At 42.3% G+C, this 72,089-nt stretch overlaps 1 protein-coding gene across 1 annotated transcript; it reads right to left on the bottom strand.

The window, feature by feature from the left end:
• Nucleotides 1–7,122: 7,122 nt before the first annotated feature.
• LOC124772905 (skin secretory protein xP2-like) lies at nucleotides 7,123–34,774 on the bottom strand. The gene is made up of 3 exons (XM_047249358.1): nucleotides 34,698–34,774; nucleotides 13,528–13,891; nucleotides 7,123–7,476 (listed from the first exon to the last, which is right to left on the bottom strand). Exons 1-3 carry the CDS (start codon nucleotides 34,772–34,774, stop codon nucleotides 7,123–7,125), a joined length of 795 nt encoding a protein of 264 aa, XP_047105314.1.
• Nucleotides 34,775–72,089: the final 37,315 nt, after the last annotated feature.

Consider the following 72,089-nt stretch of genomic DNA (forward strand, 5'->3'; position numbering starts at 1 on the left):
CACGGAAACATTTGAAAACGTTGAAAACATATGTTTTGACAGAGCACAGACAAAACTGTGCGACTTTGAAACTGTTGCATTCATTTGTTGCAGTTTATGTGACAAACTCTTATGTTTTCACACTTTTTTGGGAGTGATTATCACATCCACAAGAAAACCTAAATCGGGCAAAGTAGAAGAATCTTTTTAACCATTCGCCAAGTGTACAAGTTAGGTGGGTCGACAACATATTCCTGTCATGTGACGCACATGCCGTCACCAGTGTCGTATAGAATATATCAGACGTGTTTTCCTGTGGAGGAATCGGTTGACCTATGACCTTGCAATCAAATGTTTTCGGTTTCCATTGGACAGGCACGTCCTTTCGGCTACTAATCGCACGGTTTTGCATTGCGGTCGCAAAACACAGACACTAAACTTATTACACTGAACAGAGACGTCAATGAACGAACGGGCAGATCATAACTTCGCAAAAATAAAAAAAAGTAAAATTTTCACTCGAGCGAAGACTTGAACCAAGGACCTCTTGTTCCGCAGTTGCTCACGCTAACCACGGGACCACGGCGCTCCTGAACTGGGACTCTCCTAGATGTTGCCTATCTTGCACATGGACTACTCAGTTTGTATATTTTGCTTAGTTTTTTCATAGTTCCACACAACTTCTTCCTGTTTTCTCGATTGATCTGTGTTCAGTTTTTCAAGGCGTATCCACTGTGCCAACTTATAACTAAATCTGAGGGGGGTGCGATGGCGAGGTTCCCTTGTAAGTGTTACACACAGATATATGTATGAGTCTACTCGCAGATATTATATTCAGAGGATACTATGTTTTTTTTTGTTTTTTTGTTTTGTGATGTGCACAATTTTTATATTTCTGAAAATGTAAATCAAACTGAATATTTTTGCAGCACATTGAAATCTTATCAAGAGCTGACTGAATATTTGTGCAGCTTCGTTCAAACTGTACTTCATCTGCATCATCCGCGAAAACTGTGACGTTACCGTTAGTACTGCCCGCAAGGTCATAAACATACAACACAAACAACAAGGGACCCAACGCACTTACTGAGGTACACTCCAATTCACTTCTACACCTGTCGAGGACTCTCCGAGATAACATGCTGCGTCGTCCCTACCAAGAAATCCTCCATCCAGTCATAAATTTCTCCTCATAACCCACCAGTTCGTACTTTTGATCATAAGTGTAGGTATGGTACTGAGTGAAATGCTATTCTGAAATCGATAACACATAAAATCTTACTGTCTTCATCCATGGTGGCTCTCTGGATATCTTGTAGGAATAGAGCGAGGTGGGTTTCACATGATATATATTTTGGAAATCCATTTTGGTTGGCGTGGAGAAGGTAGTTCACTTCGAGATGCCTTATTATAATGCAATTCTAACTGAATCTTTTTTTAATGATACAATCATAGCCGGTTTCGGCCTTAAAAGCTCATCTTCAGACGCTACGGGCGACATTTGATGCATGTCTTGTGAATCACCGTGTCCGCAAACGGAATATCGTTTCTTCTTTTTTTTTTTTTCAAAATACCTCGTTATGTTTGAGCTCAAATTATGTTCTAAGATTCTACAGAAAATGGATGTTAAATATACCGGACGATGGTTCTTGGATTGATTTTCCGCTACCCTTCCTGTAGGCAGTAGTGGCTTGTGATTTCTTCCAATCACTGAGCACGGTTGTTTTTTTTTCAGGTTATTGTTGGGCCAGCTCAGCGTAAAATCTGGTGTAGAATCTGATAGAAATTTCTTAAGGCTCTAGTGAGTTGTTCACTTTTTCTGATTTCTGTTGTTTCTCGACGCCACTGATACAATATCTACTAGACTCATCTTTCCAGTGGTATGAGAATTAAATTGGGGAAAACTCCTTCGTTTTCATTTATAAACGAACATTTTAAAACGGAGGTAAACATTTCTGCCGGCTGATGTGACCGAACGGTTCTAGGCGCTACAGTCTGACACCGCGCAACCGCTACGGTCGCAGGTTCGAATCCTGCCTTGGGCATGTATGTGTGTGATGTCCTTAGGTTAGTTAGGTTTAAGTAGTTCTAAGTTCTAGGGGACTGATGACCTCAGAAGTTAAGTCCCATACTTCTCAGAGCCATTTGAACCATTTTGAACCTATCCTTTAGTCACACTGTCAAATTCACAGCAGAAGATCCAACGAAGGGCATCGCGTTTCGCCACAAGATCGTACAGAGATGCTCAAGGAACTCCAGTTGCAGATGTTACAAAGTTTTCACTGAACCCAAACCACCGCCGCTTGCGACTTCAGTGGTGTCAAGCGAAAGCTCGCTGGAGGGCAGTATGGAGGTTTGTTGTGTTCTGTGACGTGTCCTGTCTCTGTGCCAGTGATAGCTGTGTGTTGATTACAATGAAGCCAGTTGAGGGCCTGCAACCAACCTATCTTTCTGCTAGACACACCGGACCTACACCTGAAATTATGGTGTGGGGTGCGATTTCACATGACAGCAGGAACACTCTGGTGGTTATTCCACGCGCCCTGACGTTCATCTGGTAATTCGACTCGTTGTGCTGCCATTCATGGACAGCGTCCCAGGGTGTGTTTCCAACATGATAACACTCGCCTACAAACCTCGGTTGTAACCCAAGATGCTCTACAGCGTGTCGAAATGTTGCCCTGGCCTACTCGGTCACCAGATCTGCCTCCAATCCAGAGCACATGGGATATCATCGGAGAACAACTCCAGCGTCAGCACAAATAGCATAAACGGTCCCTGTTACTGACCGACCAAGTGCAACAGCATGGAACTCCATCGCACAAACTGGCATCTGGTACCTATAAAACACAATGCACGCACGTTTGCATGCTTGCATTCAACGTTGTCGGTTACACCGCTTATTAATGTAGCAGCACTTCACATTTGCAATGGCTTTACTTGCGCTTACATTAACCTGGATTTTCAGTATGCACCACTTAAATATGTTACTTATGGAAATGTATTCCCGAAATTTCATTACCCTATATTAACTACTTTTTTGGTGGTGTAATTTTCTTCCATCAGTGTATATGGATGTTATTATCTGGAATGTGTTACGAACAACAAAAGTATCAAGAATAAAGCCGAAATGTTGTTTTCTCTTACGTACAAAAGAGAAAATCGTGTTTGTGGCAATTCAGGCCAATCATGCCAACTGTTAATGGATACTCATGTCTATGTTCTTTGTGGAAGTGAACTTACCAGGATGTAAAGATACGATTTGCGACAATAAAGTAATGAGACTGATTTTTTTTACAAGATGTGACAACCCTGCAGGCTTACGTAGGCACAATATCTTTGACCTTGGTCTATTAAGCTGCTTCTAGTCCAAGTGGCACATCGATGCAACTGCTCAGTCGTGAGTTGTGCTGTAATAAGTTAACACGTGTTTGTGTCTCTCGTCACGGAAATGGAACCGCATAATATTGCGCAACGGTATGCCATTTCTTTGTGCGTTAAATTGGGTAAGACGCGACGACAACTTACGGTATGGCATAAAATGTTTAGTGAAGGCAGAACGAATATTGAAATGAAGACCGCAGTGGACGACCATCAACCTCACGGACGGATGTCAACTTGGCCAGGGTGCGTGAACTCGTACGATCTGATCGAAGATTATCCGGGAAAATGATTGCAGAAGAACTGAACATCAATCGAGAAACGGTTCGTTTAATAGTAACTGAAGATCTTGGTATGAGAAAGATTTGTGCAAAAATGGTCCCCAAAAATCTCACACCACAACAGCGAGAAACACGGAAAAATGTGGCAGCCGATCTGTTAGAGCAAACGGAAATCAATCCGGAATTGTTGAGCCGTGTTATCATTGGTGATGAAAGTTGGTTTTTTCAGTACGATCCACAGACAAAACGTCGAAGTCCGCAATGATGCTCAATGGGATTATGCAGACCAAAAAAAGCTCGCATGTCAAAGTCAAAATTGAAATGCATTCTTGTGTGCTTCTTTGATTACAAGAGAATTGTTCATAAAGAGTGGGTGCCTCCTGCACAAACAGTTAATCAATATTACTATAAAGCCCCGTACTGACGCCCTTGTACGTGAATACAAAAACATCATGGGAAATCGAAGCCTGCCATTCCACCAAGACATTGAGACTGCAAACACTGATAAACAGGCGTCGATCTAGGAACCCGCCAACAAGAAGAGCAAGGAACTGTGTAGAAGAAGGTTTCAGTACCACAAACGCATGGTCTGAAAAATGGAACGCATGGCAAAATCATAACATGCCTTGCATCACACAAAAACCACCTGGTTTTGACCTGCCACGCAGAACATGGTCCACTCTAAATAGGATTAGAACTCGTCATGGCAGATGTGCTTACTCCCTGTATAAATGGGGTAAAATACCATCCCCTCAGTGTGACTGCGGAGAAAGTCAGACCATCAGCCACATTGTTGAAGAGTGTTCCAGAATAGCCTATAATGGGAGCCCCGACGACTTCCTGCTCGCAACTCCAGAGTCGATAGATTATATTAATAGACTTGATGTTTGTTTGTAATCCTTACACTTTGCTATATTAATAATGTTTGTTTGCAATTATTAATGTTTGTTATATTAGTGATTCGTCTGTTTCATTCTTATGTGTCTGTATTGCCATACGATAAATAAATAAATAAACTACAAAGAAATTTTAGAAAAACTTCGTAAAAGAGTTCTTCGTGTCCGCGCCAACATTGCTGATAATTGGATTCTGCATCACGATAATGCGCCATCCCATACTGCTCTATTAGTACAGCAATTTTTAACCTCAAAACCATTTTCAATACTACCACAGCCACCTTATTCACAAGATATCGCTCCGTGCGACTTTTTTCTATTTCCAAGAGTCAAAAGGGCGGTCAAGGCACACCATTTTCAAACAACACACGATGTCCAAAAAGTTGTAACGAGGGTCTTGGAGTATATTACGTAAGATGAGTTCCAGAAACGTTACCTTCAATGGCAGAAGCGCTGGAAAAACTGTGGGCAATCAGAAGGGAACTACTGTGAAGGAGGCAACACTAAACTTGACTAAAACGGTAAGCAACATTTTTTTCACATCAGTCTCATTACTTTATTGTCGCACCTCGCATTTCCTGATCATCAAAAACATTATGATCCCTGCCCACCGTGAGACTGAAAGCCGCCTGGCGGGAACGAAATAAGCGATCTTAGCAAAGGGCAGAGTGTTAAGGCCCTGCTCCTGTGAACGACCACCTCGAACACTGCGAAGGTCGTAGGGTCTTCACGTGCTACTCTCATGAACATCTATGGAGAATGGTTAAAAGGCCATGAAACGACGAGTGAGTGACACTGTGTTGGAAGACCACACCTCGCTACAGAAAGTGGAGGTTGGAGGCTGGCCCCTCGCTGAAGCAGGACACTTGACGATCTGAGGCAACGCCTGTTCAGGGACTAGTGTTTCAGAGCACATCATTCAACCCAAATTGTTGAACACGGGAGTCCGCAGCACACGATGCTTAGGTTTTCTCATGATTACCCAACGACATCATCAGATACGGTCGCAGTTGGTATGCCATCATCGAGAGAGGACTGTGTATCAATGAAAATGTTCGTCCTGGTCGGATGAATCGTATTTCTTGAAACACCAAGTCGGTGATCGTGTCCGGATATGGCGTTATCTAGGTGAATGGCTGCTCGAAATATACACTGCGTCTCCGAGGCAGGCAGATAGGGATATTATGATGCAGTGGAGGGCATTCACCTGAACTTCCATGGGATCTGTGGTAGGAAAGAACCGTGACTGCTACGTACTACGTGAACATTGCTACGGACCACCTATATCCCATCATGCAAGATTTCTTTTCCGGCGGCGACGGCATATTCCAGCAGGATAACAGTTCGTGTCACAAGGTCAAAATCGTGCTACAGTAGGTTGAGGAGCATGATAGTGAATTTACGTTATGTCTTTAGCAGGAAATGTGCCTGATCTGAACCCGATGGAACACATCTGGGACGTTATCGAGCATCAGCTCCGCGCCTGCAAATCACAGGCCTGTTATTTACGAGAACGAGGCGAACTGTGCGTAGACAGTCCTACCAGCGACTTGTAGAACCTATGCGAGGCACACTCACTGAAGTACTGTGTTCCAAAGATGGACCAACACGCTACTGAAAATATGGTCACAATGTTTTGGCTACTGGTGTATGAGAGCAACGTCAGGAGCAAGAGGCTTGTGTAGACCCTACCTAATAGAACCACTAGAGCGTTTCAGTTCCCAATTGATGATTTGAGAGTATAAAAGGGAGGGTCGGGGGTTGAGGAATCTGGCCAACATGTGAAAAATAATTTCTGAGGATTTTCTATTGTCAAGTAAAATAAAACATCCACTCAACCGCTCTCGTCTCTTAATAATTAAATTCCAGCATTATTATCTGTTTTCTTGTATTAGCAATATGAAGGACTCTGACCTTAATGAAGTGTCGTTCATATGAACAGTGATTTACTTCGTTGCGAACAGAGCGTGTGAATAAATGAAGACATCCTGCAGCATTTTCGATGGGAAGTGTTCGGTCACCCAGAGTACAGCCCGTAATTCGCTCCCTCTGAGTGTCATCTCTGTTCACATGAACCGCTGGCTACAAAGAGAACATTTTGGCGCAGCCAACAAGCTGTAGGACAACGTAAAGTATTGGCGGAAAGCACAGGCGGCTGCCTTCTGAGACGACAATATTGGAATGCTGGCACAATGCTACGATAAATGTATAACTGGAAGCGGCGGCTATGTAGAGAATTTGTTGCAAGGTGTAGCTAACGGTTGCACGTAAAACGTTTTGATTTTCTCAGTGGTTTCTATTTCGCGACCGATCGGGACTTACTTTGCTAATAGCCCTCGTACGACAATAATGTTTCAGCACCATGCCTACGAATATAGACTGTTACTGTGTTATACATAGTTTAATACCAGCACAAAAACATTCCGCTGACATCAGTATACATCAATACAAAACAGTCTAATGGTTATGACAAAAAATTTTGTGGGGCTCACAGTGTGTAGGTAATATGACAATCAGAGAGTATGTGCGCTTTAAATGGCAGAAGGACATGAGCGCTCACGTCGTAATGCCACAGAAAGTTGCAGTTAAGACTCCTCCGCAGGTGCAGCTTCGCCTTCAGGCTCAGCTGGTGCAGGTTCTTCTGCAGGCGAAGATTCTTCTTCTGTGGCCGGAGGTTCTTCCCCTGCCGGAGGTTCTTCTGCGGCCTCAGGTTCCTCTGGACCTGCTGCTTCTCCCTCTGACGGCGCCACTTCTTCAGACGGTGCACTTTCTTCCGTAGGAGCCGCTTCAGCTGCGGACTCTTCTTCTTCCATTACCACTGACGGATACCCTCCGCGAATCAGCTCGTGTACCATCTCTTGTACCATTTGCGTACCAGAGGTGTCATCTCCCATCTCCTGCGCAGCCTCCGGCACCTCTTGCGCTGGGGCTGCCGCCACCTGCTGACAAACACGCACCACTTAAGCACAATAATAGAATGAGAAGTAGAACAATTTATTTCTATTTATGGTAGTCACGCTAGTAACTCTTCATCGATTAAATCATAGAAAGAAGTAATGAGTATATAATGGATCTTGCTCGATATCCTTAATGAGAAATATCATGTTTCAGAAATAAAAAAAAGAGGAGCGAAATCGTCATATGTGCAAGAAACTTGCAGTGTACCCCAAGGCGGTATTATAGCACGATTACTGTCAGAAACGTATGATACACAGTAAGTTTTAAAAAAAAGTTCTGTGTTCTTACAGGACACAGTACTGGGAAAACTAGAAAAAAGTGCTGCTAAAATATATGCGGTAACAAATACACAGACTGGAAACAGTTGCAACAGCAAGAAAGAGAAGTACAACATAAACGAACTTGCTAGGTGAATTTCTACATCTGAAAGATGAAGGAAATTTCACACCAGTCGCATAGTAGATGCAAATCAAGGGTACCTTAAATACACGCTGTAACAGTCGCGATCGTTAGTTACCTTTGAGGTTACACGTGGAGAGTTCATCCTAGTCAGTAATGCCTTTAAAGCGACAAAGATGTAACTATCAACACTTCACTGAATTTGAAAGAAGTCTTACAACAGGGCTACGAGAATCTGGGTCTTCCTTCAGCTACACTGCAGAAAGACTGGGCAGGAATGCAGTCACTGTGAATGACATCTACATCTACATCTACATTTATACTCCGCAAGCCACCCAACGGTGTGTGTCGGAGGGCACTTTATGTGCCACTGTCACTACCTCCCTTTCCTGTTCCAGTCGCGTATAGTTCGCGGGAAGAACGATTGCCGGAAAGCCACCGTGCGCGCTCGAATCTCTCTAATTTTACATTCGTGATCTCCTCGGGAGGTATAAGTAGGGGGAAGCAATATATTCGATACCTCATCCAGAAACGCACCCTCTCGAAACCTGGACAGCAAGCTATACCGCGATGTAGAGCGCCTCTCTTGAAGAGTCTGCCACTTGAGTTTGCTAAACATCTCCGTAACGCTATCACGGTTAGGCCGGTATTACACTATCAAATTTCTTTGTCAAAAATTTGATCAAAGATGTGATCCAATATTCCGTCCAATATATTTGACAAAGATCTTTGACGTAGCGCTAGAAGAGGTATTACACTGTCATCAAATTTTTCGTCAAAGTTCAAGATGGCTGACAACAACTTGTTATTAACCGCAGCAGTTGTACGTACCCCAATTGCATTGTGTGCACATGCGGAAAAGAAGTGGGGGAAAAAATGGAACCATACATACGAGGTCGACAGTCTTAAAAGTCCTGGGATTACAACTTGATAATAAATTCAGTTGGGAGGGGCACACCACAGAACTGCAGAAAGGCCTTAACAAATCTGTATTTGCAATTCGAGTGTTAGCAGACATAGGCAACATAAAAATGAAAAAGCTTGCATACTTTGCCTACTTTCATTCCATAATGTCATATGGGATAATATTTTGGGATAAATCTTGAAGTTAAACAAAAGTTTTCAGAGGCCAAAAGCGTGTAATACGTATTATTTGTGGAGTAAATTCACGGACGTCCTGCAGAAACCTCTTCAAAGAACAGGGTATACTAACTACTGCCTCTCAGTATATTTACTTCTTAATGAAATTTGTCGTAAATAATATATCTCTTTTTCCAACAAACAACTCAGTTCATACATACAATACCAGGAACAAAAATGATTTGCACAAGGACTTAAAAGCACTTACTTTAGTTCAAAAAGGGGTCCACCACTCAGGAACACTCATCTTCAATAATTTGCCAGGAAACATAAAAAATTTAGTTAGAAATAAAGATTAGTTTAAAAGGAGCCTGAAAGACTTACTACTGGCCAACTCCTTCTACTCCATTGGCGAAATTTTTAATAGAAACAAATGATGTATTGTATTTATTCATACTATTAGTATTGTTATTTCAGCTTAAAAAAAACGACATGTTCCACATCCACGAGGATCTCCTCAGCACGGATCTATGGAACGAAAAACTAATCTAATCTGCGTGAAGCCGTGGGTTTTACGACTACACGATAAAAGCATTCAACAAAACTTGTTACGTGAGCTTACAGTGGAAGACGTCAAGTCGTACATCAATTACTTAAGAATGGGTGAGCATACATTTCTGTATGTGCTCAATGAAGTGTATCCTCATATCGCAAAGCACAATATTGACTTAAGAACTGCTACATCTTCAGAAGACAGGCTCACTGTAACACTCCGATTCCTTGACACAGGAGAGGGTTATGTTATGTTATGTTAGGTTAGGTTAGGTTAGTTCAGGCCTCCAATCTTCTTAATCTATTTTTGTATTCAGGGTGCCTCACGTTGTAAAGCGCCTCATCAGCTTCAGACATCTCTATTAATTTTGTAGTTGTCAGCACACACCAATTGTATTTACCGGCAATGGTTATAAAAACACTACAGACGACAGAACGCTGCAGCGATGCTAGCGCTCCATGTGGTAACATGTCACATTGCAGTGAACAGAAGACAAGCGGTTTCTTTGATCAAATATACAGCGAGGCCCTAGATTTGATCAAATATTGGACGACATTTGACAAAGTCCCTATTACACTATCAAATATCTTTGACAAAGATATTGGACAAAGATATTGGACAAAGAAATTTGATAGTGTAATACCGGCCTTACCAAATAACCCTGTGACGAGACGCGCCGCTCTTCTTTGGATCTTGTCTATCTCCTCTGTCAACCCGACCTGGTACGGATCCCACACTGATGAGCAATACTCAAGTATAGGTCGAACGAGTGTTTTGTAAGCCACTTCCTTTGTTGATGGACTACATTTTCTAAGGACTCTCCCAATGAATCTCAACCTGGCACCCGCCTCACCAACAATTAATTTTATATGATCATTCCACTTCAAATCGTTCCGCACGCATACTCCCAGATATTTTACAGAAGTAACTGCTACCAGTGTTTGTTCCGCTATCATATAATCATACAATAAAGGATCCTTCTTTCTATGTATTCGCAATACATTACATTTGTCTATGTTAAGGGACAGTTGCCACTCCCTGCACCAAGTGCCTATCCGCTGCAGATCTTCCTGCATTTCGCTGCAATTTTCTAATGCTGCAACTTCTCTGTATACTACAGCATGACTGCTGGCAGCGGCTGATCACGAGAATACAGTGTCTCGAGAAGACAGGGGTCCGGACGGCCACGTGGCACTGCCGAGAGGGAAGACCATCGTGCTCGGCGTATGTCTCTGGCGCAGCGTACTGCATCTGTAGCGACGATTTGTGCAACAGTTGGCACCACAGTGCCACAACGAACTGTTACAAATAGGATACTTAAAGGACACGTCCGAGCCAGACGCCCTGCGGCTTGCCTTCCACTGACCCCAAACCACCGCCATCTACGACTTCAGTGGTGTCAAGCGAGAGCTCATTGGAGGGCAGCGACGAACTATCTCGCTCACATACCGTTGTTGTGACCCATCATGTTCTACGGAGTATCGAAACGTTGCCTTGGCCTGCGGAATCACCAGATCTGTCTCCAGTCGAGCACATATGGGACATCATCGGACGGACGACAACTCCAACGTCATCCACAACCAGCAGTAACCGTCCCTGTATTGACTGACCAAGTGGAACGGGCATAGAACTCCACCCCACAAATGTTTTTAGGCGATTACTTTCGAGTCCTTTTTTCCTTTTTAGAGAATTGTGTCGTAGTGCTTTGGGATACTGATGTCCGGGAAGCGAGGATGATCATCAGATTCTTTAAGTAAGAGGTGTATTCCAAAACTGACTCACGAGAAAAGGTTTTTGTTGGCAGTAATACATTATTACATGTCTAATTTACTTTAATTTTACACTTTCTGCAACGCCGCACCAGTTTATTTAAACCTTCTGCATAAAAGTCGGCCGCCTCGGAATTGAACCAGTTGGTAACGGCAGTCTTGAGTTCATCGTCGTTGTGAAATCGTTGTGCACCCAGCCACTGCCAAATGCAAGAAGAGGAAGCAGTCGCTTGGTGCAAGGTCGGGACAGTACGCAGAGTGATCAAACGTTCCAAACGAAACTGTTGGATCTTCTCCTTCGTTTTGGCAGCGGTGGGAGGGCGTAAGTTTTGTGGAGGAGGACTGTGCAAGACTGCAGCTTCCCTCGGCGTCGATTTTGGATCGCACGTCTCAGTTTGGTTAGCGTTTCACGGTATATGTCAGCAGTAACTGTTGACCCATGGTCCATGAAACCAATCAAAAGAACGCGCTTTTCATCCAGAAAAACGGTAGTCATCGTTTTTCGATTCGAGAACGGACACTGCTTGAACTTTTTTTAGTTTCGGTGTACTTGAATGGCGCTACTGCAGTGGCTGTTGTTTCGAATCTGCGTTGGTGTGCGATATCCACTCCTCGTGTCCGTAACAATGAGGGAAAACAAATCGTCTCCATCTTGCTACAGCGCTGCTAAAACAGTAGTGGAGAGTGGCGGCTCATAGGTATTCGTTCTGGGTGTTCACAAATTCTTAATTTAAGGTATATATGAGAGTGGGAAATTAGTAGCATCTGCTGTATAACGGTTATGCTTATCAACAAATTTATACAGCTTCAGCCCCTGTCAATAATAATATTAATAATAATAACATGCATAACTTGTCTGAAAAAAAAGGATGAATTGTTTTTGTGGAATTTTGTTTTTTGTACATAATTAAGTACTGTTTATGGCAAGAACGAAATAATGTTTAAGCTTTCGCTACTCTCTCTTTTGCATTTTTGTGTAAGTAGGAGTTTCTAGGCTTTTTTATTTTTTGGGACAAATGTGTAAGGTCCCTAATTCATGTATTAGTTAACGAATTAACTTCTGGGTTGAAAATCAGGCATTCTTACGTTGCACCCATACAACAACTTACGCTTGTTACAGACTTCTTTGTTAAATTTTCGCTCGTAGTCACGCTTATTTGATTTCCTCACTTTTTCAGAAAATGGATCTGGTCTGAGAGGCCACAATTCCTTTGCGGCTAACTTGTCCTGGGTATTTTCTTTTGTGTTGGCGAGGTTCAACAGAGCTCATGCTGACACTGCACTGGAAAGCCGCTGTGCGGACAACCAACTCTAAACACAAACTGCAGTTTGCGGAAATTACTAAATTCAATTAGTACTATCTACCAACAAGGCCACTCGACTAGAATACAAATGAGGCACAGATAGCCACAACGGCCAAAACCACATCGCCTTCGACCCCACATTTAAGGGACTATCAGAGAAATGAGTGAGGCAGTTTTTCGATTATGCTCATATGTACAATGTTGGCCTACAGCACAGATCTGTCCGACTCACCAAATCAACAGATGCCAGAAACAAGAATAAATGCTACAGTCTCACAATCGACGATGGTGTGCCTTATGGTACTCAGCGCCTCAAATTGATTACTGTATGCTAAAATCCAAAATTTAATTTACTATATCTCATTCAGAATACCAGAAAATAGGTTTTTCTATCAGTAGAACTGTAACATATAGTGATGTCCGATCTAATTTTACTATAGATATTAGGCTCATACACTAGACATAATTCACGATGGATTTCAGCAGGTGAAGATCCTTCTGCCAGCAAAAATCTAATGACAACGCGCACTTCACAAATGACGCCGTGTAAATTGTCCCTGTCTTTGCGATCTGCTCTCACCATCTGGCAAACGGCTACTGAACCAAATCAACATTGCGGTACGTTCCTAAAGAGCGGATAGACAGCGCTGTATGCGCGAAACTTTATTGAGGCCTACCATCAGTTAAATATTGGTCACCGGAGCTCAGTTTTAGAACACGCCGAACGTTAAGAAAATCGAAGAGGGCCAGTCGTGAGGTCCCCTCGTTAATCGTTTCCCAACCAGTGTTTGTTATCTCATTCTGACACGTGTAGGTTTTTCCGTCATCGCTGAGTGCATCATTCATCACGCAGACAGGCTGCAGTGGAGTCCCTTAGGAACTGTACCAGCGGCGCCCACGGGTGGGATGGGGAGGAGGGCCACTCACCTGCTTCGCCTCCGCCCCCGCCGCCGCCACCGCCTCGGCCTCGAGCGTCACCGCCTGCAGTACTATCTCCTCCAGAGAGGCGTGGGCGGCGGCGGCGGCGTCCCCGGCAGGCAGCTGCAGTCCCTCCTCGGGGAACTTCATGGGCGACGTCGTGACCGACACCATCCTCGGGCTGGCCAGCGGGGAGCCCACCTTGCCGCGCGCCTTGTACATGCGGCCGTCCGTGCCTTTGACGCCACCCTCCAGCAGCTGGATCGCCTCAGGCCCCCACTGCTCCAGGAAGTGACCCACCCGAGACACGCGCTGCTGGGCCGTCGTCACCGTGTGGCTGCCTCCGCAGTAGCGGTTGCAGATGTGTGGCTGTCTGCAATCAGTAAATTACCCCAATTCCGCAATTCCAGAAACCACACAGAAAACTACACTACTGGCCATTAAAATCGCTACACCAAGAAGAAACGCAGATGATAAACAACTATTCATTGGATAAATATATTATACTAGAACTGACATGTGATTACATCTTCACCCAATTTGGGTGCATAGATCCTGAGAAATCGGTACCCAGAACAACCACCCCTGGCCGCAGTAACGGCCTTGATACGCCTGGGCATTGAGTCAAACAGAGCTTGGATGGCGTTTACAGGTACAGCTGCCCTTGCAGCTTCAACACGATACCACGGTTCATCAAGGTAGTGACTGCCGTATTGTGACGAGCCAGTTGCTCGGCCACCATTGACCAGAGGTTTTCAGTTGGTGAGAGATCTGGAGAATGTGCTAGCCAGGGCAACAGTCGAACATTTTCTGTATCCAGAAAGGCCCGTACAGGACCTGCAACATGCGGTCGTGCATTATCCTGCTGAAATGTAGGATTTCGCAGGGATCGAATGAAGGGTAGTGTGGTGTCACCGCCAGACACCACACTTGCTAGGTGGAAGCCTTTAAATCGGCCGCGGTCCGTTAGTATACGTCGGACCCACGTGTTGCCACTATCAGTGATTGCAGACCGAGCGCCGCCACACGGCAGGTCTAGTCTAGAGAGACTCCCTAGCACTCGCCACAGTTGTACAGCTGACTTTGCTAGCGATGGTTCACTGTTTACATACGCTCTCATTTGCCGAGACGACAGTTTAGCATAGCTTTCAGCTACGTCATTTGCTACGACCTAGCAAGGCGTCATATTCAGTTACTATTCTGAACAGATAATATTCTGAATCATGTACCGTCAAGAGCGTCGTTCATCATTAATGGATTAAAGTTAAGTATCAAACTAGCTACGTCCGCTTATTGAATTCTAATTCCTTGTCATGTTCCAGATCTCACGTCAGTATAGTCCTTCCCTCCTCACGCCAGCCGGCGTGAGCTAAAACGCGTGCATTGCGGCCTCCTCTAGTAACTCAGTGTTGGCTCTTGAGTACACCATCGCAGGCGCTCCTGTCTGTGATGCAGCGTCAAGGGTAACCGCAGCCACGGTGTCCGAGCTGATAGTCCATGCAGCTGCAAACGTCGTCGAATTGTTCGTGCAGATGGTTGTCGTCTTGCAAACGTCCTCATCTGTTGACTCAGGGATCGAGACGTGGCTGCACGATCCGTTACAGCCATGCGGATGACATGCCTGTCATCTCGACTGCTAGTGATACGAGGCCGTTGGGATCCAGGACGGCGTTCCGTATTACCCTCCTGAACCCACCGATTCCATATACTGCTAACAGTCATTGGCTTCCGATCAACGCGAGTTGATAGTACTCATTTCTCCTCCGTACACAAGGCGTCACAACAACGTTTCACCAGGCAACGCCGGTCAACTGCTGTTTGAGTATGAGAAATTGGTTGGAAACTTGCCTCATGTCAGCACGTTGTAGGTGTCGCCACTGGCGCCAACCTTGTGTGAATGCTCTGAAAAGCTGATCATTTGCATATCACAGCATCTTCTTTCTGTCGGTTAAATTTCGCGTCTGTAGCACGTCATCTTCGTGGTGTAGCAATTTTAATGGTCAGTAGTGTAGTAACTTGGAAATCCCCCAACAATGCTGTAGCAGAATTTCAGATAGACCACGTAGTAATCTCCATGAAAAATGCTAGAGAAATGATAAACGTAAGAACTAGGAAAGGTGTTTTTGAGTCTGATCGTCGCCTTCTCCAAATCAAAGCAAAATTTGTACCCAACAGACAAATCAAGTGAACCAACAGACCTTTCAGAACAGATCCACAGTACTTGCAACTAAACAAGAAAGAAATAATAGAAGAAATTACGAAAATCAACAGCGACAACTGGACAGAACTGTCAGAAAAAAATTGGGGCAACCACCGAGAAAAAGGAAACATCGATGGTGGAACATGACATGCGACAGAGCCATGGAAGACAGAACACAGATCTGGAAAAAATTTAACAGCCATAGAACACAAGAAAAATGGGAAGAATTCAACAGGATACAGAAAAACACTTCAAAAATAATCCGCAGAGAAAAAAGAGGTTGCGAAAACAGCAGGTTGAAGGAGACAGAAGAGGACTTCACCAGAAACAATACGCGGAATTTTTAAAGAACATTCTAAGAAAATATGACAGGATATCAACCTCCAAGCTTATACTTCAAAAGACAAGATGGAACACTGGAGACACATCCGAAGAAAAACTGTGAAATATTAACTCGATACTTTGACACATTACTCCACTGCCATGAACCAAAACAGAGATTACAGTTTACAAAACCAGAATCTAACCAGGACTCCGAACCCCTAACACACGAAGAAGTAGCGAAAATAATAAAATCATTGAAAAATAACAGAGCACCAGGAGAAGATGGACTGATTGCAGAAACATGGAAATTAGACCATGAAAACTTCGCACCCAAAATACATAGAATAATCAAAAACATCTGGGAAACAGGAAGTGTGCCAAAAGAATGGAATTCAGTCCTAATACACACCCTCCACAAGAAAGGAGACAAAACAGACCTTAATAACTGTAGAGGAATTTCGTTACTGCATCCGACATACAAAATTCTCTCCAAAGCTCTGTTAAATCGCCTAGAACCTCAAATAGATCTACATATCGGAGAGTACAAAGCAGGGTTCAGGAAGGGAAGATCGTGCAGTGATCAGATCTGGTGACTGAGAGCAATATTAACGAGAAAGTCCAGAAACGCCACAATAACATTTGTTGATTTTAAGAAGGCCTACGATTCCATAGACAGAGAAACACTTTTTAGTATACTGGAAGAAATGAAGGTAGACAACAAGGCCAGAAAACTAATACAGGTAACATTAACAAATACAAAATCCGAAGTGAAGTTCATGGGAGAGATCTCGGAACCGGTAGAAATCAAGACAGGAGTGAGACAGGGAGATGGCCAGTCACCCGTTTTATTTAACGCAGTTTTAGGGAAAATAATCAGGACATGGCACAAAATAGTCAATGCGATAAAAATGGGGAGACACAAAAATAGAACCATCAACATAAAACGTCTGGCCTTTGCCTATGATATAGCCATCATAACAAATAACAGAAAAGAAGCCCTAGAGAAACTACATGAAGTCGCAGCCAGAACAGGACTACAAATTTCGTATGGAAAAAAATCAGTACATGGACACTAAAGCCACAGCCAGACACCCATTGGTAACAAAGTATGGAAAGATAGCACAAATAGAAAGTTTCAAATACCTGGGAGGGACTATACAGAAAACAGGACTAAACTCGACAGCCAATGAAGAAAGAGGTGCAAAGCTACAAAAAGCCTACAGACTTACATGGAACCATTACAACAAAAGAAGTATTTCCGTTAAAGCGAAATTAAGACGTTACAAAACAGTTGTCTTACCAGAAGCCTTGTATGCCTCACAAACGACAGTAATCAGGGGAAGAACGAAAATCAAGGAAATGGAAAAAAGGAAGAGGGGAAAATTCTGAGAAAGACCTATGGGCCACTTTACAGACAGGGGATCCGGATAAAAAGACCGACAAAAAAACTGTACAAACAGACAGGGACAATTACAGACAACATCAGAAAAAGAAGGGCTAAATTCTATGGGCACATTTATAAGATGAACGAAAATAGGCTGATCTAGAAGATTTTTAACATAGTGATGAGTAATACGATGAAAACTAACTGATGAGTAATACGATAAAAACTAACTGGGCAAAACGAAACCTTGGAACACCTAAATAAACTAAATATCTCCGCAGAAGAAAAAACAAACAGAGAGAAATACAGAGAAAAAATCAGGAAACGGAAATTCGAGGAAACACCGAAAGATAAGAAACCAGGAAAGAAGTGGACAGAAGAGAGGAAGAAGAAACACAGTGAATATATGAGAGGTTTTCGGGAAGACAAAAGAAAGAGAACAAAAAAGTGGCATGAAAATTGTTTTTTAACGCTCTTCTAAATGGGAAATTAACGATACTAATAATAATAAATGCACTCAAATGAAATGGATGGGTCGATGGGGATGAAACCGATGCAGATGCATTGAGATGAGCTGAAATCACTGCAAACTGTTCACAAATGCCTACTGTGCAATGTAATGAACGAGACTGTGGCAGTTGAAAATTCGTGCCAGACTGGAAGACGAACTCGGATTACCAATTTTTCGCAAGCAGTTGCCTGAATCGACTCCAGGATTGACTCAGACTTTCTGGCTTCGATCTGTCGAGTGTGTCCACCAGGTGACGCAGAATAACGCGCCTTATTTCTTGGAGGACTATGACTTACCCCCTGCCGTTGGAAATACACCGACAGAAAAAAAATCGCAGCAGCAAGAAGGAGTTGTTTGACATAAACGAAATTTGGTAGGCATGTTTTCTACAGATGAAAGATTGTAAGCGTATTGTCATATCGCTGGCTTAGCCGTGGAATATCTTTGCGGGCGGCCGCGTCTGTTGAGTCGAACGCGGGACACGGAACTGTTACGTTGCGTTGTGGATAGCTCTGCGTGTAAGAAGCATTGTTAGTATGGAAGTTGAAGTGTTGCTACAAGTGCTATTACAGTAAAGAGATAGAATAAGTAAATGATTCAGCGGAAAGTGCGTCAAGAAGTAATTAAAAAGTGAGCAGTGCCGCCGATAACATATTGTGTATCCTCTTGTTGCGTGCCGTACTGTACAGTGTCAATCATCCTCGCCGTGTTCGGTCTCCCAGAATGAACTGATGTGAATCAGTAAAAATTAGTTACCATAAAAGAGTACAGTCAAGTGTCAGTGTCTTGTAGCTAGCGTGAGAACGTGCGTTCGATCATCGCGTTTCCGCATTATCAACAATCAGCCGCGCCGCGACGGTTACGCGCACGCTCGTACAAGTGAGAACTGAGAACTGAAAATTTAACTTTACGGACAGTGTTATATCACTACTAGTGTGAAGAAGGACTGGTACCAAAAGAAATCTGTGTATGCCTGGCGAGCGTAAGAACTTTCGTTCGATTATTCGGCTTTCGCATCATCAACAATCATCCGCGCAATGTTCGGTACGTGTACGCTCGTCCAACTGTTATTGTGGACTGTTGATCATCCATCAATTGGGATAACACTTCAGAATTAGAGTGTAAACAGTGCAACCTGCAATTTTCTTTAATCGTCGCAGAATATAGTTGTTCATACCAGACGTCGAACAGTGTTGTGTTTTAATTTATATCTAAAAATTCCTCTATGGAGTAGAAGGAGTTGTCAATCAGAAATTCTTTTAATTTCAACAAGTATTTAAGAAGAAATTAAAAGAATTTCTGAATGACAACTCCTTCTACTCCATAGAGGAATTTTTAGATATAAATTAAGAAAAAAAAAGAAAAAAAATATTTAAAAAATAAAAAAAATAAAAATAAAAAATAAAGAAAAACAAAAAACACAAAAAAATAAAGTTGTTATATTAACTTAAGTATGTTGTTAAATTAACCTAATTATGTCATGTATTAGAAAATTCGACTCGTTCCACATCATTACGAAATATCGTATTCATGATCCATGGAACTAGTATTAATCTAATCTAATCTAATCTAACGTGGAATGGCTCCCCTAAACTCGTGCGTATTTCAATAGATAATTTCAGGCAAGCCAGCAGCAGTGTGCAGCAGAACAGTACGACCGCCGCGGGATTATCTGGTATGTGGTGTGGACAGGGCGCACGGTCGAAACGAGAAACAAGTTTAAAGGTACCCCCGCCATTTGTACTCCCGGGCGTGTTACAATATGATTCTTCAGATTTCACGCCGACCGCACAATAATGATGCTAATTGCGCACTATGAGCATGAAAATCGGGTTTACTTTAAATAATACACTCTCTAACGGTTAAGAGCGTCAGCTTCCTTTGAGGCTGGACGCGGTGAGTTGATGTTAGTCAAGGATGCCTCCAAAGGCTTCAAAGACGCCATTATCAACACCTCACTGAGTCTGAAGTAAGTCGTGTAACAGGGCTACGAGAAGCTGGATGTTCCTTCTCCGATACCGCAGAAAGACTCGGCAAAAACGTAGCCACTGTACACTATTGCAGGCCGCGGTTGGTCACGAGAATGTACTGTCTCTAAAAGACCATGCTGCGGAATGTCTTGTGGCACTACCGAGAGGGAACACCTCCATGTAGCACCTCCATGTTCGGCGTATGGCTCTGGCGGACTGTACTGCATATGCAGCAGCAATTGGCGCAGCAGCTCTCACCACAGTGACACTACGAACTGTTATAAATCAGTTACTTCAAGGAGAGCTCCGAGCCAGTCACCCTGTAACGTGCATTCCACTGATCCCAAACGACCGCCATTTGTAGTTCAGTAGTGTCAAGCGAGAGCTCACTGGAGGCCAGGGTGGAGATCTGGCCCGCAGCTCGTGGTCGTGCGGTAGCGTTCTCGTTTCCCACGCCCGGGTTCGATTCCCGGCGGGGTCTGGGATTTTCTCTGCCTCGTGATGGCTGGGTGTTGTGTGATGTCCTTAGGTTAGTTAGGTTAAGTAGTTCTAAGTTCTAGGGGACTGATGACCATAGATGTTAAGTCCCATAGTGCTCAGAGCCATTTTTTTGTGGAGATCTGTTGTGTTTTCTGATGAAAGCTGGTTCTGCCTCTGTGCCAGTAATAGCTGTGTGTTGGTTAGAATGAGGCCAGTTGAGGGCCGACACTGGTCCTACACCTGGAGTTATTGTCTGGGGTGAAATTTCGTATGATTGCAGGGGCACTCTCGTGGCTAACCCACGCAACCTGACTGCAGATTTTTACATCACTCAGGTGATTCAAACTATTGGACTGACGTTCACGAACAGCATTCAGGGGGTGTTTTCCATCAGGATAACGCTCGCCCACATACTAGTGTTGAAACACGACTTGCGCTACGGAGTGTCGAATTCTTGCCTTGGCCTGCCCAATCACAAGATCTGTCAGCAATCGAGCACATACGGGACATCATCAGGTGACAACACCGTCTTCTGCAACCAGCATTAACCGTCCCTGTATTGACTAACCAAGTGCAACAGGCATGGAACTCCATACCACAGACTGACATCTGGCACCTGTACAACACAATACATGCACGTTTGCATGCTTGCATTCAACATTCTGGCGGCTGCACCGGTTGTTTATGTACTACTATTTGACATATTCAATGGCTAATCACTCGCTTACGTTAACTGGTGATCTTGCGATGTTAATCACTGATACATGTTACCCAGACAAATGTATTCCCGAAAATTCGTCACTCTACATTAATTATTTTTTGGTACTGCGATTTTTGTCTGTCAGTGTATAAGTGGAGGTAACCATGAGGTTTTAATTACCATGTCGAAAAAAATTAAACTGCGACTGTGAAAATTATTGTAGTGTTAGTCCTTCTCTAATTATTCACCCTTCATGACGACACATTTTTCAAGCCATCGATGATTGTGATGACACATACGTTGTAGAAGTATGCATTTTTTTTGGCTCATCAGGAAATGTTCCGTATCACAAGACAATTCGTCATCCTTCTAGGACAGTGATTCGTAACCTGGTGGTAATTACACACTTAGGGATAATATGTAATTTTCTGAAGGGTAAAAACAAAATGGTTCAGTTGTGTTCCATTCACGAACTAAATAATTGCATGCATGAAACTAAATAATTTTTATAAGCTCTTTACTATAATCATTTATCTTCCTCTCATAGGCCAACTACTACATACATACTTTGCTCTTTCTACCAAGCCTCACAGACAGTAAAATGAGACATGTACATCACATATGCTTAAAATCTCATGAAAATGAGAATATACTTGAAATTACTTCACTATTCACTTCAAAACAATAAACGAAATAACTTATAGAATAATATAACAGTAATTATGCAATGTCTACTGCACTGCTGCATTACTAGCCTTTTCTCCGCAGGTTCACCCATGTACGCATTCGACACATGTATTGAACACAGCTCCTCCTCCTCCCCACTCTCTGTGTCTCTTCGTTGTGTACGTAGTTCCGCGTAGTCAACGCGTTCACAACTCTCCCACTAGAGCGCGCCCCGGTAGCACAACAGCGCAGGCGCATCGCTCGTCCATCTCCGCACTACGAGATGGCGCTGTCTTAGAGACGGACCAAATTCTGCTTCCGCCGATCCGCATATTAATATGTAACGCAGCCAATGAGATTGCTGTTAACGTAGAACCTTTTCTCCTCGTGGATCACACTCATGCAGTGATACCTGAACACGCGAGGTATTATAACGAGTGTACGGACCTCTGATTACTAATTCTGCATTAGTCTGTACCAGTCTATAGTCAAGTTTCAGTCTGCGCCTAATAAGATTATCATATTCCTGTACATAGCCATGAAGATAAATGAATAGACACTTTGTCAAGTATCAGAGATATGTGAGAATAAGATTAACATACCAAGACCAAAGGAATTTCAGATTGTCAGTTGTAAATAGCATCCAGAATCAAGTTAAGTAATTTTATGATTTTTATTATTTTAATAAATGTGTGTGAAAATTAATCAAGCTCTGTTTAAAGTTGGTCACCGTCAATCTGCTACTCTAAGAGTGCAAGTGGCATTTCTATCGTCTGACCTAACGGCAGAAGATAAACACACCACGATAAGACCACGAGACATATTGCTGACACTCACCTACTTCGTCAGAGCGACAAGTCAAATAATCTGCTGGTGTGTGTACCGGATGTCTTACAGTACACACACCACACTTCGTCTCCCCCTTTCCCTTTCTTTGTCTGTTTCCTCCACCCTCTTCCTGTGGCCATATCTTCTGCCATCCCTTCCCCCTGATCAAATCCTTCTCGACCTCACTCTTTCCATCTCCTGATCCCCCGTTACCTTTCCCACCCACCCACCCACTATCCCTCTAACTTTCCACCCCCTCTCTTTGCCCATTTCCTCCTCCCCCCTCGCTCTATCCATAACCCCCTCTATCCATCTCAACATGTGCCCAGCCAGCACATGTAGCCCCTGCAGTACAGTTTGATAAAGCAAGTCAATATTACTCCTGCAACACGTATGTCATACAGGGCAGGCTAAATATAATAATTCAAAATAATTTCTTTGCCCCTGGCGCACAGGCCGCCTTGCAAAGCACGTCAGTAAAGGAGGCAAATACTGCTCCAACACAACATGCCTGTCATGCAGGGCACCCTACATGTTGGGGTCCAGAGAACCGTTTCCAGCCCGTAACATGTAGGTTGCCATCTGGCAGGCTGATATTGTTTCAACACAACAAGCCTGTCGTGCAGGTCAGCCTGTATGCCAAGAGCTGAAAAAATATGTCACTGCCTGTATCTCTGGTCCTATTGGAGCGAGGAGTTTATAAACCCAACAGTGCTGATACTTAAGTATTCTGCTGTTTCTTTTCCAAATTTGGTTGAAATCGATAGAGAGGTTTGGAGATATGTATACACTCCTGGAAATGGAAAAAAGAACACATTGACACCGGTGTGTCAGACCCACCATACTTGCTCCGGACACTGCGAGAGGGCTGTACAAGCAATGATCACACGCACGGCACAGCGGACACACCAGGAACCGCGGTGTTGGCCGTCGAATGGCGCTAGCTGCGCAGCATTTGTGCACCGCCGCCGTCAGTGTCAGCCAGTTTGCCGTGGCATACGGAGCTCCATCGCAGTCTTTAACACTGGTAGCATGCCGCGACAGCGTGGACGTGAACCGTATGTGCAGTTGAGCGAGGACGTATAGTGGGCATGCGGGAGGCCGGGTGGACGTGCCGCCGAATTGCTCAACACGTGGGGCGTGAGGTCTCCACAGTACATCGATGTTGTCGCCAGTGGTCGGCGGAAGGTGCACGTGCCCGTCGACCTGGGACCGGACCGCAGCGACGCACGGATGCACGCCAAGACCGTAGGATCCTACGCAGTGCCGTAGGGGACCGCACCGCCACTTCCCAGCAAATTAGGGACACTGTTGCTCCTGGGGTATCGGCGAGAACCATTCGCAACCGTCTCCATGAAGCTGGGCTACGGTCCCGCACACCGTTAGGCCGTCTTCCGCTCACGCTCCAACATCGTGCAGCCCGCCTCCAGTGGTGTCGCGACAGGCGTGAATGGAGGGACGAATGGAGACGTGTCGTCTTCAGCGATGAGAGTCGCTTCTGCCTTGGTGCCAATGATGGTCGTATGCGTGTTTGGCGCCGTGCAGGTGAGCTCCACAATCAGGACTGCATACGACCGAGGCACACAGGGCCAACACCCGGCATCATGGTGTGGGGAGCGATCTCCTACACTGGCCGTACACCACTGGTGATCGTCGAGGGGACACTGAATAGTGCACGGTACATCCAAACCGTCATCGAACCCATCGTTCTACCATTCCTAGACCGGCAAGGGAACTTGCTGTTCCAACAGGACAATGCACGTCCGCATGTATCCCGTGCCACCCAACGTGCTCTAGAAGGTGTAAGTCAACTACCCTGGCCAGCAAGATCTCCGGATCTGTCCCCCATTGAGCATGTTTGGGACTGGATGAAGCGTCGTCTCACGCGGTCTGCACGTCCAGCACGAACGCTGGTCCAACTGAGGCGCCAGGTGGAAATGGCATGGCAAGCCGTTCCACAGGACTACATCCAGCATCTCTACGATCGTCTCCATGGGAGAATAGCAGCCTGCATTGCTGCGAAAGGTGGATATACACTGTACTAGTGCCGACATTGTGCATGCTCTGTTGCCTGTGTCTATGTGCCTGTGGTTCTGTCAGTGTGATCATGTGATGTATCTGACCCCAGGAATGTGTCAATAAAGTTTCCCCTTCCTGGGACAATGAATTCACGGTGTTCTTATTTCAATTTCCAGGAGTGTATATATATATATATATATATATATATATATATATATATATATATATATATATATATATATATGTATACACAGGGTGAGTCACCTAACATTACCGCTGGATATATTTCGTAAACCACATCAAATACTGACGAATCGATTCCACAGACCGAACGTGAGGAGAGGGGCTAGTGTAATTGGTTAATACAAACCATAAAAAAATGCGCGGAAGTATGTTTTTTAACACAAAATGGAACCCCGTTAGTTTTGTTAGCACATCTGAACATATAAACAAATACGTAATCAGTGCCGTTTGTTGCATTGTAAAATGTTAATTACATCTGGAGATATTGTAACCTAAAGTTGACACTTGAGTACCACTCCTCCGCTGTTCGATCGTGTGTATCGGAGAGCACCGAATTACGTAGGGATCCAAAGGGAACGGTGATGGACCTTAGGTACAGAAGAGACTGGAACAGCACATTACGTCCACATGCTAACACCCTTTTATTGGTCTTTTTCACTGACACACATGTACATTACCATGAGGAGTGAGGTACACGTACACACGTGGTTTCCATTTTCAATTACGGAGTGGAATAGAGTGTGTCCCGACATGTCAGCCCAATAGATGTTCAATGTGGTGGCCATCATTTGCTGCACACAATTGCAATCTCTGGCGTAATGAATGTCGTACACGCCGCAGTACATCTGGTGTAATGTCGCCGCAGGCTGCCACAATACGTTGTTTCATATCCTCTGGGGTTGTAGGCACATCACGGTACACATTCTCCTTTAACGTACCCCACAGAAAGAAATCCAGAGGTGTAAGATCAGGAGAACGGGCTGGTCAATTTATGCGTCCTCCACGTCCTATGAAACGCCCGTCGAACATCCTATCAAGGGTCAGCCTAGTGTTAATTGTGGAATGTGCAGGTGCACCATCATGCTGATACCACATACGTCGACGCGTTTCCAGTGGGACATTTTCGAGCAACGTTGGCAGATCATTCTGTAGAAACGCGATGTATGTTGCAGCTGTTTGGGCCCCTGCAATGAAGTGAGGACCAATGAGGTGGTCGCCAATGATTCCGCACCATACATTTTCAGTCCACGGTCGCTGTCACTCTACCTGTCTGAGCCAGCGAGGATTGTCCACGGACCACTAATGCATGTTCCGTAGATTCACTGCCCCGTGGTTTGTGAAACCCGCTTCATCGGTAAATGAGTATCATCTCCGCCTTTTCAGAGTTCGAATACACCATGGTCACAGTTCCTACAACACTACACTATCACAGACGTCTGGTAACACGGTGTACTACAGTTGGTCTGCGTGCGGAGACGAATGCAGAATAACAATAGCAGCAAGCGCTACATGCGGACACTGCGACAGCTAGACCAAACCACAACAGTGCACTACAGCCACACTCGTAAACACGGTCGTCATCGTAAACATGTCCCTGCAGATGCTGCTCGCCGACCGTATCCCGTGTTTGTTACAACACGCAACTGAACGTCGGAGGTTTCAAGCGTCAACTTCAGGTTACAATATCTCCGGATGTAATGAACATTGTACAATGCAACTAACGGCACTGATTACGTATTTGTTTATATGTTCAGATGTGCTAACAAAACTAACGTGGTTCCATTTTAAAAAAAAACGTAGGTTTGTGTTAAAAAACATACTTCCGTGCATTTTTGTATGGTTTGTATTAAACAATTACACTAGCCCCTCTCCTCACGTGTTTTACTCTAAAGTTTACTTAAATGCTAATGTTGATGATATGTGATGGAAGGAGAGATTGGGTGGGGGTGGGGAGGGGGGGGGGTGATAGCTAATATCTGATTGCACTCATTGGCAATGGTCTCATAAAGGTGGGGAACCACTGTTCTCGAAGTATCTGACATGCGATGATTTCCTCGTCCGAGGAAAGAGCAAGGAAGTGGCTGGATTTAGTGTCAGGAGAACACAGGCGATAAGGCAATATTTTATAGCACAAAGAGCAACTCGGGTGTCTGTGTCCTATGTAGGATCAGATGGGGCGTTGTCGTGAAAAAAAAAAAAAAGAAACACACCCTTGCATAGTGATACATCCGTCTTTCTTTCACGATGATTAGGCGGCTGAAGAAGTAATCTGGACTGGCCTGAAATGACAGCAACATTTTTGCTGCCTTCGCGGTTCGGTGCCACTTTTGATGAGTATGAGCAGTCAGTGGGCGGCGCCTTTTTTAAAATGCCATGCAAGATGTTGAAAACTCGTTCATGGATGGCTCTCACGTTTTCCAGTACCGTCGCCATTGAGATACGCCGGTCTTGTGGCGTCCGGACTCCATTTCTCTTACGATTCCTGGCTCTTCACAGGGAGGTAGGTCCGCCACTTCGTTCTTCGTCATCCGTACTACTTCCACGGCACTGGAAGTATGTGCTCCACCCACCCTTTGTCATACGATGGTGCACTGTTGGCGTACGCTTGCACCCAGTCGAACAAAAAAATCCTCGACGGCACATCTCTTGGCGCAATTTACAAACACAAATGCCGTGTAGCCGAACAATATTACTGGGGTACATCCGTACTTACTTACGCACATGTTACAAGGCTGCTGACAGCACTGTCTTCAGCGTGGTGTTAATGTCGGTTGACTGGCGCGCGTCAGTGCTTCGCTGAGGTATATTGTATGAGAACTTTCAACGACGGACAGTCTGTATTACCGACATGTCAGTTATGTGGCACGATAGTGCTGTGCTCGATTACACAGAGCGTTATCAACACACCTGTGCGTTGCTCGTTTGATTCAAAAATCCTGACTATTACTGCTTGTAGCTAACTCAACTAGATATTATACTTTGTATTATTGTACTAGTTTTAAATGCGACCATGTGTGGTTAGGGTTTACCGTAACTGTTACTAATACCGAATGAAACAACAAGTTTATCGTTACCACACGCTGTTTATTTATTTCCACAATGCGTTTCGAAGGTTTAGATCTCTATCATCATGTGGACTGAATGTCTTGTGCCACGACTTTCGGGTGTAACCTGTGACACTATCTAGACAAGTGGTAGACAGTAAACCTCGTCCCTACCGCCCACTAGTGGACGTTCCGGCTTCCATGGTGGGCGGTAAGCGGCAAGGGTTTGAAAAAAATTCATTATGTTTTCAAAATATTTTGACATAACGTACTTGGTAAGTAATTATTATTATATGCTTTAACTTGTTGTTACTCTGCTTTATAATTTTATAAACTAAAGCTACCTCCCTATTGTATAAATCACTACTGCTGTGGAACTGGTGGGCGGTTAGAAAATTCTGCTACTAACAAAAAAATGGCTCTGAGCACTATGGGACTCAACTGCTGAAGTCATTAGTCCCCTAGAACTTAGAACTAGTTAAACCTAACTAACCTAAGAACATCACAAACATCCATGCCCGAAGCAGGATTCGAACCTACGACCGTAGCGGTCTTGCGGTTCCAGACTGCAGCGCCTTTAACCGCACGGCCACTTCGGCCGGCTGCTACTAACACATTTACAGAAGTGGGCAGTACGTAAAAAAGTTTCACTACCCTCTGTCTACTATACAGAGCCTGAAGATGGCAAGTAAAAAACTTGCTGGAACGTTGCTGGAAAACAACGCATTGACTCGGCTGTCAACCCGAGAAGATTTTATCAGTGCCAAAGATTACTCCAAAGTCTTAACAGAACGCGTATGTGATATATAAATCCACATAAATTCAGGTGATGATAAAGGTTTAAACATTCGAAATGCTTTCTGGAGGTAAATAAACAGTGCCTAGTAACAGTAGACTTGTTTCACTCGATGTTGTACTAGCTGTTTATTGATTTGTTTTTAGAACTTCAGTTACATAACTGTCAGGAACAGCCACCTCGTTTTGGGATTCATTAAAGGACTGTAGCGACAGACTACTGGCGGTGAAATGTTGGAGAATGCATTCCGCTGGGAAAAGCATCAGAAGTACAATGATTTGCCTAGTGGAAAGCAGACAAAACCGGGAAGATTTTAAGGTTTTTTAAATTTAAATTGCTAACTTTCGCAAACAAATCACACAATAAAAGTATCGATGAATGACAACTGAAGTTAAAGAAAGAGTACTGATACTGTGAGAAACAAGGAAAGCAATCAGATTTTTGTGTAATAGAACATTTCATGATTTTACAAACGTAAATGTCGTTTGGACGTAATGGTAGTAAACGCGCGCGCCACCTCATCTTTCTACTGTGATTGTAGGACATGTCTGTCTTGAAGATACGATTCCTGATACATTGATACAGTTAGAAAAAAATCTCTTTTCAAGCCCATTTGTTAACCTATCGACAGGCATAACTTCTTGTAGCCACTTCTACGATGTTAAGGCTCAAAATATCCCAAGAAAAGAAACAATAGAGTTCATTTATTAATTTTTTGGTCATTAAAACGCAAAACGTAACAACAGTGATCAATTTTAATTGGAAAATCGCCATCCACTTGAATGCAAAATTGTAAATTTTTGTATCTTTACTGCTTAGGCCTGTAATCCCAAAAGCACACTCTACAGCACACGCTGCACAACAGTGTCTTTGATTGTACAGATGTCATTCTTTAGTTAAGTCCTTAATTGTAAATTGTCGCAGATATCGTTTCAGCAAATCAGGGGCATCGTCTCCAAAAATACAAAGGGTTCGGTTAGACGTGACAGAAGGTACACCAGGTGTTAGCACCTCATACTGTTTGTCCACAGGTGACCGGCTCTGATCTGCCCTCTCCTATGATGCACCGCATTCGTTTCAGTGATTGCAGCAACGCAGAGGCGAATACAGGCCAGTGAAAGTGCAGTAAACAGGTGTTCACAATATCCCAAAAACACGGAGTGCTCCGGACACGTGGGAGAGATCCACAGCAATTTAAAGTCCAGTGATATTTGCCTGTGCGGCTTGGTGTTTGTGTGGGGAAAAGTCATATAATAAATCTAAACGTTTTGGGTTCAGTTTTCGGTCAGTCCTACGAATTTTTCCATCACATTTTGTTCTTTCATTTCTGTAAATGGCATTTACACGTGAAGAATGCGAACTGCAACGTGGTTTGGACTCCAGGTACTAAATGCGTACTCCAACAAAACACTCGATGTGATGTCTGGTGATAACAGCAGAATCTGTGTCTCAAGATGGCATGCGATTCTGTATCGATATTCACCTGTTTCCGCATACTACCAGCCGTATCTCAGCATGAAATAAAGTTTCACTACCATTGTTATCTCATATCTATACTACTGGTCATTAAAGTTGCTACATCAAGAAAAAATGCAGATAATAAACGGGTATTCATTGGACAAATATATTTATACTAGAACTGACATGTGATTACATTTTCACGCAATATGTGTGCATAGATCCTGAGAAATCAGTACCCAGAAGAACCACCTCTGCCCGTAATAACAGCCATGATACGCCTGGGTATTGAGTCAAATAGAGCTTGGATTGCGTGTACAGGTACAGCTGCCCATGCAGCTTCAGCACGATACCACAGTTCATCAAGAGTAGTGACTGGCGTATTGTGGCGAGCCAGTTGCTCGGCCACCATTGACCAGACGTTTTCAATTGGTGAGAGATCTGGAGAATGTACTGGCCAGGGCAGCAGACGAACATTTTCTGTATCCAGAGAGGCCCGTACAGGACCTGCAACATGCGGTCGTGCATTATCCTGCTGAAATGTAGGGTTTCGCAGGGATCGAATGAAGGGTAGTGTCACGGGTCGTAACACATCTGAAATGTACCGTTCACTGTTCAATGTGCCGTCAGTGAGAACAAGAGGTGACCGAGACGTGTAGCCAATGGCACCCCATACCATCACGCTGAGTGATATGCCAGTATGGCGATGACGCATACACGCTTCCAATGTGCGTTCACCGCGATGTCGCCAAACACGGATGCGACCATCATGATGCTGTAAACACAACCTGGATTTATCCGAAAAAATTACGTTTTGCCATTCGTGCACCCAGGTTCGTCATTGAGTACACCATCGCAGGCACGCCTATCTGTGATGCAGCGTCAAGGGCAACCGCAATCATGGTCTCCGAGCTGATAGTCTATGCTGCTGCAAACGTCGTCGTCCCTGTTGACTCAGGGATCGAGACGTGGCTGCACGATCTGTTACAGCCATGCGGATAAGATGCCTGTCATCTCGACTGCTAGTGATACGAGGCCTTTGGGATGCAGCACGGCGTTCCGTATTACCCTCCTGAACCCACCGATTCCATATTCTGCTAACAGTCATTGTATCTCGACCAACGCAAGCAGCAATGTCGCGATACGATAAATCGCAATCGCGATAGGCTACGATCCGACCATTATCAAAGTCGGAAACGTGATGGTATGCATTTCTCCTCCTTACACGAGGCATCACAACAACGCTTCACCAGGCAACGCCAGTCAACTGCTGTTTGTGTATGAGAAATCGGTTGGAAACTTTCCTCATGTCAGCACGTTGTAGGTGTCGCCACCGGCGCCAGCCTTGTGTGAATGCTCTGAAAAGCTAATCATTTGCATATCACAGCATCTTCTTCCTGTCGGTTAAATTTCGCGTCTGTAGCACGTCATCTTCGTGGTGTAGAAATTTTAATGGCCAGTAATGTATGTTGTCTTCACTATGCTGAGTTTTCTTTTGTGTGTGTTGCGTCTGATTTCATATACAAAAGCAGACAACATGCTCAACTCAACGCTATGTGCTGGCGAAGTCGCACTAACTTTGAAGCGAGGAAAACTTGTTATTGCCGTTCGGGCGTCGTTTCGGGTAGCCTCCATCAGCCAGTCTTTACAGAGTGCCTGAGAGCGTTCTCCAACAACAAGCCGGTGCCACGCCTATTACAGCAACGATGGTGCATACCACTTCTTCAACTTAAGGACAGTTTTATCTATACAACTTGCCAAAAAAAGGCCCTCTGTTTGCTGTTATCCACATGACATTATTAATGACCATGTAACAAGTCGCTTACGAGTCAAAATCCTTGAACAGTCATAAGTAATCTCTCAAGGAACTCACATCTAAAACACCTTTTTCTACTGCATATTGCCGGCCGGGGTGGCCGAGCGGTTCTAGGCGCGTCAGTCTGGAACCGCGTGACCGCTACGGTCGCAGGTTCGAATCCTGCCTCGGGCATGGATGTGTGTGATGTCCTTAGGTTTGTTAGGTTTAAGTAGTTCTAAGTTCTAGGGGACTGATGACCTCAGATGTTGAGTCCCATAGTCCTCAGAACCATTATCTATTGCATATTACACTGGAAACACAAAATTTACTAATCAAATCAAATAATCGGCAGGATAAAGCAAGTTTTGTGGTTTGACTGGGTTTTGCTAGTAATCTCACATCTACATCTACGTGATTACCCCGCTATTCACAATAAAGTTTAATGAACCACTTTCAAGCTGTCTCTCTACCGTTCCACTCACGAACGGCGCACGAGGAAAACGAGCACTTAAATTTTTCTGTGCCAGCCCATATTTCTCTTATTTTAACGTGATGATCATTTCTCCCTATGTAAATGGGTGCCAACAGAATGTTTTCGCAATCGGAGGAGAAAACTGGTGATTGAAATTTCATGAGAAGATCCCGTAGCAACGAAATACGCCTTTGTTTTAATGATTGCCATTCCAATTCACGTATCATATCTGTGGCACTATCTCCCCTATTTCGCGATAATACAAAACGAGCCGTCCTTCTTTGAATTTTTCAATGTCATCCGTCAATCCCACCTGATGCAGATCCCACACCGCACAGCAATACTCTAGAATGGGGCGGACAAGCGTGGTGTAAGCAGTCTCTTTAGTAGATCTGTTGCATTTTCTAAGTGTTCTGCCAATGAATCGCAGTCTTTGGTTTGCTGTACCCACAACATTATCTATGTGACCGTTACAACTTAGGTTATTTGTAACTGTAATCCCTAAGTATTTAGTTGAATTTACAACCTTCAGATTTGTGTGACTTATCGCGTAATTGAAATTTAGCGCATTTCTTTTAGTACCCATGTGAATAACTTCACATTTTTCCTTATTCAGGGTCAATTGCCACTTTTCGCACCATACAGTAATCGTATCTAGAACATTTTGCAATTCGTTCTGATCATCTGATGACTTTACAAGACGGTAAATGACAGCATCATCTGCAAACAATCTAAGAGGGCTACTCAGATTGTCTCTAACGTCGTTGATATCGATCAGGAATAACAGAGGGCCTATAACACTTCCTGGGGGAACTCCGGATATTACTTCTGTTTTACTCGATGACTTTCCGTCTGTTACTACGAACTGTGACCTTTCTGACAGGAAATCACGAATCCAGTCGCACAACTAACACGATATTCCATACGCAGGCAGTTTGATTAGAAGACGATTGTGAGGAGCTGTGTCGAAAGCCTTGTGGAAATCTAGAAATATGGAATCAATTTGACATCCCCTATCGATAGTACTAATTATTTCACGAATATAAAAAGCTAGTTGTGTTTCACAAGAACGATATTTTCGGAATCCGTGCTATGTATCAATAAATCGTTTTCTTCGAGATACTTGATAATGTTCGAGCACAGTATATGTTCCAAAACCTTACTGCAAATCGACGTTAGTGATATGGGTCTGTAATTCAGCGTATTACTCCTACTGCCCTTTTTGGACTTTGGTGTGACTTGAGCAATTTTCCAGTCTTGAAGTACAGATCTTTCTATGAGAGAGCAGTTGTATATAATTGCTAATGTATCAACAAACTCTGAAAGGAACTTGACTGGTATACAATCTAGAACGGACGCCTTGCCTTTATTAAGCGATTTAAGCTGCTTTGCTACACCGAAAATATCTACTTCTATGTTCCTCATCTTGGCAGTTGTTCTTGATAGGAATATTTACTTCGTCTTCTTTGGTGAAGGGGTTTCGGAAAACCGTGTTTAATAACTCTGCTTTATGGCACTGTCGTCAGTGACTTCACCGTTGTTATCGCGCAGTGAAGGTATTTATTGCGTCTTGCCACTGATGTGCTTTATGTATAACCAGAATCACAGAGGAGACCTTCGTTATTCTTTTTTTTTTATTTGGGCTATGAGTGCAACATCTAAAACAAGAACACATGATGGTACTACATACGGAACTGACCAGTATTCGTTCACATTCGGCACCCATTTGAGGAAGATAGCAGTAAGTACAAGAATAGGAAAACACGCTGTTGAATATAAATGTTACTTTCTACGCTCCAACATGAATCTGTCTGAGTACGCAGTGACGATTCAGAGCAGCATCATTAGTGCGTGAGGTGATGCATTGGTTAGACGTTGACAGTCTTTTGTAAGAGTTCAAAATACCATCAAGTCATCGAAATTGAAGTTTTCATTTTTTACGTTAACCATTTAAAGCAAATTTTTGGGATGATTCCTTTGAAAAGATCACAATCAATTACCTTCCATATCCTAGCCCTAAACAAGCTTTTGCTAATACCCTGGTCATTGACCGGACGTTAAACCCCACTTTTCTTCCTCTTTTACTTCAACAGTATTTAAATACTGGCTGACATTACTTTATTTCACAATAACACTTTTAAATTTTTGTCAGGTTTTCTAGCCTGCAAATTACATACCACTTTGAAAATGCCATATTGCAAATGTCTACGAGGCGTCTCCGAGGGCTGTTCAATTACTAACTCTGAAAAACACTCTCAGTCTAATAAATTAAGTTTCTGTAACAGTTATTGAGAGTTCTACAGTGCACCAAATAGTGAAAGTACGCAGATATGACAACAGTTGCGCTCGTCCTAGAACTACTGAGAAACGTAAAGGAAGTTTTGTTAAAACTCAAGCACTCCATAATTGTATGTGTAAATATAGTGACAGAATATGATGTCTATGACAATAGATGTTGAAAACAATTATGCATCTACTGTTTTGGAAACATTAAATGGTACTTACATCTCACCAGCCTTGGTTTGTAATTTGCCTTTCATCTTGCGTTCTGCTTCCTGCACCGCTTCTTCATAATGTATCATGCTTCTGCCTGGAGGTAACCTGGGACCAACATTGAAATAGATATATATTACATATTTATGTTAAGTTTTTATGGATAACTGAGAATTTATTACAAGCTTTAGAAAATTTTTCATACACAGCAACCAAACAGTTTTACCACAAACTAAATATGAGGGGCACCCAGTTAAGTTTATTCTTACATGGTACCATTAACTTTTATACAGGTCTACATATTAAATTATGTTCAACCTCTCAGAAAACATTCTGGTGTACGTCTGATACTATACACTCACGAAAACTTCCCTACTGAAATAGTGAAAAAAGGCTACACAGCATACATGTTTTCCGCCCTGTTGTTTCTTTCCATACTATAGAAATGTAATGATGCAGGATTTGTCTGGAAGTTATAAAAGAACAGTGTCAAGATTTAGTAGACTAAGCATGAACCAAAGGCTACAGTTGCTTGATTGAAGTGGAGGAAGAGGGGGAGGGAAAGATTACCATTGGGATTTAAACATCTATTTTTCTCGTTTCTCACGTCTTAAATTTAGTCTCTTACTGCAGATTTATTGGCGGATCTTGATAATCCGCCCCCGGTAGCTGAATGGTCAGCGTGACGGATTGTCAATCCCCTGGGCCGGGGTTCGATTCCCGGCTGGGTCGGGGGATTTTCTCCGCCCAGGGACTGGGTGTTGTGCCTGTCCTCATCAGCATCCTATCATCCTCATCGACTGCAGGTCGCCGAAGTGGCGTCAAATTGAATGACCGGCACCGGGCGAACGGCCTGCACGACGGGGGACCCTAGCCATACGATTAAATAAATAAATAATACTAAATTATGATTCTTCATACTATTTTGCTTAGTCAGCGAAGAAAAAATTCTGACTACTTGTAAGTTTGTTAGTTTCGGCAAACAACTACCTATTGAGTCAACATTTGCATCATGTCCAGACATTAAGTGTAATCACGAATAGAGGAAAGTGGACAACGATAATGTGAACAGTTACTGTAAGCAATCACCAAGATTTGAAGATAATGAAAAGTTATGCAGTTAAATTACTTAGTCACAGCTGTACTATCATTATGTGTAGATAATAGGTCAGATATAGGTTGCAGTCTCAACACCACTTATGTTGTTGTGGTCTTCAGTCCTGAGACTGGTTTGATGCAGCTCTCCATGCTACTCTATTCTGTGCAAGCTTCTTCATCTCCTAGTACCTACTGCAGCCTACATCCTTCTGAATCTGCTTAGTGTATTCATCTCTTGGTCTCCCTCTACGATTTTTACCCTCCACGCTGCCCTCCAAAACTAAACTGGTGATCCCTTGATGACTCAGAGCATGTCCTACCAACCGATCCCTTCTTCTAGTCAAGTTGTACCACAAACTTCTCTTCTCCCCAATCCTATTCAATACCTCCTCATTAGTAATATGATCTACCCATCTAATCTTCAGCATTCTACTGTAGCACCACATTTCGAAAGCTTCTATTCTCTTCTTGTCCAAACTATTTATCGTCCATGTTTCACTTCCATACATGGCTACACTCCATACAAATATTTTCAGAAACGACTTCCTGACACTTAAATCTATACTTGATGTTAACAAATTCCTCTTCTTCAGAAACGCTTTCCTTGCCATTGCCAGTCTACATTATATATCCTCTCTACTTCGACCATCATCAGTTATACACCATTTATATGTACCCTGTATCCTTAAGCAAGGATACCTTTCAACTGACTTCAGTCTAAGAAAGGCGCAGCTTTAACACTAGCTACTACAGTAATTTTTCCATGAGTGATTCCAGCAATGACCACGACCCTGTCACCTATAAGCTTTGCCAGCCTCCCCTTTCCACACATACTGACGTGCAGGCCATGTCTAGTGAAACCCGATCTACTGATGGACCCAACTGGCACCACTGGAATGTGAGCCACGCCCTCCACCATCAGTTCATTCTCCAGCCCCTTGTTAACAAGCCTAACAGCGGCACTGACATGAGGCCAATCATGAAGCTGAAACAGCTGCACGAAGTGCACGTTAGTGCCACCAGTTTGAGTAGGTATCTTTACCAGATCACCACCTATATCGTACTCCCATCCCTATCAAGATTACTCCCTGGTCCACCTACAAACACTACCTGATCCTCTTTCGTAAAATGCCTACATAACTCCCCCACGTTAACATTCACCTGAGCCAATCCTGCACTAGCTTCACAAATGCTGGTGGCCTGGTACTCACTCCCCAACACTTACTGCAACTGCTGGCCCACACTTCTGCCATGTGAACTACCTAGCAGGAGAACCTTATTAGCCTGCCGCGGTGGTCTTGCGGTTCCAGGCGCTGCAGTCCGGAACCGCGGGACTGCTACAGTCGCAGGTTCGAATCCTGCTTCGGGCATGGATGTGTGTGATGTCCTTAGGTTAGTTAGGTTTGAGTAGTTCTAAGTTCTAGGGGACTGATGACCTAAGATGTTAAGTCCCATAGTGCTCAGAGCTATTTGAACCATTTGAACCAGAACCTTATTCTTTCTGTTAAAATTTCCAACTGACAGGTTCCTTAACTGATGAGGACTGCTGCATGTTTTCTACACCTACAGCTACAAGATGCTCCTCTCCACTCAACTCTGACAATTGTCCAAATCTATTGATTATACGCAAAGTACAACTGTCTAAATATCTCCTCCTCCCAGCTGCCTTCTTACCAACTGCCAGTTCCCATTCCCCAGCGGCCTCCACCCTCCTTAATCTATCTCCTTCCCCCTCTGCGTCTTGTAACTGCACCTGAGCGGCACAGATCTTATGCTCCTCCTCTTCTATCAACTTATTTCTGATACAAATTCTGCATTTCCAGGAGAGAAGCTCGCTAGAATGCCCACTGGTTTCCCCACTGCATTCCCCCCAATGAAAATACTTTGAACAAATCTCACACCGTAACCCACTACTCACAAATCAACGACAAAGCCCAGACTTCTCACTAATGGTAAAATTTTAATAGCTGCTGCGAAAACTAAATGTCTGCGTTACATTAGTGCAATTTACTAAGAAAGCAACAACTTTTATTAATACTTCTAAACCACAACTAATACCAATACCACCAAAGCTTCACACAATTTCTTATCTAAATCAAAAAAATCAACTGACCACTGGAGCACTCAACGAAATTAAACACAGTGAAAAATATCGGCTGCACATTTTAAATGTACCACCAGTTTTAGAGCATTATACTTAAGTATTGAGTTATTATTAGATATTCTGTACATGAACTAGTTAGCAGCCTGCTTATACACCTTAGAGCAAGGACTGAAAGGAAAATGACACATGTTGAAGCTTGGCGATAACCATTTTGTTAGCAATGGTAACTGCATGTAAGTAGCACAATAAAAGGTGTCAGATGGGCCCATCGTTCGATTTCGTCACATACCGGATTTGTCCAAAGCATTTCATGTCGACTTTCCCTCCCCTTCCCCTTTTTTATTTTTTAAGAGCTCCAGTGACCTAGCAATTGTAGTGTCAAAATTGCATGTTGTTAAACATTGCAGTTTCTGTTGGTAGGACCAAGCACCAATTACATCAGCATTTCTCCAAACATGCCTCCGCCCATGGCTAACAACAATCTTGTCATACAGATTTTTGTTAATTTTTTTAGCAACTGTTTTTGAAGAATGCCCATGTGAAGAAATAGCACACAAATACCGTTATCCTAGATGGCGGGAAACAGTATGTTCGCCATGAGGTCTGGGTCTAGTACACAGTACCACCACCAGAGAGTGCTGTCATCAGTTCTATGGTGTAATCCAAGATGGCGGTCTGAACTAGGGGAAAATGGCGGGAAAAGGACTCTGCCCATCTTTATTTTGCAGGCAGTGTCTCCACCATGAGGTCTAGAGTCCAACTGACCTAGTACACAGTACTACAACCAGAGGGTACTGTCAGCCCTCTTGTGATGTAGTCCAAGATGGTGGTCTGGAGGGGGAAAATAGCGCGAAAATGACTCAGCCTGTGCTGGGCTGCTGGAGAGAGTAAGGAAGGAGTGGACTTTATTTATTTTGGAACAATTTATTTAGGGATGGAGTATATTTATCACACTGATATGGAACACATGCTCTGACATGCTTGGGCTCACGCCACACAGCCCACAGACCTGTAAACTACTCTTAAATAATGCTCTGCAGACACCGAAAACAACTCCTAAATTACCGAAATAATTTCAGTACAGATATGCAATGTCCTCCTAAATAATGCAGTACACAGATGTGCAGACACAAAATCAACTGATGAACTGTCCAAATAACACATAGCACAGCCTACAGACCTGCTCGTAGAATAATGCAACAGACAAACAATCAACATGCATAAGCACCGTCCAGTAGACCACACAGGAGGCTACTTGCAGCCCCTTGAAGTGACACAGCCATCAGCGGTCAAACCACACACAGGTGCCCGTATGGATCCTGCAAGCATGAGGTGGTGACATCCCTATCATACTTGGTACCTGAGAAATTTTCTGGTCTATATCTTTGGAATTATGTTGCGCGAGCGATCGGTAGGCTACTGCTGCATGCAGACCAAGCGAAAATACAGAGTCTGGAGATTTGTGTAGAAAAAAGCGAGCAAGTCCGGACGAGAAACAGTATCGGATTTGTGTCGATGGGAACGAGCCTGAATTTGTAGAACAGTTCTGAGAGTGACTTTGAACCACTGAGGACAATCTGGTCACCTGGCGGCCATGGATGACCGCTGATCTCGCAGGGGGAAACCTAGTGATGGGAGGGGTATATACAGTGCTCTCTGTCTTCACGGTATATGTATGAATGATGTAAAAGGGGCGGTTTTGTATGTTTACTACATCGACATGGTACGCCGTGATATATTGCTGGGTTGGAGTTCAGTTTCACGCTCTAATATTCAAGCTCCTGTCCTCAGTGGGAGAGCAGTGTAATTGAGTAAGAGTCTTTCCACGTTTGACGATATGTAGGGGCACTTTGCAGGTTTTAATTGTCGATGCAATATGCCTAACTGCGTAAAATGTCCCCTGAAAGTCTGGTCTGCAGAAAGAAAAAGGAAGTGTATGGTGCTTCCACACCTGTGGCATCAGAAATTCAGAGGGTAAATTCGATAAGAGCCAACCATAATGCTCGATTGATTCACATCCTTTGTGCTGGGATATAAGAGTCTCTACTTAGCGGTGAGAACGTTTGTGTGTGTTGAAAGCAGGAAGGGTAAGATGTGATGGACAGAGTGTCACATTAAGCTGTCAAGGAAGACTGCATTCGATGTTATTCTGCGTTATTTTCGTAAACAGGTTCTGTTAGGGCAAGAATTTCCGTGCATATAAGTCGAGACATCAAGAAAGGGAGTGTTAACTATTTCTGGGACACTATACAATTTCCGAGAGGTAGACTCGGTTCTTATTTTTTAGATAGTCATGTGACATCAGTATAAGATGTGCTTGCGATGGTTTGTAGCTACATGCGCACACTTTGCGGCGTTGCATCAGTCACGCAGGGCAGTTAACCACAGTTAGACACGTCTCTCATGTCGCGCTTGAAACAATGTGCCCTGTGCTATTCGGTGACATCAGTATCCCCAGGTATCACATCAGCAATGGTAAAACACATGTGCTGCCCAGAGGTGTCTCGCATATTGGACCGGGTTGAGAGTGTTTTTGAGTTCTGTGACATTAGTATAACACTCGGAGAACTCTAACTGTATACTCGAAAATAGAAACAACTTTCACCAGGTCGCTGTAGGCAGCAGCGGTGTGAGAGCGATGGGTCACACTGGTTTGTGTCTGGTGGTGGCTGGCGCTCTGCAACTATGTCTTCCCTCCCGCCCAGTCACATCAGCAATGGTGCCTAGGTGAATACATATTCCGAGAGGAATTTCTCAGGTACCAAGTATGACAGGGATGTCGCCGCCTCATGCTTGCGGGACCTGAACAGGCACCTGCGCGTGGTTTGACAGCTGACGGCTGCATCTCTTTGCGGGGTTGCAGGTAGCCTCCTGTATGGTCTACTGGACATGGGGTGGCGGATGGTGCTCGTGCGTGTTGATTGTGCATGTGTTGCATTATTCTGAAAGCAGGTATATAGGCTGTGCTATGTGCTATTTGGACAGTTTACAAGTTAATTTCGTGTCTGCACATCTGTGTACTGCATTATTTAGGAGGAGATTGCATGTCTGTACTGAAATTATTTCAGTAATATAGGAGCTGTTTCCATGCCTGTAGAGCATTATTTAGCCGTAGTTTACAGGTCTGTGGGCTGTGTGGCATGAGCCCAAGCATGTCAGAGCATGTGTTCTATATCAGTGTCATAAATATTCTCTATCTCTAAATAAATTGATCCAAAATAACTAAAGTCCACTCCTTCCTTACTCTATCCAGCATGAGCAGTCTAAGGTGCTGCAGTCATGGACTGTGCAGCTGATCCTAGCGGAGGCTCGATTCCTCCCTCGGCATGGGTGTGTGTGTTTGCCCTTAGGATAATTTAGGCTAAGTAGTGTGTAAGCTTAGGGACTGATGACCTTAGCAGTTAAGTCCCATAAGATTTCACACACATTTGCACACATTTCTCCACAGCAGCGCACAGCAGGCCGAGTCATTTTCGCGACATTTTGCCCCTCAAGACCAACAGTTTGGGTTACATCACAGGAGGGATAACAGCACCCTCTGGTGGCAGTACTGAGTATTAGGTCAGCTGGACTCAATATCTTGTGGTGGAGACACTGCCTGCAAAATAAAGACTTATGTCCAGCACAGGCAGAGTCCTTTTCCCGCCATTTTCTCCTAACCCAGACCGCCACCTTGGAGTACGTCATGGAACTGACGACAGCACTCTCTGATGGTGCTACTGCGTACTAGACCCAGACCTCGTGGTGAACACACTGTTTCCCGCCATCTTGGATAATAGTACTTGCATCATCAGCTGATGTCATGGCAGCCACTTGGATTACGTCACGGATGAGAGCGCCCTCTGGTAGTGGTACTGTGTACACCATCCCCCCCCCCCCCCACAACCAACTCAGATTACATCACAGGAGGAATGACAGTGCCCTCTAGTGGTGGTACTGTTAACTAGGTCAGTTACATCACAGGAGGGATAACAGCACCCTCTGGTGGCAGTACTGAGTATTAGGTCAGTTGGACTCAAGATCTTGTGGTGGAGACACTGCCTGCAAAATAAAGACTTATGTCCAGCACAGGCAGAGTCCTTTTCCCGCCATTTTCTCCTAACCCAGACTGCCACCTTGGAGTACGTCAGGTCCGGACCCCTTGGCGACCACACTGGATGGTGGTAATGCCTCTAATTGTTTAAACAAAACAATGCATGCAAAATAATAAAGACTTATGTCAAACACAGATCGAGCCCTCCTTCCGCCAATCCCTAGGAAGAGGTGGCGGTCGGGTGACAGGTTGGTGCAGGTAGCCCAACTGCCCTTTCTTTCAGGCCATTATCTTAGGTTAGTAGAGATAAGCCAAGTGACCTTTCTTTACCGCCAAAATTCAAACATGGCGCTAGTTCCTAGGAAGAGGTGGCGGTCAGGTGACTTAGGTTAGTGGAGGTAGTCCAAGTGACCTATGTTCCCACCATTTTCTTAGGTTAGTAGAGGTAACCGTGGTGTGATGCATTATCCTGTTGGAATTTGAACTTCCCCTCCATTTTCAGTGGTGGTAGCCCAATTGACCTATCTTCCTGGCAAAATCCGCCATCTTGGATGACGTCACGGCCGCCATTTTGGATGACATCATGCACTTTTGCCGAGTCTGTATGCTGCCATCTTGGCTGTCATCTCCGCCATCTTGGATACATCTGGAAACAATGGAATGTGGGGTGGTACAAAGGTTGCCCCTCTACTACTGGCCACTGGTTTGTGTTTTTAATTATACTGAGTTAAGTCTGTGGGTTTTTGTATAGTTTTGTATGCCATTAAAATAAGAAATACATCTGTATTAATGGTAACTGGATTGCTGGTGTTATGAGCTCATTTTTGTTTTGACGGAATAATGTGATTCACTCCCTAATGCGCCTGTAGACAATAGGACCAGATGATACTCACTAGTGGACCAACCCACCCACCACGAGCCGACCGAAAATACACATAAATCTCTTTCACTTTCCTTGGTCGAAACGAGCGGCGCAGTGCGGTCTTTGGTTTAGTTTGTGGTCCAGACTTCTGTATTATGTTTGAGGGACATTTTTCTTTGCTTGGTGTTGCCGTCAGGGTGTCGCAAAACATAAGTGGTCTATTTTCCCAAAGATATCATTTCACTCTCTAATTTTTTGCTGCTTGACCTTAATAACTCACATAATACATATTATTGGGACTTAATTCTGGTAACACGTGCTGACTCGCTTCCAATTTGTACTGAGTTTAAAGGATTCTAAAATTTAATGTTTATTTGATTAGGGAAACACCAATATATATCCATTTTTATATGATTTTATTGTTTAACGTGTTATAAACACAATTATTTAAATTTTCTTTTCTTATTTGGCTTTCTGCTGTCAGGATAAATATTCCGGTATTATTGTACGTAACATAATAAAAATACTGTTGTTCCTCCTCATCCGTGATTAAAAGATGGCAGTTTTGTACAGGACTTAATATCGGCCGGCACCTGCCTGGGATTTTATTTTGAGTGTGACGGAACAAGTCCACAGCAGAGATTTAAAATAGTACACGTATATTAAATGGTAGTGTAACTATAATTTGCGGTTGTGCTGGCACTGGTGAATATGACAATGGGCGACCAACGTACGTGATGAAATATCTTCAGTATCATTCATCGCTAAATCTTTTATTAATTAATGTTGTTGTTGTGGTCTTCAGTCCTGAGACTGGTTTGATACAGATTTCCGTGCTACTCTATCCTGTGCAAGCTTCTTCATCTCCCAATACATACTGCAACCTACGTCCTTTTGAATCTGCTTAGTGTATTCATCTCTTGGTCTCCCTCTACGATTTTTACCCTCCACGCTGCCCTCCAGTATTAAATTGGTGATCCCTTGATGCCTCAGAACATGTCCAACCGATCCCGTCTTCTAGTCAAGTTGTGCCACAAACTTCTCTTCTCCCCAATCCTATTCAATATCTCTTCATTAGTTATGTGATCTACCCATCTAATCTTCAGCATTCTTCTGTAGCACCATATTTCGAAAGCTTCTATTCTATTGTTGTCCAAACTATTTATCGTCCATGTTTCACTTCCATACATGGCTACACTCCATACAAATACTTTCAGAAATGACTTCCTGGCACTTAAATCTATACTTGATGTTAACAAATTTCTCTTCTTCAGAAACACTTTCCTTGCCATTGCCAGTCTACATTTTATATCGTCTCTACTACGACCATCATCAGTTATTTTGCTCCCCAAATAGCAAAACTCCTTTACTGCTTTAAGTGTCTCATTTCCTAATCTAATTCCCTCAGCATCGCCCGACTTAATTCGACTACATTCCATTATCCTCGTTTTGATTCTGTTGATGTTCATCTTATATCGTCCTTTCAAGACACGGTCCATTCCGTTCAACTGCTGTTCCAAGTCCTTTGCTGTCTCTGACACAATTACAATGTCATCGGTGAACCTCAAAGTTTTTATTTCTTCTCCATGGATTTTAATACCTACTCCGAATTTTTCTTTTGTTTCCTTCACTGCTTGCTCAATATACAGATTGAGGCTACAACCCTGTCTCACTCCCTTCCCAACAACTGCTTCCCTTTCATGTCCCTCGACTCTTATAACTACCATCTTGTTTCTGTACAAATTGTAAATAGCCTTTCGCTCCCTGTATTTTAACCCTGCCACCTTCAGAATTTGAAAGAGAGTATTCCAGTCAACATTGTCAAAAGCTTTCTCTAAGTCTACAAATGATAAAACGTAGGATTGTCTTTCCTTAATCTAGCTTCAAAGATAAGCTGTAGGGTCAGTATTGCCTCACGTGTTCCAATATTTCTACGAAATCCAAACTTATCTTCCCCGAGGTCGGCTTCTACTAGTTTTTCCATTCGTCTGTAAAGAATTCGCGTTAGTATTTTGCAGCTGTGGCTTATTAAACTGATTGTTCGGTAATTTTCGCATCTGTCAACACCTGATTTCTTTGGGATTGGAATTATTATATTTTTCTTGAAGTCTGAGGGTATTTCGCCTGTCTCGTACATCTTGCTCACCAGATGGTACAGTTTTGTCAGGACTGGCTCTCCCAAGGCTGTCAGTAGTTCTAATGGAATGTTGTCTACTCCCAGGGCCTTATTTCGACTAAGGTCTTCAGTGTTCTGTCAAACTTTTCACGCAGTATCATATCTCCCATTTCATCTTCACATACATCCTCTTCCATTTCCATAATATTGTCCTCAGGTACATCGCCCTCGTATAGACCCTCTATATACTCCTACCACCTTTCTGCTTTCCCTTCTTTGCTTAGAATTGGGTTTCCATCTGAGCTGTTGATATTCATACAAGTGGTTCTCTTTTCTCCAAAGGTCTCTTTAATTTTCCAGTAGGCAGTATCTATCTTACCCCTAGTGAGATAAGCCTCTACATCCTTACATTTGTCCTCTAGCCATCCCTGCTTAGCCATTTTGCACTTCCTGTCGATCTCATTTTTGAGACGTTTGTATTCCTTTTTGCCTGCGTCATTTACTGCATTTTTATATTTTCTCCTTTCATCAATTAAATTCAATATTTCTCGTGTTACCCAAGGAGTTCCACTAGCCCTCGTCTTTTTACCTACTTGATCCTCTGCTGCCTTCACTACTTCATCCCTCAAAGTTACCCATTCTTCTTCTACTGTATTTCTTTCCTCAGTTCCTGTCAATTGTTCCCTTATGCTCTCCCTGAAACTCTGTACAACTTCTGATTTAGTCAGTTTATCCAGGTCCCATCTCTTCAAATTCCCATCTTTTTGCAGTTTCTTCAGTTTTAATCTGTAGTTCATAACCAATAGATTGTGGTCAGAGGCCACATCTGCCCCTGGAAATGTCTTACAACTTAAAGCCTAGTTCCTAAATCTCTGTCTTACCATTATATAATCTATCTGAAACCTGTCAGTATCTCCAGGCTTCTTCCATGTATACAACCTTCTTTTATGATTCTTGAACCAAGTGTTAGCTATGATTAAGTTACGCTCTGTGCAAAATTCTACTAGGCTGCTTCCTCTTTCATTTCTTACTGCCAGTCCATATTCACCTACTACGTTTCCTTCTCTCCCTTTTCCTACTACCGAGTTCCAGTCGCCCATGACTATTAAATTTTCGTCTCCTTCACTATCTGAAGAGTTTCTTTGATTTGATCTTACATTCCTTCAATTTCTTCGTCATCTGCAGAGCTAGTTGGCATATAAACTTGTACTACTGTAGTAGGTGTGGGCTTCGTATCTATCTTGGCCACAATAATGCGTTCACTATGCTGTTTGTAGTAGCTTATCCGCACTCCTATTTTTTTTATTTATTATTAAAGCTACTCCTGCATTACCCCTATTTGATTTTGTATTTATAATCCTATATTCGCTTGACCAAAAGTATTATTCCTCATGCCACCGAACTTCACTAATTCCCCCTATATCTAACTTTAACCTATCCATTTCCCTTTTTAAATTTTCTAACCTACCTGCCCGATTAAGGGTTCTGACATTCCACGCTCCGATCCGTAGAACGCCAGTTTTCTTTCTCCTGATAACGACGTCCTCTTGAGTAGTCCCCGCCCGGAGATCCGAATGGGGGACTATTTTATCTCCGGAATATTTTACCCAAGAGGACGCCATCATCATTGAACCATACAGTAATGCTGCATGCCCTCGGGAAAAATTACGGCCGTAGTTTTCCCTTGCTTTCAGCCGTTCGCAGTACCAGCACAGCAAGGCTATTTTGGTTACTGTTACAAGGCCAGATCAGTCAATCATTCAGACTGTCGCCCCTGCAACTACTGAAAAGGCTGCTGCCCCTCTTCAGGAACCACACGTTTGTCTGGCCTCTCAACAGATACCCCTCCGTGGTGGTTGCACCTACGCTACGGCTATCTGTATCGTTGAGGCACGCAAGCCTCCCCACCAACGGCAAGGTCCATGGTTAATTAATAATGGGCACAATTTCAAGGAGCAGCTACACTGCAACTGATTGCGGGTCAATTCTAGTGTCAGATACCACCCGTCGTCTTTGACCAATGACGTAATTTGTGATGTTATTTTGTTTGTACCGCAGATTGCTGTCGATGAAGTTTCTCTGGATTTCCTCGTCACTCGCGTATATTAAAAATTCGATGTTGATTGTTTTGTTTTCATTTAGTAATTTGTTTTCAGCATCTTTTGTTAATGAAAGTAGTCGTGATTTATTGATTTCTGACGCTGTTCGTTATGAATGAGTCAGTTGTTTTTACTGCTAAAATTCTGCTTCAGAAAAATGAGTGACCGTAAATCAACTATAAAATTTTTGCAATCATTGGGCGTGATTGCTGAATTTTGCAAGTGCAATTCTGGAAATTATATGGTTTTGACGAAGGTTACGTCATCACGAACTTCCGACGAATTCATGTGGAGGTGCAGAAAAAATAACATACGGAGATCCACACGCAGGGGGACGCGGTTCGAAAGATCGAGGGTGAATTTAGAAGTAATTGTCATGGTAACCTACTATTTTTGCTATCAATATTCTTGCAATTCTGTCATGCACGAATCAGGGGTTTCGTCTGGCACAGTAGTCGACTGGTTCTCGTTTTGTAGAGAAGTCTGCGGAAAACTTATAAAGTATATGGGGTCATTCGGGGGAGGGGGGGGGGGGGGGGCACGGGTTATAGTTGAAGTAGATGAGTCACACTTTGGGAAGAGAAAGTGCGAAAGGGGGCCCAGGTTGTTGGGCTTTGGGTTTTTGAAGTAGTAGTTTCTGGAGGAGATTGTGCTGATGTTGTATTTAGGGTTGTACCAAATCGGACAAAGGAAGTCTTGACATCTTTAATTGAAGAATATATGGAAGAAGGTTCTGTAGTCATGTCGGATGGGTTTGCTTCATACAAGGGGTGGGTGAAAGAGGTTATCATCATTTGGTCGTGAATCACAATATTCAGTTTAAAGATTATAAGACAGGGGCATGTACTAATACTGTCGCCGCGCGGGATTAGCCGAGCGGTCTTAGGCGGTGCAGTCAAGGGCTGTGCGGCTGGTCCCGGCGGAGGTTCGATGGGTGTGTGTGTTTGTCCTTCGGATAATTTAGGTTAAGTAGTGTAGCTTAGGGACTGATGACCTTCGCTGTTCAGTCCCATAAGATTTCACACACACACACACACACACACACACACACTAATACTATCGAGGGGTATGGGGGGCTGTGAAATCTGTTGTCTGGTGGGGATAGAGAAGGATTTTTGTGTTGCAAGGCCATTTAGATGAATACTGTTGGAGGAAGAGTATTCCTAAAGGTTATTGTTTATTTCTTGCATTTATGAAATTTATGAAATTAGTCAGCAAAATGTACAAGCCTCGTTTTGTTAGTTAGATGTTGGAGCGTCTGATACTTTTTTCCTTGTTTTACGTTGCGTTTTTTTAGGTTACTGCATTGTGCCAGCGCTACTATTTTGGTTTCTCTGGAGGGAGGTTTTTCCGTCGTTATAATATTTTCTGGTTACAGTGGTGGGCCGAGGGGTATTGCTGTGTCTTCGCCGGAGGGTTTATGTTATTGACTCGTGGTTTCATTTTTTTTTTTTTTTTACTGTTTTAAAATTTTACTTCTGATTGAGGGTGGGTGGTAGGAAGAACTGATTTGGGTGGTACCTCATTCGTGCCTAGCAGTTTTTGTTTTTTATTATTTTTTTCATTAGTTATTCTGAATTTTGCTTCTTTTGTTGCAGCTTGACCTCCTAACATTATTATTGCTTGTTACGTCCTCATTTCGTTCTTGTCTGCCTCGATCTTTGACTCATTTGGAAGTTCATATGCGGTAAGTTTCTCTTTATGTAGCCACTTTTATGTTTTCCTTTTCGATGTTTCTGCTACACTTCTCTTATTTTTACTGTCACTCCTGGTTATCGATTTTACTGAGTGTTATTTGGAGCTACTGTAGCTGGTGTGACTTTTGTGTAGTATAGTTATCGGTTGCAAATTTTGGTCATTTTTGCGTTTTATTTCTTTGCGAGTGCAGTAATGTGTGTAAAGATTTTCATTTTTTGAAAGTCTAGTCGTAGTCTGTAGTTCACTGACAAGATCGTGTTTTAAGCACGTTTCTCATATGTTATTAGATTTTTGCGCAACAAACAGTAATAATGAAATCGGTAGCTAGAAATGACCTCCTACATAGGTTGCTTCTAGTTACCGACTCCAACTACTCGACGGTTCATTATTTGGATCGATTTTGCAGTACGTGTGGAAAATATAATATATGCGCTCGTAATTGCTTTCGTGTTTCGTGTTCTTATTTATTTCAGTCATCTTCAACTACTTAAAATTAAATTCGCGCATAAATAATAGTCGCGTTAAATGTATTATTTTATGGCATGCTACATTCGTTTGTTTAAGAGTATGATCCGCTCCATTCATAGATTGTCCATTACAGCATCTTTGCCTTACGTTTTACGTCATTGGTCAAAGCCGACCGGTGGTATCGGACACTGGAATTTATCCCTGATTGCAACGTTGCGATGGGCAGCAGTTGAAAACATTTACTCATCAGGGCTGTCAACCATAGAACGTTTTTTCCTCGTACATAAACAACTAAAAATCTCATACTTTGTCTTCCAAACCTCGTACATTTATCAGGCATTAAAAATTGTTATATAACCGAAAATAAGCCATATTAAATGAGTGTGAATTTAGCAGGCATTTGTTAATTTAAAAATTTTGAAGTAAACAAATAAAATGTTACAGTGGGCCATTCTGGAGACATTACTTGTCTCGGCTGTTTGGGCCGTGGGGATGAGGGGTGGGGGAGGGGGGAGGCTATGAGGCGGTGAGATGAGACGTACTGGAATGCGTGAATGCTTAATATCGATTAACAACTATGATATAATTTTATTTCACTCTCGGAAGTAACAAGGATTCGCAAAAGCGCATTATACATTGAGGTTAAATGAGAATGTACATTAATTTAATAATTTCACCACGAGATGTAACAATTAGGTGATAATTTATTAGTTAAAAAATTACATAGGTACATGATATTATATTATTATTTAGACGATCTTTAAGGCTGTTTAGTTAACTGTATTGTTAGCTGACTGGAATATATTCCCCTCTCACTGGCGGGAAAAACCTCTTCGTTGCTTTGGCAAATGTTACTGACGTTGAAGCGTTTTTCGTTCCATCTGCCATTAGCGGTGCGACTTAGGCCACGACACCGCCACGGATCACTCAACCGTGGCGCCCTCTAACCTACATTTGCACGCAACTATGAAATTTTTGTGGTATTTTCTAGTCTTAGTTTATGACTCCAAATATATGAGGTACACCCGCAACTTCAATGACATCTTTCTTATTTATGTTGCTGTATAATTTTTCCCTAGTCATACGGCTATATGTGTCTCTTGTCGGTTCTAAAATTGACGCAATTTCCAGTACGTGTTTGTCCTTTCACGCTCCCTGCACCAAGAAGTGTCCCGTTCACACTTTCCACTGTTAGCCGGTTTCTTATGCCTCTTTTTATCAAATTAACCTTACTGAAAACTTTCTCGCCGTCAGCATTTGTATCAAGTAGGGACAGTGCAGTTAGAGCAAAAATAGCCAGCTCAGAAATAGCTCCAGTTTTCAGTAAAAGATCCCAAAACCTATCTGGCTCCCTAATTTTATTCAATCCTTCAGGATACCGAACTTGTGCGTTTGGCAGCCGTCTCCATTGATCGTCTATTAGTGTTTTTTTTTTTTTTTTTTTTTTTTTTTTTGCGTGATCATATGGTGCACTTATAAGCGGAACCACTTCAATAAGAGACTGTTGGGAAACGGCTCCTGAAATTGTGAGAGCGCTGATTCTGGTTTGAAAACTTGTAACTTTGAGAAGACAGGGTCGTCCATGTTGTATCGTTATTTATTTCTGTGGCAACAACTTTATAGAAATTTTTGCAACATGAGAGGAATTGTTCAATGTCTGCAGGCTGTCTGACCACACCTGGATGTTTTAAGAGCGCGACTTTGACGCCAAGATACAGTTCAGTGTTATGGAGTTGATGTCGCTGACTTTCAGGGTCTGTTTCACCTAGGTTTGTCCTCATGACAGATTCGAGTTGTAAATAACGCAATAGGATTTCCTGCTAGAGTTCACGTATTTTCTCGTGTTGATTGTGGATAACTACTTTCCCGATTTGAAATTCCAGATTGGGTTTATTAAACAAAGGGAACAACCCTTGAAGGAAACAAAAAAATGTTTGTAGAATGGGTTGTTGAGTTTTTCAGGAATAAATACTGCCCGATTTCGCACATCGGCTTTGGCTTTAGATGCACGATTTCTCGTGAAATCGATAAAAATAGCCGTAAGGCTTCCCACTGCTCTAATATTCTTTCAACCACTACTGACAATGCCAACAAATGAGTGGATGTTACGAAAATCAAAATGCCGTTTATCACTGTGTTTAAAAAAGTTACAAATATCACGAGCTAGTTGCTCTACACTTTCAAGTAATTGTTACATGCTTCGCTGGCATACAAATGTGCTGAGTGACAAACACATGTCACTATTGTATTGTGATTTCTCTAAAATCTAGTTTTTACGGAGTAGTTTTCACCCATCATGACGTTACATCCATCTGAGCCAAATCTTATAATATTTTTCAGTAGGACTCTATAGCTGGTGAATGAATCGATAAGATATCTCGCCACTAGCTGTAGGAATATCGTCAGCATCGGTTTTTTCCTTGAAAACTTTGTGCAACTCCCAAAATGTGCAACATATTTTTTGAACTTCTTGATCAAAATAGCGTACAACAACACAAGCAGTTTGGACCCTTGAAATGTCGGTTCTCTCGTCCGTCACGACCGAAAATTTATTTTTTTGTAGGTTTTGGTCTAATTCTGCTTTATGACCTTCTCCAAGAACGTTCTTTACCACTGCTGTTACGTTAGTTTGTTTGAGAGCTATTTCCTCAATTAATTTAGAATCCGTCACAACTTCTTTTAATAAAGGTATCAGATGGTCAGCAACCGAAAATGCTGTGTTATGTTGTGCAGAAAAAGCAACAAGTTTAATTTCTGTACGTGCTTTCTCTCTATTTTGTGAAGTTACAGTTTTTTGGAATCCAAGCGATGTCAATGTTTGCGTTTTTACACTAGAACCAGGTTTATTATTTATATGTTTTTTGGTAGTGGCAAAAGTTTTCAAATCAGATATCGCAGCTACCATCGATATTTCTGGGAAAAATGCACACTTAGCTTTAGTTGAATCATTTGCGTTTGGCAAAAGCCAGACCTTAAAACCCGGATCTTTTAACCATCGACGACTAAAATTTTGTGAGCTATGCGGCGATGATGTTTCCTTTCTTTTTTCCTGTCCAGCCGCTTTTTTGGGCATTTTTCTTGGTGGAGTAAGAGTACACGAATGGTCACTGTCTTCCTGGCAATCACTCATAATTATAGGTAAATAGGTAGCACAAACAACTGCACTAGAGGCACAGTACTACACGTATGGAACAGAGAAAAGTAGATACTACATACGGCGAGGCAGGCTATTATCAGTGGCGGAAACACACCTGCGCTGAACTGTAGATGCAGTTTGAGCTCAGAGCGCCATAACGATCGCCTGATTTCGTTAACGAGCTTTGCATATGTGTTCATGTTCAAATGTGTGGCTACTTTATTGTGAAATACCTGCTGAAATAATACCGCACCACACATTGTTAGGCTGCATATGTTGGCAGCGCTACGATTTCAGTTCGGTAATTGTCGGTAAACGTCGGAGGAAGGGGCTATCTATTTTTGGCTGAGAAGTACTTTCGCTTTTGTGGTAGTCAGAGATAACAAATACGAAGAACGGAATTTGTTCCTCGCGGATTCCCGGCTAACTAACCATAGAGTAGACTGTTTTATCTTTTAAATGATGACATGTTTACGTACAGTGAGGGCCGATATGTTGCTGACGAGGTATAGTCCAGTCAAATAGTAGATATACCTTGCAAAAGGTGGGGTAGAAGAGTTTATTTTTTCAACTCGTTCATGTGGTTGGAAAGATTAGAAAACCGAGTTTTGCCAACAAAATTTCGCCTGGGAAAACTTTCTGCTGTCAAAAAACTTCGAAAATTTCGGACTTTTTTCAGTTTTTTCAAAATATCTCAGTTTCATTTGCTCCTATCACTTTAACGTCTATTTTCCTTTTTAAAGAGCACAAAATTCTCTAAAAATTTGATTGTTGCCATTTTTTTCTACTCCCAATATCTAAGGCGCTACAGCGCCTCAAAAAATACCAATTTTTCAAATTTTGAGCATAGTGGCAAGATACCTTATTTATTAACACTATTTTTTCAGTTTCTGTTTGTGTAGTATAAATACATTATACATCATGTTATAAGTTGGAATTTACCACCTCACTTTCAGGTATTTAATTTCTCTGTATGCAACATGAGGATTGCTGGGCACCCAACTATTGTGATTCTTACATCACTGCCTGAAGTTCACTATGGGCCACCTCAGCCCTGGTATTTGTAAAACTATAAATATAAATCATTAAGAGACATAAACACACACACACACACACACACACACACACACACAAACACACACACACACACATACACACGCACACAAAATAAATTTTCTCACGAAACTGAACTATTATTAGCTGCAATAGGCAACCTAATTAGGTAGGTATTCTTGTGTATAAAAGCCACACAGTTGACATTAAAAATAAGTAGCTTTATTACAATTAAAATGCATTGTCAGTTCCAAAAAAATGTTGACAGTTCTGGGTGTGTAATACTTGTAATATTGCACTTAAGCGCACTTGAGACGGATATGAGCATCACTTCCAACGTTTTGATGGGACAGGTTCCTCAGTGTCACAAGAAATACCTTGAGTTACGGATTCAGGGTCTGTACGTAGAGTTGATCCCAGATTGACCTCTTCTTTAAACAGCGAGTCAGCCTCAGCAAGTTCGTTGGTTTCGTTAGCGGTTTCCTCAACATCCTTCATAACATCTTATTCACTGCCTTCATATAAAAATTTTGGCACGTTTTCACAGTTGACCCCAATACATTTCTTGCAAATTGAAAAACATTTCAAACCCACTTTCCTGCAGGAGCACCCTCCGCCACAGTTCAGCTTGCATGAGCATGAAACAATGTGAAGAAGTGCTTCAGGTGCTGGATCTTGGCTCATTATACCGGGTATTGGACCGTGGTCACTGTGAGTCCAGCCCCATTTCTCAACAGGTTCCCAGTTTCCCATCCAACTTTGGACTTGTTGGTAAGTTCGCAACGAATGATGTTGTGCAGCATCTTGTGTAGGTGGCAGGCGTGCAAGATTGTTTGCTTTTTGTGGCAGACTTGGTGAATAGCTGCTACTGCAAATGGTCTAGTGTGTGGGAACTGCTGACACCTCTACTACACAATGCGATAGTAACCTGTTCTCCTGCAGTTATTATTTCTTCATGGGTAGCATGTGGTTTATTGAACGAGCAAAGCGCTGAGGTTAGGTGTTCATTTTTCGCAACAATATTGCAGCAGTTAATTTTTCATTGACCAAAAAAAGCAGATGTTGTATCACATACGCTAAAGGCGTGAGTGAACAGAATATATTCACTGTCAAACTTGTAAGATGCAGTGGAAAACCATTTGTCTTCTGCATTTCCTCTTCCTGGCTTTAAGAAAAATAAGTTTTCAGTGACTTGCCCCAAACCGGTCATGAGCACAAGCACACTTCCAAAATTTTTGGTTCTTGAAATGACAGACGTTACAATTATAACGTCAGCATCTTCTTGTGCCTGGTGCACTTCAATGCTACACTCCAGAAATTCCATTTTAAGAAGTGTGATCAAACGTATCTTGTTTCGTTCGATGCACAAGAACTTGTCCTGAGGGACTTGGTTCACCATCTCTGATTCAACCACAACGTCAACCGAAGAATGTTGTTTGGACCTACGAATCCTCTCAGCACTCTTTGTGCTACATTTGTCTCTCTCACATGGATACCCATAAAATACAATAGCAAATTGAGATCCAAAATGACGTTGCAGGTAAGAAACATAGCTTTGGGCTATTGACTTGAAGCAAACATTTCGAGTCCAAGTCACTTTGTGGATAAGGTACCCTCCATCAATGACAAAAAATTTACTCGGTCCACCTGACTTCACATCTTCCACTGGAACGAAGGCATTGTAGAATGAAGATTTTGTTCCTTTTCGCATGCCTTTTTCTGAGAATAGGGACATTGGGTGAGGAGCAAGTTCATATTTCAGAAAGACTTTTAACAGTCATTTTTCCCTCGTTCTGTTTGGGAGTGGAACACGGAGAGAAGATGCTAGTTGTGGTACAAGGTACCCTCCGCCACGCACCGTATGGTGGATTGCGGAGTATGTATGTAGACGTAGATGTAGATGGTTCAAATGGCTCTGAGCACTATGGGACTTAACTTCTGAGGTCATCAGTCCCCTAGAACTTAGAACTACTTAAACCTAACTAACCTAAGGACATCACACACATCCATGCCCGAGGCAGGATTCGACCTTGCGACCGTAGCAGTCGCGCGGTTCCAGACTGTAGCGCCTAGAACCGCTCGGCCACCTCGGCCGGCTATTCTCGTTGAGTATTACGTTTCACAGTTTTTGAATTGCCGAGTGACAATCTGTTGCGCATGTGTCAGTTCCACGCAAAGTAGAAGTATAACTTATTATACGCATGGGTATGGGCCGCTATTCCTTGTTACGTTTTTGTTGTTTCCTGGGATGAGGGGGAAGCGCGGCAAGGAGGAACGACAGCAGAAGCCAACGCTTAACAACGGAATGGCTTCTTTGCAGCATTGCCAACGGGCACGCATCCTCGCTTATTGTGGTAAAAACAGCATGAAAGTGAACACATTTGCTGAAAGAACATATCTGTGTAAGTTTATATTAAGTTACGGTACTTTTTATATCAATGAATATGAAATATAGAAAAAAGTAAATCATGATGTGTTACAGTTATTCAATGAGTGAGACATGAATTACATTCAAAACCATGTAAAATATTTTAATACTCAGAACGGATATAATCATTAACAAGTCAGTCGCAGGCACTGCATTCTTCTGGACTCTGGATTTCAGTGTCGTCATCATCGTATCATCATCATGAACAATATCGCGTCCACTGCACACTGAACTTCTGTTCATTGTAGTGCCGCACACTGCAAATAGCATTCGTTGGCAGCAGGGCATAAAACTACGGAATGTTCCGGGTTCTGCCGACGAGCTCCGAGGAAAACTGAGGGAGCTAAGGGAACTAGGAAAACTTTAAGAGGTGCTTTAAAACGAAAAAAATCTGCGAACATACCCAATGCGTCTACTTTTCGTGTAGCACACCCAATGTAGCCAAAGTGTGAAGACCCAGATACGCTATAAATTGTGGCCCACAATAAAAAACCATGTTATAAAATTTCCTTTGTCGAAATCCGGTACATTGCTGTACGGGTCTGACGCCCTCGTAACTCGACACCAGACCACAAATTTCGTGTTTGTACGAGGAACCTCGTACGTTTGGCAACACTGTTACTCATAGTCACGAGGACTACCGACTTGGGCCGATATATTGCGCAGACGCAGAGAGCCAAGTGAGGCTGCTATTGTGACAAACGGTAGCATTTGTTGTTTATATCAAAAATCTTGTGGTTTGTTGTTTTGATTATAAGAAATTACACTCCTGGAAATGGAAAAAAGAACACATTGACACCGGTGTGTCAGACCCACCATACTTGCTCCGGACACTGCGAGAGGGCTGTACAAGCAATGATCACACGCACGGCACAGCGGACACACCAGGAACCGCGGTGTTGGCCGTCGAATGGCGCTAGCTGCGCAGCATTTGTGCACCGCCGCCGTCAGTGTCAGCCAGTTTGCCGTGGCATACGGAGCTCCATCGCAGTCTTTAACACTGGTAGCATGCCGCGACAGCGTGGACGTGAACGGTATGTGCAGTTGACGGACTTTGAGCGAGGGCGTATAGTGGGCATGCGGGAGGCCGGGTGGACGTACCGCCGAATTGCTCAACACGTGGGGCGTGAGGTCTCCACAGTACATCGATGTTGTCGCCAGTGGTCGGCGGAAGGTGCACGTGCCCGTCGACCTGGGACCGGACCGCAGCGACGCACGGATGCACGCCAAGACCGTAGGATCCTACGCAGTGCCGTAGGGGACCGCACCGCCACTTCCCAGCAAATTAGGGACACTGTTGCTCCTGGGGTATCGGCGAGGACCATTCGCAACTGTCTCCATGAAGCTGGGCTACGGTCCCGCACACCGTTAGGCCGTCTTCCGCTCACGCCCCAACATCGTGCAGCCCGCCTCCAGTGGTGTCGCGACAGGCGTGAATGGAGGGACGAATGGAGACGTGTCGTCTTCAGCGATGAGAGTCGCTTCTGCCTTGGTGCCAATGATGGTCGTATGCGTGTTTGGCGCCGTGCAGGTGAGCGCCACAATCAGGACTGCATACGACCGAGGCACACAGGGCCAACACCCGGCATCATGGTGTGGAGAGCGATCTCCTACACTGGCCGTACACCACTGGTGATGGTCGAGGGGACACTGAATAGTGCACGGTACATCCAAACCGTCATCGAACCCATCGTTCTACCATTCCTAGACCGGCAAGGGAACTTGCTGTTCCAATAGGACAATGCACGTCCGCATGTATCCCGTGCCACCCAACGTACTCTAGAAGGTGTAAGTCAACTACCCTGTCCAGCAAGATCTCCGGATCTGTCCCCCTTTGAGCATGTTTGGGACTGGATGAAGCGTCGTCTCACGCGGTCTGCACGTCCAGCACGAACGCTGGTCCAACTGAGGCGCCAGGTGGAAATGGCATGGCAAGCCGTTCCACAGGACTACATCCAGCATCTCTACGATCGTCTCCATGGGAGAATAGCAGCCTGCATTGCTGCGAAAGGTGGATATACACTGTACTAGTGCCGACATTGTGCATGCTCTGTTGCCTGTGTCTATGTGCCTGTGGTTCTGTCAGTGTGATCATGTGATGTATCTGACCCCAGGAATGTGTCAATAAAGTTTCCCCTTCCTGGGACAATGGATTCACGGTGTTCTTATTTCAATTTCCAGGAGTGTATTTTAAAAACGCGAAATTAAGAGCAGTATTCTATAAAAAACGATTTCAGAGACTCAAACTTGTGGTTTTTAAGTGTGTGTGGCGGGGTTGTACGATTGAAGATGTGCGTTCGGTGCTTCTGGCACTTAACATTTTAAAATTAAGCACTGGTCTTGCATCAACGTGAATGTTCTTTAGGTGTGTCGTTCACTGGCCTCAGCGTTGAAACCTTCTTTCTGGCTTCTGGAAAAAAGCATTATTTGGCCTCATAGTAGATCATTCGAGGAGACAAACTGTCATCAGTTTTAAGATTATCGAACAATGACTTGCTTCTGACTCGAATGAATTCGTAGATGTACTTTTCTAAATTAAAAAAAAAGAGAAAGTCACTTAACAAAATAGTGATCTAAACAGGAAACTAAAGAGTCAACTTCTGTATTTATTTATTTAATTTACAGTAGAATGGAACTCAAAGTTCTTCCTTCCAAGGGCTGATAAATTCTCTTTCGTTAAATTTTCAACCTTTTTTTACTTTACTGATTGATCCACATCATCATCAAATAGTGACAAGACAAAATTTATCAGTCAGGCACTACAAATACTGGACTTTCTCTGTAAAGTTCCGTTTGAGATGCTTTTCTCAATTTTTACGTAAGCCTACTACCGACTTCGAAAAAGCACAAGTCTTAGCATGGTGCTTTTACTGCCAAAACAGATTATACTCGTGGCTTGACGTAGGATGTCACGACGCACAGAAAACGTCTAACACCGCTGCTGCCTTATCCTTGCTCGTAATTAGTACTGCATACAAACTAATGATATTTTTACGGAATAAATAGCTCTTGCCTTCCGTCGAGCTTCGTTTATTGCACCTGGAGGTAGAATCTTAAACTTTCTGTGTATCTCCGCTTAAAAATATCACAACTATCTGTCAAGTCTCGATAATCGTCTCTGAATAATTATTTATTATTAGTTCGGTAAAACTCAAGCAGATGCAATGCGAGCTTTTATATAAAGGACTATATTTATTTTGATCGGTACTTTTCCAGTAATATCGGAACTTTATGAAGAGCAGAAATTGGATTGTTGTCAGTTCACCGAGTTTTACTTCGAACACGAATTTTAACACCAATTCATACACATGATGGCGCAAACAAAAATAGTTATATCTTTGTTAAAATTTTGTTCAACAATAGACACGTTTACAACGATTTACAACGAGTAATCGATATGATCCACATTTGAAGCTGTAATATCACAACAAAAAATTTGCACCTTATCTTCGAGATGTCAGCCCACAATCGCGTTACAAACAGTTTGCGCCTATTTGCATCTTGAAGCCATTATTCTTTTGATTCCCGATCTTGTAAGGCAGCCAACAGTTTGCCAGGCCAGTGAGCAGTTACATCTGGTACCTCGTGCTGAGAATTAGCTTTTATGGCTTCCGCACGCTCTTTCCGTTATTCTCTTCGAATTCTTTGAATCGAGAACTTACTTGTAGGAAATTCATCAATATTATATCCAAGAGCCTAAATGTAGCTTCAAGCATAAACACTGAATCTTTCATACTTGACAAGCATCTGTCTACTGCTACTAATTTTGGAGTGAAATTTTTCTGCATAGCTTTTATACAAGTTCCGATATGTATGTTCTCGAACATAGTTGGAAAATCTTCGTGTATATGCATGTCATTTTCATTAGAATCAGGAGACGAGTCTTTTGTAACGGTTCGTAACATGATGTCGAAGGAGTTGGCGTGGAAAAATATTTAGCGCCTCATTTTACTTAATAGTTCTGAGCTCGCATTTTATTCTTTATTACTGAATTTTTTGTCCAATCCAGCTAAGTGATAAGGCGACCTGCATTCATTAACTGAAGCGCATCGGAGTGTGCAGTTATCAGACAAATTACTTAAGTTGTTGACCAACTCTTGTTGGCGCTGCTCAAATGCGTTTCTAGTGTTTTGTATATTTTTTTATAACTCCCTCGAAGCTTCACACAATTAGGAAAGGATTCGATAGCCATATAGTGAGATCTGCAGTTTAGCTGACAGTTAAAAGCCGCTTCACTGATATAAAACTGCCAAAACTTTTCATTATAGGGTAACTTTGAGCCTTTAATTTGATGTTTTATGCTCCCTATTTAAAACATTACTTTCTAGAGCTACTACGTACAGCGTGGTAACTTCCAGATGGCTGACCACTTCTTACTCCTAAACCGGCAGAAGTCGGTAAAAGTCGGACAGCTTCGGCGGATAATTATTTGTTTTTGGGTGCAGGCAACATTAACTAGCACACAGTACTGTGTGAGGTACCCATTGTTATCTACTGCGTTACTTTGTTGCATTTCAATATATTCAGTACTGTCTCCTTTCCTTGCGAATAGGTATACATAATTGCTACAGTTTGAATCTGTATTAAACATGTCAATACGTATGACGATTTCAGTTTCTTTACGAACAGCATTTCAGCAATTTTTTACTTGCGTGCACGACTTATGCTTTCGAGGAAGCATGCTGGGTAGTTTGTGGTGCCAGCACTGCAGGTGTTAACTTACAGTTAACAAACTGTAATTCCACTGACATGTTCACTGATTGACAATAATCCATTTACTGGCAATGTTAAAAACGTTTAAAAACACGTCAACGCAATACTGCGCGTTCGCTTTACTTCGCAATCACTGGCGAGTTTCTGTATAAGTCGGCATGCTTACCGAGGTTACATTTATGAAATTTTATTTGCATTTGTTTTTCACATCGTATAAATAAATAAAGAGGTTGTGCGTTCAAAAAAAAATTAGATTTTTTTGGGACACCCTAGTGGATTCATGGTGTGGGTTCCTGCAGTCATGTCCTAGTTCATGAACCACGGGCAACGTATGAGTGGCCAAGTAAGTGGTCCTGGCAGTCGGGATACCAGTTACTTTGGAATAAGGCTGGGCATCTCGGACATATCCTGAGTCGTGGTCACCTTTGTGCTCATACGACAAAGACTACCAAATCCACCGGTTAGTCCCTCAGCCATTAGGGGTAAAACCCAATGGGACTCGGGGCAAGTAAGGCTAGCAACCTGCTTCCCTGGTACTTTAAATATGATGCTGGCAACAATCAGAGCAAAATGCCTCGGACCTTTGGAGGTGACGGAGTCCCACCTCTAACTGACAAACCAGGGACTCCTAAGATACGACTTGGCAAACAAATGGTAATGAGATGGGGAGCTATTAATATCAATGGGGGCTACTCTGGGAAGAAGGTAGAGCTGGCAGAGGCTGCAAGTAAGATGGGGTTGGACGTTTTAGCTGTTAGTGACATTCAGGTAAGGGGTGAGAAAGAAGAGGAAGTGGGAGAATACAAGGTCTACCTGTCAGGATTCAAAGCAGCAATAGCACAATGGGGTGTAGGGCATTACATCAGGAAAGAAATGGAACCCAGCATAGTTGCAATAAGGTATGTAAATGAACGACTGATGTGGATAGATTTGACAGTGTCTTGCAAGAAAATTAGGATTGTGCCAGTATATTCGCATTGTGAAGGGGCAGATCAAAGATAAGATGGATAGTTTTTATGAGGCACTCAGTGATGTAGTTGTTAGAGTAAAGGACAAGGACAGTGTTCTGCTCATGGGTGATTTTAACGCCAGGATTGGAAATCGAACAGAAGGGTATGAAAAGGTTATGGGTAAATTTGGAGAGGATACGGAGGTCAACAGGAACGGGAAACAACTCTTGGATTTCTGTGCCAGTATGGGCTTAGTAATCACAAACTCCTTTTTTAAACATAAGAACATTCACCAGTATACTTGGGAAAGCAGGGGAACCAGATCTGTCATTGACTATATAATAACAGATCAGGAATTCAGGAAGGCTGTGAGGGACACACGTGTATTCAGGGGATTCTTTGATGACACTGATCATTATTTAATCTGCAGTGAAATTGGGATTGTGAGACCGAAAGTGCAGGAGGTCAGGTCCACATGTAGGAGGATAAGAGTGGGGAAACTTCAGGATAAGGAAATCAGGCACAAGTACATAACAGCGATCTCAGAAAGGTACCAGTTAGTTGAATGTAGTCAATTACAGTCATTGGAAAAGGAATGGACAAGGTACAGGGACACAGTACTAGAAGTGGCTAAAGAATGTCTTGGAACAGTAGTGTGTAAAAGTAGGATGAAGCAAACAGCTTGGTGGAATGACACAGTCAAGGCAGCCTGTAAAAGGAAAAAGAAGGCGTATCAAAAATGGCTACATACTAGAACTCAGGTAGACAGAGAAAGTTATGTTGAAGAAAGAAACAAAGCCAAACAGATAATTGCAGCATCCAAGAAGAAATCTTGGGAAAACTTTGGAAACAGGTTGGAGACTATGGGTCAAGCTGCTGGAAAACCATTCTGGAGTGTAATTAGCAGTCTTCGAAAGGGACGTAAGAAGGAAATGACAAGTATTGTGGACAGGTCAGGAAAACTGCTGGTGAATCCTGTGGATGCCTTGGGCAGATGGAGGGAATATTTTGAAGAGTTGCTCAATGTAGGTGAAAATACGATCAGTAATGTTTCAGATTTTGAGGTAGAATGGGATAGGAATGATGATGTAAATAGGATCACATTTGAGGAAGTGGAGAATATAGTCAATAGATTGCAGTGCAATAAAGCAGCTGGGGTGGATGAAATTAAGTCGGAACTCATCAAATACAGTGGAATGTTAGGTCTTAAATGGCTACACAGGATAATTGAAATGGCCTGGGAGTCGGGACAGGTTCCATCAGACTGGACAAAAGCAGTAATCACACCAATCTTTAAACATGGAAACAGAAAAGATTGTAACAACTACAGAGGTATCTCTTTAATCAGCGTTGTGGGTAAAATCTTCTCAGGTATTGTTGAAAGGAAAGTGTGAGTATTAGTTGAGGACCAATTGGATGAAAATCAGTGTGGGTTTAGGCCTCTTACAGGTTGCCAGGACCAGATCTTTAGCATACGGCAAATAATGGAGAAGTGTATGAGTGGAACAAGGAATTATATCTATGCTTTATAGATCTAGAAAAGGCATATGGCCGGGTTCCTAGGAGGAAGTTATTGTCTATTCTACGAGATTATGGAATAGGAGGCAAACTTTTGCAAGCAATTAAAGGTCTTTACATTGATAGTCAGGCAGCAGTTAGAGTTGACAGTAAATTGAGTTCATGGTTCAGAGTAGTTTCAGGGGTAAGACAAGGCTGAAACCTGTCTCCACTGTTGTTCATATTATTTATGGATCATATGTTGAAAACAATAGACTGGCTGGGTGAGATTAAGATATGTGAACACAAAATAAGCAGTCTTGCATATGCGGATGACTTAGTTGTGATGGCAGATTCGATTGAAAGTTTGCAAAGTAATATTTCAGAGATAGATCAGAAATGTAAGGACTATGGTATGAAGATTAGCATCTCCAAAACGAAAGTAATGTCAGTGGGAAAGAAATATAAACGGATAGAGTGCCTAATAGGAGGAACAAAGTTAGAACAGGTGGACGGTTTCAAATACTTAGGATGCATATTCTCACAGGATGGCAACATAGTGGAAGAACTGGAAGCGAGGTGTAGCAAAGCTAAAGCAGTGAGCGCTCAGCTACGATCTACTCTCTTCTGCAAGAAGGAAGTCAGTACCAAGACTAAGTTATCTGTGCACCGTTCAATCTTTCGACCAACTTTGTTGTATGGGAGCGAAAGCTGGGTGGATTCAGGTTACATTATCAACAAGGTTGAGGTTACGGATATGAAAGTAGCTAGGATGATTGCAGGTACTAGTAGATGGGAACAATGGCAGGAGGGTGTCCACAATGAGGAAATCAAAGAAAAACTGGGAATGAACTCTATAGATGTAGCAGTCAGAGTGAACAGGCTTAGATGATGGGGTCATGTTACACGCATGGGAGAAGCAAGGTTACCCAAGAGACTCATGGGTTCTGCAGTAGAGGGTAGGAGGAGTCAAGGCAGACCAAGGAGAAGGTACCTGGATTCCGTTAAGAATGATTGTGAAGTAATAGGTTTACCATCAGAAGAGGCACCAATGTTAGCACTGAATAGGGGATCATGGAGGAATTTTATAAGGGGGCTATGCTCCAGACTGAACGCTGAAAGGCATAATCAGTCTTAAATGATGATGATGATGATGATGATGATGATGATGACCCTAGTGGGCATTAAAAAAAATGTTCGTTTCTGGGTCATTACTATAATGCCAATTTCAATATTTGTTTCAGGGTGGCTCAAATGTTCAAAAGCTGAGGGAACCAAAGCACTTTGCAAATTGTGCAAGTGCACACTACAACACACAAAAAAGATTTTTATAACCATGCAAATTGTAAGAAGCATTTACAGACCCTAATTTGCACAATTCGGTTGCAGCAACTCAAAATTAACAACATTTTATGCTGAAAATATACCTAGAGAAAGAAAAATTGCAGGGCTGAAAGTGAAGGCATTCATAGCAGAGCACTATTCGGTATCAGTGGTAGACCATCTGCGAGATATGTTGCCACCTAACCAGTTACAGTGACATTGATTTAAATAAGTTAATAGCTAGAGGTGTGGACGTAGCTAATGAATGGCAGGAGAGCATCATTCATTATCTTCAATATTGAAAGTACCTGTGCCCCATCTTACTACTGTCAAATGTGTGTCACACTCATTGCATTTTGCTGCAGAAAACGCTGGCAAAGTATTACCTTCGCATTGAGAATACATCGTTCACAACTGGTTTTCGTGCAGTGCCTGCTGCATTGAACAGTGGACGGAAAGAAACCGCCCAAAATGACAAATTGTCAGGGAAGTGCTGGCTGGATTGCATAGGAGCCCTTACTGAAATTTTTTGGCCTTCACTTTAAACTGGCCAAGGATAAAGAATGCACTGTATTGCTGGTCAGTTACATATTATGATATTATTAAAACACAATAAATTATATCTTATGTTTTGAAACGCTCACTAAAAGCAATCACCAATTGTAATTGCATTTTCAGGCTGATAATGTTGAAACTCTTAAGCTGTTATCAGAATTACATACTGGTACTCTGCTGCTGAACTGTCTGTCAATTTCAGTTCCCCCAGAATGGTTAAGTGACGTCAAGAGACAAGATTTGACAGGCTTCAATTTCAGGGATTATGTGACGTACATTGAATGCATCGATTTAGGATTTAATTACAATGAAGCGACAACTGGCAATGACCAGAAACATTAAACATCTATAAAAGAGCGGAGTGTATAATTTCTTTGTCATTACACCAAGAAATTCAGAGGATAATTCCAGAAAATCTAAAACTTTTGGAAAATATTGCCAGTTTCACACCTGACTTGGCTACTAGCCAAGCCCGGCCTGATGTGGTTGATATAATGACCAATTTTAAAGAATTACTTGGAGCTGACAATGATGACAGCGCTGTGGATCAATGGAGAGTTCTGCCTATGCAACAATGGAACAAAGTTAATTCAACAGCAGAAGCATTTTGGGGCAAAGTGTCGGCCTTTGAAAATGATGCTGGAGAGGGGTAATTCTCGACTACCAGCAAGTTGGTGACATGAGTTTTAGTAGTAGTAGTAGTAGCTTTATTCATCCATAGATCTCTTTTTACAAGAATATTGGACATGTCAAAGTATTTACGAATTTAGATCAATTTAAAATAAGTTAATTCATATACACTTACATTTACAGACTTCTAGTTAGAGCTAATCATTAGATTTACTCCTGGTATACAATACTTTTTTTTTACAAATAACTTATTAAATAATGTAATGCCATGTTGTTCACTCATATCTCGCTATCAGTCTCTGCACACACTATACACACATTGTTTTATAATACTTCACTCACTTCACTCACTACACACACACACACACACACACACACACACACACACACACACACTGGTGTTCTCTGGGCCATTTTCTGTACCACAACTTCCCATTTGCTACCCTGAAAAACTGAGTCAGCATCCCTCTATAATAAGTGAGATGTTGAGCTCAGAAAGAGGAAGAGGTGTTAGTATTGTGCTATGCGTAGCTTGGCGGTAAGTATGTATAGGAAAGGAAAAAAGAAGGAAAAAAATATAGTCTTAAGGTGTTATGTGGAACGTTGGATGTTTTATAATCATTATTACTATTTATTAGTACAACTTTTCTTACCTAACCCCTACTCTGTTTCATCTAAGTAACCCTTCAATGCAGAAAATGTATTGCATAACAGATACTTTTTAGCTGCCTTTTTAAACAAGTGTAGTTTTGCAATTTCTTTAATCTCTTTTGGTAATTTATTGTACAGTTTTATTCCTTGGTACAAAATGCTGTTTTGAGTTTCATGTTTATTTTTTCTTCGTAAACGTAAGTGGAGTCTAGCTCTTGTTCCATGGCCATGGACAGAGTTGTTTGTGCGCTAATCACCTATGTTATTTTTTATGTTTATAACTGACTGGTAAATGTATTCACATGGTGCAGTTAAAATACCCAGTGTTTCGAACATATCTTTACAATGAGGTCGACTACTATTTTTGGTTATTATTCTTATGGCTCTTTTCTGGAGTTTGGAAACTGTGTTCATATTTTGTGCATTTGTTCCCCAAAACAGAAGGCCCTAGCTAAGAATTGAGTGTAAATATGAACAGTATGTAACTAAAAGAACCTGCCATTCCCCAGTGCTAGTGTGGAGAGAGCACTTTCCATAATGACTATGGTAAAAGAGAAATTGTGAAGCAGGATGCACACGAGCACAGCAGATCACATAATTAGAGTGCGGTTCAGTTTGAAGAATGAAGGATGTAATAATTTGGAGCCAAGCACTAAAATGCTTACCAAATTTAAGTCAGAGATGTACTATAATACTCACTACGATGTTGATGTTATGTCACTTCTGGCATAAAACATTGATTATATTGGTTTTACTGTTGTTTTATTCCAATGTAAATGATATGAACAATGTCTGTATTATTACAATAATTGTAGCGGTAGTATTGTTGCTTTATTCCAATGTAAATGATAATGAACAGTGTTTGAATGAGTACAATAATTGTAATATGCCTATATGTCACATAATTTCATTCATTGTACCATGTAACATATCTTTAAGATAATATATCAGTATACTATAATGTTTAAGGCAGAGAAAATTTATATTTTGTATTGGTAGATGATTAACAGATTTAAAAATTTAAATTATGCCACTGTAACTGTAGTTTTGTCACTCACTAAGTCATAAAATAGCTATTTTATCTATTTCTAAAGTTTCTGTAGCATCTAATTGTAAACAATAGGACAATGACAAAAACATGAAGAAAGCTAATGTGGTGCCCATAGACCATGCTTCATATTTTTGAGGCCAGGCTACCTGCTTTTGTATAGAAATCAAAAATTTTTGTTTATGTAGTATATTAGTACATTTTTTTATCTCTGCGATAATTTTACAGTCCTGGTCACATAATCCCATCTCTTCATGCTACCAATGTTGACGATAAACACACCTGGGTCATTCCATGTCAATTCAACCAATTAGAGAAAATGTTCCAGCTGATAGTCTCAGATTTGGCTGAAATTTAGCACTCCAATGCTACCAAGTGTGGAACACTCATGTACAAAATTTTAAGTTCCCCTGCCTATTAGTTCCAGAATTATGGCTTGTGAAAATAGGTGGTGTGACCCGGAAATTGCAACCCGAATCTGGCAATCTATCTTCAGACCCAACTTCAGGTCTTAATAACTTTGGAACTATTCCGCACAGTCCAGTGAAATTTTTACAACCCAGTAACATCCACTTAGAGAACACATTCTATCAATCAAAACACCAACAACATATTTCTGAAGGAAAATAAAAAATTCCAAAATGTGATTAAAAATGTAATACATTAAAAGGTACATATTGTAGGTGCCCTCTACGCCAAATAATTCACTCAAAAAGGGTATAAATGTTTTTGTGGTAAGCTTAATGTGGCCTATACACACACAGAGCTCATCTGGCCCACATCGGTCACATAAACAGATTTACATGCACACGAAAATACAAAAATTTGAAAAATTACCTGAAAAATATGGATTTTCTAAGTGTGGTAGCACAAACGGGACAAGTGGTATCCAAGCCAAATTTCAAACACTTCATAAGTAGACCAGAATATAATATGTGGCAAAATTTCAACTTGTTATTGCAAGGCATTTGTGTACAATAAAAGTTGACAGAGATGTATTTGGTTACATTTCTTTTAACACAATTTAGCAAGTAATAGTGATGATGCAGACAGCTCGTTTCAGATAAAGCTGCAGAATTGTTGGGAACCATTAGGAAACAGAAAGTTAAACAATGGTAGTTATCAGGGACAGACTGAGTCATTGTTAGGCAGGAACAACAAAGGAAACAAGCAACAATTACAGGTTACCCATGTTTTTAAGATTCTAGTTCAGACTGGTCGGTACTATTGTGGAAAGTCAGTATGGAGGCAGAAGAGTGTACTAGTGGTGCTTTTGTTCAAACAAGTTGCAGTATTGGTAGAGCACAAGCATCTGAATGTCATAAAACAACATATGGAACAAAATGTGGCATTCGCTTTGTACTACTGTATGATCTGGATGAATCTGACCAAGATTTGTTGCTATGGAGATCCGGGATACATCCTGTGGGCACAAGAAGTACAGTTCCAGGAAACCTCAATGTTTGTTATCATCATATGAAAGTGTTTCTGGATAAGTATTATTTCCTACAAAGAAGTTGTTTTGATCCATTTCAGATTCGTAAGAAGACAGTGAAGTGTAGCCTCAGAGAAATTGATATAAAATCAGTATTGAAAGTGAATCAGTGCATGGGACTTAACATGAAACCAGGACAAAAGTTATGTTCCAGGTGTGTTATATTGTTAAGAAATGAAGAATATTCTGATAATTTACATGACAGTGATGAAGAGTATCAGCCACCTACAACCACAGCAGATGAGCAATTAAATACTTCAGTGACTGCTCTTGGTTTGTCTCCCATGAAGACACACAAAGTTGGGAAAAGAGACAGGCCCAGCTATGGTACAAGAAAACTACAAGAAGCTCAAATGGAATTAAAACACAAAATAGCTGACACACTAATGGTGGAAGTGGAAGAACTATCTGCTCCAAAGGAACAGAAATCATGCCAGAAATGCTCTGATTTGGACAAAATTGTGCATGATTTGAAAGAAAAATGTGCCATATCCACATGCCAGAAAAAAGTAGCTATTCTTACCCTTGCACCTTCCAGCTGGTCTATTGACTACACTGAAAAGGAATTCAATGTTTCTACATATATGGTAAAGGAAGCTAGGAAAATAAAAGCAACCCAAGGAGTGCTTCCACAACTTCAGTAGGCTCAGAGTAAGCAATCGAGTTCAGAAATGAAGGTGCTAGTGTCTGAGTTTTATGAAAATAATGACTACAGCCGAATAATGCCTGGAAAAAAAGACTATATAATGGTGAAAGTGGGAAATGTACATGTACAGATGCAAAAAAGACTGTTGCTATGCAACATATCAGAACTATATGTAGAATTCAAGGAAAAGTATCCCAATACCAAAGTAGATTTATCATATTTTTTCAGTCTTCGGCCAAAATGGGTTGTGCCTGTAAGTGCAAGGGGCACAGACAATGTTTGTGTGTGTGAGATCCATCAAAATGCTAAGCTGATATTTGCTGCTATAAAGGATTCTGGTCTGGATTACAAAAGTGCAATGAAGCTGCTAGTGTGTGACATCAGTTCCTACCAGTGCATGATACACAGGTGTGAAAAGTCTCCTGGTAAGGCAAATCTTGCAGAACACATGAATAACAAACTGTATGATGAACTCCTTATGGATGACGACGAACTTGTTTCTTATAAACAATGGACACGCGTGGATCGCACAAGTCTTGAAACAAAGCGAAGTACAGAGGAAGATTTCGTTGAAACGTGGTGTCAAAAATCGGACAAACTGACCACACACAGCAACAGCACAATCGGCTTATCTCCAGTTTTGTAAGGATAATTTGAAACAAGATGAAATTATAGTAATACTATACTTTTCTGAAAATTATGCATTTATAGTTCAAGATGCCATCCAAGGATATCATTGGGACAACAGTCAAGCAACTCTCCAGCCATTTTTGATTTAATATAGAGCTGAATCAGGTGATGAGTCTGTCACGAACCTGTGCGTTTTTAGTGACAGTTTAATTCATGATGCCATTGCAGTTCATGCCCAAATTGCAATGTCATGGCATATGTGAAAAACAAGCTGCCTCACATACATTTTGTGAAATACTTCAGTGATGTGGCAGCTAGTCAGTACGAAAACTGTAAAAATCTCAAAAATTTATGCATGCATTACCATGATTTTCAGATTCACACAGAATGGAATTTTTTCACAATAAGTCACGGTAAAAATGTATGTGATGGTATTGGTACAACCATTTAGCGCATGGCATCACGAGCTAGTCTGCAGCACCTTACAGAAGGTCACATTCTAACACCTCTTCAATTATTTACCTGGGTACAGAAAAATATCTCTGGCATACAATCATTCTATGTTTCGAAAGATGAGGTGAAATCAGTCGAAGAGATGCTAAAAAGCAGACTAGAACACGTTAAAAACTGTTGCACTCACAAGGAGCCATCATCACTTCACTCCAGCGGACTCTGACAATGTGCAAATGAGCAGATTGTCCGGTTATAACTATAGCTTCATGCACATCATGTGTCTTCACAGTGTGTCTGACTCAGGATTCAGAAGCTAAAGCAGCAACATACAGCCAGGTTGCTATGTTATTGCTGTTTATGATGACAAATGGTACTTAGGATGTGTTGCAGAGTGCTGTGAAGCAGAAGGTGATGTATTTGTGAACTTCATGGCACCAGCAAGGTCATTTCATTGGCCACATTTGGCAGACAGGTGTTGGATTCCTTTTGAACATATTCTTATGACAGTTCCAGTTCCTACCACAGTGTCAGGAAGACAGTACAATTTTCCACTCAATGTACGGAGTACAGTAGCTAAAGTGTGGGAGAACTTCTGTTTGAAGCACAATCGACTGGTTTTTAGCAGTTAAGGTGCAGTAAACATTAAAGATAGATTGTGTTAATCTGTCTATATATTGTTGCTTAATGATTAAACAGTTGTGGGAGAGGATAAGAAGAGGCAGAACAGTTTAAGATATGTTTTTACAAAACTGTGTTGTGGAACAATGGCCACATCACCAAATACATCTGTCAACTTCCATTGTACACAAATGTCTTGCAATAACATGTTGAAATTTTGAGATGTATATCATTATGGTCTACTTATGCAGTGTATGAAATTTGGCTTGGATACCACTTGTCCCGTTTGTGCTACCACACTTCGAAAATCCATGTTTTTCAGGTAATTTTTCAAATTTGTGTATTTTCGTATGCATGTAACTCTGTTTATGTGACTCATGTGGGCAAGATGAGTTCTGTGTGTGTTTAGGCCACATTAAGCTTACCACAAAAAAATTATACCATTTTGAGTGAATTATATTTGGCATAGGGGCACCTACAATATGTACCTTTTAACGTATAACATTTTTTTAATCACATTTTGGAATTTTTTACTTTCGTTCAGAAATATGTTGTTGGTGTTTTGATTCATGGGGTGTGTTCTCTAAATGGATGTTACTGGGTTGTAAAAATTTCACTGGACTGTGTGGAATAGTTCCAAAGTTATTAAGACCTGAAGTTGGGTCTGAAGATAGAGTGCCAGATGCGGCATGGAATTTCCAGGTCATGCCGCCTTTTTTCACAAGCCATAATTCTGGAACTAACTGGCAGGGAAAACTAATACTTTGTACACGAGTGTTCCACACATGGTAGAATTAGTGTACTGAATTTCAGTCAAATCTGAGACTATGAGCTGGAGCCCCTGGCTGAATTGACATAGAATGACCCACCTACTCCTTTTAACTGTTATTTAAGATATTGGGGAAAATTTCCAAAAGGGTATCATTTTCGGGAATTTTTTTGTCCACTATGGGGAAACTATGTGTGGCAGTTTCAAATGGCCCACAGCTTGGGCATAACGTTCAGTACTCTGATTGGAGGAAACCAACAGCAGTGTGCAATGTGTCAACCAGCAAGTAATTTTTAATCAGACTATAGTGAACTTCAACTTCTGCAATATC

This window comes from Schistocerca piceifrons, chromosome 2 (assembly GCF_021461385.2).
Source record: "Schistocerca piceifrons isolate TAMUIC-IGC-003096 chromosome 2, iqSchPice1.1, whole genome shotgun sequence".
Classification (NCBI taxonomy): Eukaryota; Metazoa; Arthropoda; class Insecta; order Orthoptera; family Acrididae; genus Schistocerca; species Schistocerca piceifrons.

Bases quoted from the DNA above. Each gene is read 5' to 3' on its own strand.
- LOC124772905 (XM_047249358.1), bottom strand. From the start codon at position 34,774: ATGATACATTATGAAGAAGCGGTGCAGGAAGCAGAACGCAAGATGAAA. The intron at 13,892-34,697 runs GTAAGTACCATT...TACTGATTGCAG, and splicing joins CAAACCAAGGCTGGTGAGAT to ACAGCCACACATCTGCAACC. The intron at 7,477-13,527 runs GTGAGTGGCCCT...GTTTGTCAGCAG, and splicing joins CGGGGGCGGAGGCGAAGCAG to GTGGCGGCAGCCCCAGCGCA.